Source organism: Lepisma saccharinum, chromosome 25 (genome assembly GCF_977018435.1).
Source record: "Lepisma saccharinum chromosome 25, izLepSacc3.1, whole genome shotgun sequence".
NCBI lineage: Eukaryota > Metazoa > Arthropoda > Insecta > Zygentoma > Lepismatidae > Lepisma > Lepisma saccharinum.
The window spans coordinates 42,310,333-42,382,421 of NC_139253.1; the positions used below are offsets into that span (position 1 = coordinate 42,310,333).

Genomic DNA, 72,089 nt, shown 5'->3' on the forward strand with positions numbered 1-72,089 from the left:
GCTTCACCATTTCGCTGACACTCAGCACTGCCACACAGTAAAGTTTAAACCATTCTAAAAGACTTCACAATAAAAGTCTAAATATAGCAGATAAGTACATTGTCAACTCAACAGGCGTGCCACTTAAAATGCGTTTGTTACTGCTTAAGCCTAGATTACATTGTTGCAACAATCGCTGCAACATACTCCTCCCAACACTCATGGATGGCAGGTAAGGTAGAAGATGCTTGCTCTTTCTTTCCTCTCAGCTGCACCAAATAGAGAATTGTTGAATGTTTTGTTTAGGGAAAGTACAGTCATACAAAATATTTGATATTTTGCCAATAAAAGGACCAAGGAAGATATTTTTTAAATAGGGAGAAAAAAGGAAGAAAAAGGGAATATATGCTGAAAGACTAATCAATAAAGGAAGCAGAAAGGAAAGGGTTTTTAAAAATGGAAAAAAAGGCCGAATGTGGGCTGAAAAAGGGGGGGGGGAAAGAAAAGAAGTCGAAGTCATGTAATCTTGTTGGTGGATAATAATTATCAACACTGTTGTTATTTATTCCATGATCCGTGTTGAAAGATAAAAAAAGGAATTCCCTTTAAAATCTGGTCTCTAGTTATGAGTATGTTTGCATTGCAATATTGTGTTTCCAGTTCTAGCTTTAAGGTTTGTACATGACAGTATGAGGTTCGGAGATTAACATTGATATGAATATCATAAATGAGGTGTCCGGTCTATGCATTGTAAGTTTTTACATAGGGTATCTGTGATGCTGTTGCAGTTAGCTAGTGTCATTGGAAGAACAATGGATTAATTTGTTTTTGAGCTTATCTCCACTGGCAGAAAGTTTGGGGGACAACTTGTAAATGTGCTAGGTGTTGATTAACTAAAACTTTACCTGCTTGCATTCTTCGTATAAACACAATCACTGACCTTGATACCGAACAGTTCATTGCAGATTTAGTGAGTGGTTAATGAAAAAATGTTTTTGATAGCAATATAGAAATGAATTGTTGAAAACAAAATATTTGTTCTATAAATATAAAAATCTCATAAATTGCATTTAGTATTCCCAAAATATTTTAATTAGCCCTTTTGGTGTGCATGCACAGATATGGAAATGTCACAGCCAACATACCATTTTGGACACTTTTATGAAAATTAATTACTCTGTTACTACGTACTGCACAGACCTAAAATTTTGTGTACAAATACAAAATACTACAGTATACTAATACAATATAACTTACAAAAACTTTGTATAATTTTTTTCAGCGTCAGTGTTGAAACCCCAAAATATATTTAAAAATCTAAAAAGATAATGTCTGCTCATTCTCTTTATTACGCTATTACTACTAGAGACTGGATGTTAGGCAAAATGCCTATTCTTTCCTGTTAGAGATATGATGAAAACTAATGTTGCGAAGGCCAGGGGGGAGGGATTAGCTTCATTTAAAGGCAATTTAATTTTGCCTATTTTGCCTATTTCATACGATATTGCCTATATTATTTCATAAATGCCAGATATTGCCTATTTTAGGCATTTTCTTTAAAATTGGGACATGACTGAACTCTGTGCATACAATTTCCTGTTCCCAAGATTAGATTCCGATGCTTCCAAAAAATTTAAAATAACAGTTAGCGGGTTATTGCAGCTAATAAGGACTTGGACAAATTAAGGGCAGTTCAACAAGTTCTGAAAGGTGGAAATATACAAACTGAGTTAGATCCACATGTTCTCGCGTGCTTTAAGTATGCTCCGGTAACATCTGTGGAGGTTGAAAGATCTTTTTCAATTCTAAAAAATGTGTTGTCCGATTGCAGACATAACTTGTCGGTTGATCACCTGAAAAAATATCTTGTTGTGATGTGCAACCACAATTAGTGCTTCTTATTCAGAGACTGCCAAACCGTACAGCACAAGCTTGAAATGCATTTAAACAGTTTATTAGTTTGAACTGCTGTGTGGAACATATAGTGTAAATTTTTTAACTGAAATAACCCTGTGTGCAGTGATAAAGTGTATATTTAAATAATTTGTGTACTGGTTGGAAGTAGCCCACAATTTCTTTTGTCAGACTGTTGTGTGTAGCCATTATACAATGGAAAATTTTGGGCTGACGTGACTCCTGTTTGCAGTGATTTATTGAGTACAATATTGGACTGCTGTCTCTAATGATGAGCTCCTGGATTTTTTAAGCAACTATAAAGAATGTACAGGTATGTTTCTATATTATTTAAACAACTATTTCTTCTTGTATGTCTATCTTCATTATTTTGAGTTAAATTTCATTGCCTTTTTTATTGCCTATTTTGAAAATTATAAGTGCTTATTTGCCTGCCTATTTTATATGTTTTTAGTGCCTAAACATCCGATCTCTAGTTACTACATACCGTACAGACTTAAAATTTTATAAAAATACTTACAAAACTGTATGTAATTTACTTCAAGTTTCAGTGTTGCCATCTTCCAAAATTCAACAATATATATTTTTTGTTTATTTTCTCTCTATTACTCTGTTACTATGCACTGGAGATTTTGATTTTTTTTTTTTTTGATTTAGTTTATTTTACTTCGCGTTTTGTGCCTCTTGGCTAATTTGTGAAGATGGGGATGAGTGATGAAATGGATGAAAGGACATTCACAAACAACAAGCCCGACCGGGATTTGAACCCGGGACCCTTGGCATCGCAGCGCGATGTGCTAACCACTCGGCCACAGGGTCGGGCGCTATGCACTGGAGAGACCTTAAATTTTGTGTATGAATAGAAACTACTATACAGTATAATAACTTATAAAAACTGCATGTAATCTTTTTGCAGCATCAGAGTTGCCATCTCAAATTATCAAAAAATCTCTAAAATACTACCATGTGAGAGACCCGGATTTTTTCCCCGGCGGGGGAGAACCGGGACTTTTTCAACCTGTTCAAGTGGCTCCGGTGCCCACCCAGCATCGTATAAAGTGGGTACCTGGAGGAAACTCTGTGGGGTAAAGGCAGCCAGGGGCGTGCTGCTGATCACCCCAAGCTCAGCCGAGATCAAGAAAGTGTAAAACCCTAACCCCACACCTCCTATACGCCTTCATGGCATGATGCAAAGCACAGGGGAACACTTTATTTTTTTCTATAAAAGAATTCTGTTCATTATCTCTATTTTTCTAATGGTTTTTCTAAGGGCAGAATGAGTAGCACATCTCGCTACAACACCAGGGGTCCCAGGTTTGGAAATCCCACCCTGGGCATGGGTGTTCTTTGTGAGTGTTCCTTCATTAACTTCTATATATCACTTATCCCCATTAGCAATTAGCCAAAAATGGCAGAAAAGCGAAGTAAAATTAGCCAAATCAAACAAACCTTTGCAGCAAAATATTTGCCAAACAATGTAGAAACATGTACATTTTCCCATAAGCACTCAAAAATATTTCCTCTTCATACTTATCCAAGCCTACTCGATGGAGGCACATTACATAGTCATCCCACTAAGGTCAAATTAAGATTACACTATCGAGCATTTCCTAATGAAAATTAAGTCTACTGCATGGGCATTGCTAGATATTTTCTGTAGGGAGGGGTAACGATATTGGTAAATCTTGAAGAGTAGAAATAACAACAATATTTATAATTATAATTATTGTATAAAATAATAACTATTTAAAGATAAAATTAAACCAATTTTATTCCAAATGTTAATAATAATGTTAATAATACATTATTATCATCATAATTGTTGTCATCATATCATTGAGAACATTTTTCTACTTGATCCAACATATTATGTATTTTTCCATTATTAACAATAAAAATAACAAGCTTTTGGCTTTTTTCTAACCTGAAATGGAGAGGGGAGGTGGTAGGAAGTTGATGGACGGGTTCACTAAATTAATCGAAAAAGAAAAACCAATTCAGGAAAAAGCTTTAAAAGATAATAAGAAATTTTATCATACTGTTTATGTTCATATCATAAAACTTTAATTTTAGGAATTTTGAAAACTTTTAAACCATGGTTTAAATGGTAGAATATTTGATTTGATTTGAATTTAAATTTTGGGTGCGTCAGCACTAAGGCTATTTTGCACCCATCACATTATACGGGGTCCAGCCCCTTATCGTTACACATAACAACTCTAACGTTGCATAAATAAAATAATAAGATATTAAAATCTTCTGACTTTCGTTAAAAGCTGAGGCTGTAAAGGAGCACTCAGCATGAATAAGGACAAAACACAGGGCAACACAAACAAAATTATACTGGCCATGGGGCCAGTCGCTAGAGCCTCGTTAGTCTGCAGTCCAGGGTGTACTATGTGGAAGTGAGGTTGACTATTGGGTGCACTAAGTGGAAGGAGCACCCCTTACACCCCAAATGGTAGAATATGAAAATGTAAACAAGTTACTGTATTTTTACATTACTCTAGGTCTTCTGTTAGGATATTAAGTGAACTTTACTTCCATTATTAATAATAAAAATAACAACCTTTCTGCAACTTGTAACTTGAAATAAATTATGCCAATGAAGTGGTTGGTTGATTGATTGATTGAAGATTTTTGGGTGTGTCAGTACATATCGCCATTTTGCACCCTTCAGTGTATATGAAGGAAAAACACAACACATTAAAGACGGTGGGGACAGAAAAAACACTACCTCAAAAACTGTATAAAAGACCTGCTCTTCTAAAAAAGCTAAAAACATAAGTTAAAAAACACTGTCATTGTATCCCAACATAACTGCCAAATCACTGGGGTGGTTAAAACTCTGTTTGAGGTAATTCAAATGGGCACATTCTGCTCAAATGTGCCGAACATTTAACACAATGTTGCAGGTATGGTACAGTGGAGGGTCCAGCCTTTGCAGAAAATTACGAAGTAGTGGGGGGATGTTTGAAGGACAAGTTCGACAAAGTGGACATAATAATTTTAAGTATCATAATACTTATCACCTAAAAAAAACAACTCAAGCAGCAGTGTTGAAGATATACATCTATTATGCTTCATAATTACATAAGAGACCAGAGTAAACAAGAATTAGAAAGACATTTTGGTGAATAATGAGTTGGCGGAAATTGTGGGTCTAAATTTCAAATATAACTTTTATGATGAACGTCTTCTCATTTTTCCCTGAAAACTGCTTTGGTAGGAATGGTAGCCATCCAACGTGACTTATTTTTTTATAGTGCTGAAGGAAGTAATTTAATTCTTCTTCGTTTTCCAAGAAATTCCCTTCAGCTATACAAAACTGTTTGATACTTGGAGATCTCCTAATGGCACATAATCTCTGAAGGAAATCCCTGGGTCTCTCAATTAAATTGTCTGCACAGAACATTTCTAAGTTTGGTGCACACTCTATGGCACTGAGTAAACATTCACCAGTTATGCTTCCAATTAATGCCATTGTTGTTAGATATTCCAATGACAAATATCTCTGGTTTTCTCCAATCAATTCTACATTAGTCCACACAAAACAGGTGGCAAATGATATGAAATGGTGGAGGTTTGGGCATGCCTTCAATATTAATTTTAAATTAAATATTTCTTCATCATTTGAAATCCACAAGTCTGTTAGTCTTGATCTCAGGTTCGGTGACAGTGTCCATATGTCTGTGTCATGGTAATTAGATTTAGTTTCCTTAATGATGATGCCTTTGAGAATTGGTAATGTGTTGAATGTTGTCAGAGGTAGGGACTGTGATGACGATATCCTGGACTCTTCTGCCTCTAATTGCTTGGTCTTAGGGCACATGGCTTCCACAAGGCTGAAGATGTCTGTATCAATTCTTTCAATTTTTAGTTGTTCAAGATTTAATGATGGTAGACTTGTTCCATTGAATTCCATGCCAGCATCTATCCTGGCTTTCCTGAAGTTCCTAAAGAATGGCTCCAGATCCATCCTAGAAAATGAAATTAAGTTTGGAACCAGTTCCAGTACTGCAATGATTCCTGTGTACTCGATGCCCATGCACATGTCCAAGTCGAGGACCCTAAGTGTGCTGCACAGATCACTTTTCTTTCTCTTGTAGCACTTTGTAGATTCTCCAGGTGGTAGAAGATCTTTCAGAGGTGGGAAGACATTGGGTACACCCCATACAGAGCTATCCCAGTCAGTTTTCACCCAACACACCTCATAAGGCAACTTCTCCAAGGTTTGAGTTAAGAAGTGTAGACCTTTGTTAGTCACGTAGGAATTCTGTGCATTTAAGTACCAGAGATTATTACAAGTCTCACCAATAATTTTCATAATATCATCGTCACATATTCTGGTCAGGCACAACTTATACAGATTTGATCCATTTAGTACTTCTCTTAAATGAGTAACGTCTTCGAGTCTCGAACTAAATTTCTTGTTCTCAAAAAAAAATGTCAATCTTACAACATCTCTTCCAGTCTCTGTAAGCAGCTTCAGTAATCCGTTGAGATATTGCAAGTCAAATTCCTTTCTGAATGTCAGTTCTAAACCATTGAAATGGTCTGCAAACAGAACTTCAGCAACATACAAACTTACAGGATACCCCTCTAGGCCATCCAATTGCTCTTCTTTTATAATATTCAGTGTTGTCTGTAGGAGTTTGGCTCGTACAGTCAATGGTAGTTGTGAACATACATTCCTCACTGCATCTTTGTTTTGTCCAGGTTCTCTTTCGTGTGTAGAAATAATTTCATGTCCCAACTTGTTGTACACAATATCTTCTAGAGATTGGACTAATAAGAATTGTGGTCTGAATATCCAGTCGTTGGGTTCTTCTGGTATATTTCTGAAATAATATTAACTATATGATAAGAATGAGCTGAGAGAACCTATAACAAGAATGAGTGTGCTTGCTTTAAGTTATACTTATCATCACTAGAATGCATTGGATCGGTAAGAACTAGTCTTAACACTGCAGAACTTGTTGATTTCTAACTCTACAGTTATATTAAAAAAATATCTGCAACAGGAAGGTTAGACTTAAGATGTATTAAAGTAACGCTCTTGAAGATTTGTGTTAATAATGTTGTACAGTTTAATGTTTAAAATTACATTGCTCATCTCTATATACAGTAGAAGGTTGTTCGGTATAAATGACTTTGTGATATGTAACTTTTGTGCTCGTCACAATAAACCCCCTCTGTTAGGGAAAATTTTCTGTGAGAGACAATCATTGAATTCACATTAAACTGTCGAATAACAAGAAAATTTACAATTACAAACTGTTTCCAACAAACACTAACGCAATGCAATTTGCTTTGATACATGCCATATTTTACTCAATTTTTTTGTTATATTATTTTTATACAAAGAATAAAAAATTATGACTTTCATTTATAAATATTGATTGATTGATTGATTTAGTTTATTTTACTTCGCGTTTTGTGCCTCTTGGCTAATTTGCGAAGATGGGGATGAGTGATGAAATGATGAAATTGATGAATATACATTTACAAACAACCAAGCCCGACCGGGATTCGAACCCGGGACCCTTGGCATCGCAGCGCGATGTGCTAACCACTCGGCCACAGGGTCGGGCATTTTATAAATATTCACAAACATTTTAATGAGATAACACAGAAATGAAATACAACATTATACACATAAATCATTTGCTTTGTACATTGTTTGCATTCAATAGCTGTTTTCTTTTTTCTTCTATACAATTGAAAAGTTTTAGATTTGTTAAGTTTTGTCTTAGTTCCTTTGCTGGCGTTGGCAATGATATCAAATATTCTTGTTTATTCTTAAGTTCCTTGACTTGATAAGGACCTACATATAAGCCGATAAATTTGTGAATGCTATCACTAATAGCTTTGCTTTTAAGATTGTTCCTAACAAGAACCAGGTCACCAAATTTTATCGGATTTTAGGTTCATTAAACGCTTTTAACCTTTTTGTTTTTCCATTTTATATTTGCTTCAACCATTACACACTTTGCCTTCCAGGGTAAATGTATCAAGTCATCTGGTAACTTATTTTGCATGTTATTTCATCGTGATAATCAACATGCATGAAAAGTTTGGATGGTGTGAATCCAGTTGTTTCCGATTTTGAATTATTCAATTGATGAACCTCAGTATTCACATAATTAAACCAAATTTATGGTATACTTGCAAAACATTCTCAATTGTCTCACCAGCTTATTAACCAGTTAATTTTTCTTTGAGGTTGCATGTCAAAGACAATAAACCATCACGAATTTACTCATCACATCAACAATGACTAATATATGCTGGAAATGTAATGAACCAATTAAGTCGGCGGAAAGTAAGTAGTGAGGTTTGGTTGAATACACATGTAATTCCTCCTTTGAAATCTTGAAGGTTGATTGTTTATCCCTCGCTCATGAAAGACAGTTTCTTAAATAGTCTCTAATACATTTATGCATTTTGGGCCATATCATAAATTTTAAAATTGCCAAAATGTCCCTTTAAATCATGCTGTTTATACAAAACATTAAAGTACTAGGAACTATAATATTCCAATTATCATCTACATAAGGTTTGGAAAATAACAAGCCATCATGAATGGAATAATTCCTTTTAAGTATTGGATTCACTTCCTGAGACTCTAATTTTCTTCTCAATGACAAACAAAACAGATCTATTTCTTGTACACTTCGCCAGAAATTGGGTTCTTTATCAGAGACTACATGATTTATGTACATTTCTTTAATCATAGCCACTTGTGATTTACTAATAGGATAATGACTTAACGTATCAGCAACTAGATTATGAGAACCAGATACATGTTCGATTGTAAAGTTGTATGATGGTAGCTTAAGTGCCCATAGGTTCAACCTAGGGTTCTATGTCCTTACTGATGCAAGCCAGCACAAAGATTTATGATCACTGTAGATTGTAAAATGTCTTCCAGTAATATAAACTGTAAACTTTCCATGGCATAAAGAATAGCAAGGCATTCTATTCTGCAATGTCCACCCTCAAAACTACACAGCAATACAGGCAGCGCTCATCGCTGTAGACACTTCAATTAGGAGGGTGGCAAAAGTTTACCCATAGGTGCTTACTTGTTAACAGTCGTTGAACACAGACTCTAATAAATATCTCAGGACTTACTGGGATAAGGATATATATATATATATATATATATATATATATATATATATATATATTATAAACACAACATAAGGATGTCCGTTAGCACACATGTGTCTTTACCTGTAACTCTCACGTGCATTTACCTGTACCACACACGTGCTTTTACCTGCACCATACACGTGCATTTACCTGTACCACACGTACTTTTACCTATACCACACGTGCTTTTGAATTTGAATTTGAATTTTATTTTTTCTTCCGTTGACCCTTGTTTAAAAGGGCATGGAAAACGTCAAGATACATAATGAAATAATAATTAGTTAAGTACATCATAACAAAAAGAAGAAACATTGCGTAGTACATTACATCACTACACCAAAGTAAAAATGAAAAAATACACTTCATTACACTACAATAAAAATAAAAAAACACATTATCATTGTTGCATGATTGAAATAAGAATACAATTAAAATACACCTTTTTTAGTACATTGGCCTTGTATTGTCTTGTTCCATGAATTCTCCGATACTGTAGAGAGCTCTATCTGTCAAATATTTTTTTATTGATTGTATTTGATTATCTTTTGGAGATATCAGTTTTATGTCATGAGGCAGCTGGTTGTAGAATATTTTTCCGGCATTCATTGGTGATTGTTTTGAGATATTGAGTCTGTGTTGGTTCTGGTAATAATTATCTTTCCCCCTTGTATTGTGGTTGTGTAATTGGTTATTTTTAGTCATGCTTCCAGTATTTAGAACAAACGTTATAGCCTTATAGATGTATAGGGAGTATATTGTCATTATTTGTTTTTCCCTGAATAACTCTTTGCAAGATTCCCTACAGCCTAGTTTGTACATTATTCTAAGTGCTCTCTTTTGAAGTCTCAGTATTCTGACAGTATTATTATAAAATGATCCACCCCAAGCTATTATGCCATATTCAACATAGGGGTAAATTAGTCCATAATATATGCATTTGTTAATTTCTGTTAAATTATATTCAGCCATTTGTTTTAGCAGGTATAGATTAGATGATAATTTACTGCAGATGTTGTTAATTTGTTCTTCCCACGTTAATTTTTGATCTAGTGTTATTCCCAAAAACTTTACTGAAGATACAGTTTCTATAAGCACATTGTCTATGCATAGTGTTTGTGACTCAAAATCCATGTTTCGGATTGTATTGAATATCATAAATTTTGTTTTATTGTTATTTATTATTAATCCATGTGAAGTTAAGTATTGTGCTAGTTGGTTTATGGTGATAAAAGTGTTTATTTCAAGCTTCCTAGGGTCGATACCTCTGGCAAGAACAGTTGTGTCATCGGCATAGGTGACAATTTTTGTGTTTGGGTATTCTGGTACATTGTTTATGTACAAAATAAAGAGCAGGGGCCCCAGGATTGATCCTTGGGGTACCCCCATTAACACTTTCCTACTTTGTGATTTAAAGTTAGTGACTATACCATGCATGTTGTAGCTTATTTGAGTAATTTGCATTCTGTCCTGTAGATAAGATTGTATAATTTCATAAGCTATCCCTCTTATTCCTATATTGCTTAGTTTGACCATAAGCAGGTCATGTTTTACCCTATCGAATGCCTTGGAAAGATCTAGATATATAGTGTTTGCAGCTTCGTGTTTCTCTAATGTTTCGGTTACATAATCAATTAACTGTGCTAGAGCTGTGTTTATTGATTTCCCTTTCTGGAATCCATGCTGGTTTCTGTTTATTATGTTATATTTGTTACAAAACTTTATAATATAATTTGATAAAATTTTTTCCAATATCTTTGAAAAAGCAGATGTTAGGGAGATAGGTCTGTAGTTCTCAATGTCTGTTGCAGCTCCTTTTTTGAATATGGGTATCACTGTGCTGTGTTTTAGAACTTTGGGGAATGTACCAAATTTTATTGAATTGTTGACTGCATACAGCAGGGGTTCTAAAATAGATTCTGAGCAGGATTTAATAAGTTCAGCTGACCATTCATCAGGTCCGTGTGATTTTTTGTTTTTTAAACCTTGTATAACTTTTTTTAACTCATTAGCACTTACTTCTGGGATATATATACTGTTTGACTGATATTTCTCGATTGGGATCTCTAGTGTTTTGTCATTATTTTCATTCTCTCTGTTTGTGTTGGTTAAGTTTATAAAATATTCGTTGAATAAGTTACATATGATATTCGGGTCAATTACTTCAGTGTCATCCTTGATGACTTTTATGTTTGCTTTATCATTGTTTGTGTTTGATACACGGTGATTGTTTACTATTTTCCAAATGGCTTTTTGTTTATTAACAGACTTTTTTATTTGTTTACTGAAAATATTTGATTTTTGATTCTTTATGGCTTTCTTGAATAATTTTTTTACATTTTTGTACTTTTCCTGGTGCTTAGTGTCTTTTGTAATTCTAAATTTTTCATATTCTATTTTCATATTACTTTTCAAAAGTATAATTTCTTCTGTTAGTGGCACTTTCTTCTTATTAGGGTATATTCTTTTTGTTGTTTTGGGACAAGCTACATTTAAATAATATGTTAAGTGGCTTATTAGCAATTCCCAGATATCATTCGTGTCAGTTAGTTGGTAAAGGTCTATCCAATTTTCCTGATGTAAGAGGTATTTAAGATAATCTATATTTTGCTCACATGTATCCCTACATTCTATTGTGTAACTTTTTGAGTATTCTAACCTTTTCCCTTGTATTGTAATTTTTTGAGACGTGTGGTCAGAGATAAGCGTATGTAGGACTTCAGCTTTAATGTGATTTGATTGTATGTTTGTTATTACATGGTCAATCAGGGTTTCTGTACTTTCTGTTATTCGAGTTGGTTCTTGAATTATTTGAGTTAGGTTGTTTGACTTCAAGGTATCCAAGTATTGAGCACAGTTTGTGTCTTGTTTTAGAAGATCTATGTTTATATCTCCAACTATTAATAGTTTGTTATGTTTTTTGTCAAATGGTTTAGCATGTTGTCCAAAGCATTTACAAAGAGATTTACCTGCACCACACAAGTGAATTTCCCTGTACCACACACATGCTTTAACCTGCCCCACTTCTGGTCTCGAGGAGATAAGGAGGGAGTGCAGGGAACATCCAATTTATTCCTCTCGGTGAGACGTCAGGGGGAGTATGGGGACCTAATTTTATTTACGGCTTTCATCGCCGATGACATCATGGGCTCCCCTGTAAAAGAAAGTAGGAAGCATGCAGTACCTCCAACCTTAGCTGGGAACTGGCCGTAGCCAATCGGTACACCCGACGTAGGGACGTCACTAACCGGTTTGATGCTTCTGACAAGCGGGCGCTAGGTCAGGGAACAAAGGATGCCGTGACACCCCCGGCGTTAGCTGGGAATTGGCAAGCCAACCGGGGTTTCCTATGCAGGGACGGCAGATTAGGAAGGAGGGTCCTGGTACTCCCAGTCAAGCCGGGCAGGTAACCCCTTAGCACCTATTAGCCGAATCGATTGGACCAGGTAGGTAGGTTGCTGCTAAGCTCTTCTTCTTCTTTCTTCTCTCTACTTCTTTCTGGGATGGCTCCTAGGCTTCTGGCTGGGAGGCCGGTTCACCCTGGATGTTTGCCAGTTAACATCTGGGAGGCAACTGAGCTCTCGGCCTCGCTGCACTGGCTTTATACTCGCAGTACCCATGCAAAAAAAAAAAAAAGGTAAAGTGCTACCCTGTGCTTAGCACCACGCCATGAAGGCGTATAGGGGGTGTGGGGGTAACGCCCCACACTTTCTTGATCCTGTCATGAGTGGGGGTGATGTGATCAGCATCACGCCCCTGACTGCCTTTATCCCCCAGGGTTTCCCCCAGGTACCCATGTCATTTGACGCTGGGTGGGCACCGGAGCTGCTTCCAACGTTAGAAAAGTTCCCGGATTTGAACCGGCCGGGGTCGAACCCAGGACCTTGAGCATGGTAGTCAGACACATTACCGTCTGTGCCACCGCAGTACCCATGGGCGGCGAAAATCCTAACTAAGAGTATGCGTTGCCAACTCACTTTTTGTTTACATGTTGCAACCTCCACACTGAGAATTATCATGTTTTTACACTAGTGGAAAAATCACTAGATGCACGTGTTAACATAAAGGAAAACTGTGTGCATTAAGACAATACAATTAATAATGAGTTGCGCAGGACTCTGCATTACTAAACAATGGACATAACAATCTAAATGACAATTATTAAAGAACATGTTGGATTTAAAACTGAAAGTGTATGTCTTGAAGGACATTCCGCTCAACTCTGAAATGTTAATCCAAAAGGAATATAGCGACCACGCAGGGTCTATTATAAGAAAGTGGCGACCACACAGGGTCGTTACAATTTCATGCATACTGTACGTGGTTTCAACTCTTCTCAAAGTTCGACTGACATACTGAATGACATTTACATTTCCATCTTCATCCGGTTGCCAAAGTATTGCTCCTTTGCCAACCTTAGGCCAACCTTAGAACCGTCAACATTAATACAGAAATCCTTATTAAAATCAGGTTGTCCTAATGATGAAGATGATAAGGTTAATTTCCTTAGATTATTAAAGGACTGTTGATGATGTTCCATCCAGCACCAGTGGGAGTTGCCCTTCAGCAATTGATACAAAGGAGCAGCAGCAGTTGCAAAACTTCGTACAAATGTTCTCCTCCAGTTAGCCAAACCCAGAAAGCGACGAACATCCTTCTTACATGTTGGAACTGGAAATTCAGAGATTGCCTTATTGCTCTCTGGCTGGATCTACTTTTATTTCAGTGCCAGATATTATGTGGCCTAGAAATTTAATTTCAGTTCTAATGAATCTGCACTTAGACAATTTTACAGACATATTTACCTCATGAAGTGTGTCTAGCACATATTTCAAAATGCTTATAATGAGAAGACAAATCAGGTGAAAATATAAGATCATCATCTATGTAATGGATAAGGAACAAACTTGTAGATGATTCATTCTTTCCACAAAAACAGATACAGCTGACGTTATCCCAAAAGGCAAGAATTTTAAAACATACTGTTGGCCTCTCTATGAAAATGCCATATACATGTGAGAGCTCTCTGTAAGTGGAAGCTGGAAATAACCTGATGATAAATCAAAGGTTGAAAACACTGTAGCTCCTTGGAATCTCTGAAGTAGTTCATTAATCGGTCCCACACAAACAAGAGGAGATATAACATGTTTATTTAAACGACGAAAATCAACAACTGGCTGCCAGTGCCCACCAGCTTTTGGTACTACGAGGGGGTACCCAAAAAAAACTGGAATAGCACTGCGCTGGGCAGAGCTTCCATAGTATGAATTTTTCCCGCTAGGCAAGTGTCGAGCAACTCGTTGTGAGTTCAGTGCACACAGTGGCTTCGTCGGGCAAGGTTGTCTCTGGTCACGGTGATTTCTTTTTGTAAAAGCAGTTTCGCTCGCACCTCGTTTTTGTGATGGCCGATGTAAGAGAACAGCGTGCGGCTGTGAAATTTTGTTTCCTGTTCAGAAAATATGCTGCAGAACTGTTGTGATGTTGAACACAGCTTACAAGGACAGCGCTATGGGGAAAACTCAAGTGTACAAGTGGTTTTCTCACTTCAAAAAAGGTGACATGTCGATTGATGACAAACCTCGTTCTGGACGTCCGTCAACTTCCAGAATGGACGAAAATGTCGACAAAATTCATGAACTTGTGCTCGAAGACTGACGACAGACCATTGAAGAGCTGGGGACGTTATCTGGACTATCTTGGAGCTTGGTTGAGCAAATTTTAATAAAAGATTTGGAAATGAGAAGGGTCGCTGCAAAATTTTTGCCTCGGAATCTGAGTGACCAGCAAAAAGAGTGTCGAGTGGAAACATGCCATGCTTTGAAAGAAGAGCTCCAAAGCAACCCAGACTTTTTTCCAAGGTCATACTGGTGACGAGACATGGTGCTATTCTTACGACCCCGAAACCAAACATCAATCAAGCCAGTGGAAGATGCCATCATCACCTCGCCCCAAAAAACAGGGACGGCGCCAGGGGTGGGCACGGGTGGGCAAGCGCCCACCCAAAAATTTCTGTGCCCACCCGATTGCCCACCCAATCAAATTCAATAAGTACATATACTTGGAGATATATGAATAATTCGATAAATAACTGTATTCTGGTGTTCATAACATGTATATTTTACTTGTAAATATTATCTATGCTTGAAATATTCACATATTATCAACCCATAAAAAGCCAATTTTGTCATTAGAAAGTGAAAGTAAATACTAGAGCTATTGAAACAAAAACTGTGATCAAATTAATACTTCCATGAATAAAAGCAGTTAGTAGCTTAGGAGGCTCAAAATTATGCAGGGTATGATCAAGATTAGATCAGAATTTAGGTTGAACTTGCAAACTGCAGCTCCGGGCCTCCACATACGTATATAAATCCCGGCCTGGGTATGGTTAAAATAATCTCAAAATAAACAAATAAAATCATCATCTTAGCGTTACTTCCTCCGGTAACACAATACATTATTTTGACTTTTTAATTAGCTCGGCATTAAAATTCCAGAAGTGTCCCTTTCTTTATTTCATTACAATTTTTATATACTTGTTATCTTCAAATATCAATATGGTATGCGAAATATCAACTTTATATTCATTCTACTAATAAGAAGGATTCACAATAATCACTACAATACTGCAGTGAATAAATTTTAATAAACTAGTTATGTATAGAAAAAGCTACAGAATTATTCAATTACTAAGGAGTTGTAAAATAGGTAAAGTGCTCCCCTGTGCATAGCACCACGTCATGAAGGCGTATAGGGGGTGTGGGGGTAAAGCCCCACACTTTCTTGATCCGGTCGTGAGTGGGGGTGATGTGATCAGCATCACGCCCCTGACCGCCTTTACCCCTCAGGGTTTCCCCCAGGTAACCATGTTAACGAGTGGCTTATCCTATTTAGAAATCCTCGTCCCATACATAAATTTTGCCATATGAATCAGCCGAAAATGTCAACAGATTCTGTAGATGCAGCTGAAGTAAAGAAAAAAGTTATGTCACGAAGTATCCAAAAGACGATTTTATTAGTTTGTTTTTAAATCCACTTTTATGCTCAGATAGGCTAACCGGGACTAACCCACAGTTTAACGTGAAACCAGTGTGCATTGTGCTTCCACCAGAGGAGGGGGAGTCGAACACAGGACGTCTTCATTATAATGCGACAGCGTTATGCCTTTGGGGGAAAATATACAGAAAGAACTCGCACCAAACGTGGCATTTTATCACCACAGAAGATGCGTCCATTTTAGGAGGGTGATTGCCTGAGACAAATATCTGAGACTTTCGGAAAACAACATCATTGTTCACGGAATTAGCTGCCTTGATCCACTAATGAAACGCTGTGCGATTGAAACTACCACCTCAACTTTCTAAGAGGTATGAACTAATGCAACTCCATTTCTGGAAGAGTAAGTTGTGGTTGATTTGTTATATTTAACCTTTAAACAACCGAGCCGGTTTTCGAAAGTAACCCCTCTCTCGCCGTGGCCTTTGCGCGCGATTTTTAAATTTTTACACTTATTTCAGAAAAACGTTATATCTCTGAGACTATTTGAGCAATCTACTTCGGATAACTTTTGTTTGAAAGCAAAAACATCGGAGCACGCGACCGTGTACAATTCAGAAAGCCCAAGTGAGAAAAACGGGGTTGGGAGGGGCCAAGTCCCCAAATTTCAATGAAAAAAATCTGGCGTTCGCCCCCTCTTGTCCCATTATTTTGGAAAAGGGGCACATTTTTGCATTGTTTTCAAAGAGTATACCTTTTGCAACAAAGTGAAACTTGTTTCAAGCCCCTAGTTCTCATACAGGCTGAAATATGACGCAATATGTACAATTTGCATTTTGGCTAAAAATAGCTAATTTGCATATTAGAGAAAGGGGGAGGGGGTTTGTTTTCTTCCACATGATATTTCAATGTCTTATCTCAACATCTGTCAGCGTTTACAACCTTACATACAAGTATGAAGGTCCTAAAAGCACGTGAATGTTGTAATCGGCACCATGAGTCATACAGTATATGACCTATTGGCTGTTTTCGCCTATACTTTCTATGGGTCGTATATGACCCATTGGCTGTTTAAAGGTTAGTCATTTTTCTGCTAATTTTGATAATGACGACGATAAGGTTCAATGGTGATTAGATTTAAAGTTACGAAGGGGCGAAAACAAACACAAGCTGACACTCAAAATACAAACCCTCATTAATTATTACTTTGACAGTGGTTCCAAGCGCCAGGGACTCGTTGCCTGAAAGAATCGAGTTTCCAGGGTGTGCTGCACAGGATAGAGGTTGACATTCTAGTGTGTTCGAAATGGCGACGCCATGCAACCAAAATCATTATGAAAAATAGATGAATTATTACTGGCACGGTAATCAACTTCGATGAATTCCTTGTGTCCTAAATCATTTTGTTACCTCAAAAAACATGTTCATGTAACAAATCATACGTGTATTGCTTCTCCCGCAATAGTAACATGACAGTTCAGAAAATGAATAACAACTTAGCTAATAATCTCTTCAATTCTGAACAGATTTTTCGATCTTACTTGTTTGTGAGTGATATTCTGTCAAAATAGCCTTTCATTAGCCTAGGAATACTTCATGGACAATGAACAAAGAATTTGATTTCCGTGTGTGTTTTAAATCATTCCTAATAAGACGTTCATTTTAATCCAAACATTCAGTGGTGGCGATTAGGAGGAGCGAGAAGTGGGTGATGCAGTCCCCCTCCCCCCCCCCACCACCACATTTTGCCACTTTTTGCCACCGCACTATGGCCTCTTTATGCTAAACCTTTTCTACCAAGAAAAAGTATATTGTCCTTGGCCCTCAAATGTTGGGCACCCGATCGCCGCTACTACAAACATTCAGATAGATTTGTCAGTTGTACAAACCTTGTAAGCTAAGAAAATTGACCCCCAAGGAGTAAGAAAACTCTTTCAGTGAAAAACTCATACGATAAAATATTATGCTCAGGAACATGCATTTAAATTACGAGAAACTTCACAATTGTCTACCATCGCATTTTTTATCATTATCGCCGAATACATAAAATCAAGTATGTGCCTTGTATTTGCAACACAAGCTTAAACCTAATTCACATTTATTTCACTGTATTAAAACATGCATGAAATAATGTGATTAGAATGTATGGCTGGGGTATGGCTGCGCATGGGTAAACACTTCCTTGAAATAATTGTGTCCATCAGAGACAAAACGAAAGGAAATGGAACAAGATGCGAGAATAGATTAGAAAATAATAAAGAGGAAAACAGGATAAGGAAAGGGAAAAGAAGTAAGAGGAAAATCAGGAGTGTAAGAGAGAGGTGATACATACGTCTTACATACACATACGTATATACTATATATGGTATTACATTTATACTGCCCACCCTAATCTATCAATAAGGAGCGTCTGCCCACCCGGCCGAAAATTTCTGGCGCCGCCCCTGCCAAAAAAGCTCATCAAGTGAAATCAAACCTTAAGACAATACTCTTTTTTTTTTGACGTGAGGGGGATAGTGGATTCAGAGTGCATTCCACCACATCAGACTGTTAATCAAGCTTTCTATTTAGAGGTTCTAAAAAGATTGCATAACAGTGTGCGACAAAAATGGCCTGATTTGTGGCAAACGGGGAACTGGTGTTTCCACCACGACAATGCACCTGCACACACAACCATCTCAACCACAACCTGTTGGCAAAAAACAGCATGACTCTCTTGTCCCACGCTACTCACCTGACCTCGCTCCATGCGAGTTTTTTTTTTGTTTCTTTGAATGAAGAGGGGCATGAAGGGACAGCGATTTGACGACATAGAAGAGGTGAAGAAAGAAACGAGGAAAAAGCTGTCAACCATCACAACTGATGAGTTTAAAAAATGTTTCCAAAAATTTTATCACAGATTGGACAAATGTATTAAGTGTCATGGAGAGTACTTTAAAGGTAATAAGGTTGTTTTGTAAGAAAAAAAAAAGAAGGCTTTTAAAAAAAATCTGTTTTTTTTTTGGGTACACCCTCGTATATGTAGCTGATTTAAATAAGGTAAAGCTGATTCTTGAATGATTCCCCAAGACTTCCATTTAGTGAGTTCCTTTTCCAAATTATCTCTATCAGCCATTGGTATAGGATATATGGAAGTCACAATTGGTTCTGTTGTATTTCATTTAATCTCATAAGGATCTACTTTAGCTTGCCTTGGTTTATCAGAAAACAATGTTCTGAAACTTAACAAGATTGTTTTCTAATGCTAAGTATTTCTGATCCTCTTCTTCCTCAAAATTCTTAGCAAATGTTACAAAGTTACTTTGAAGAGAACATGAAGATGAAGGAAATATGTCAGATGTTTCTAAAACATAATTAGATTGAATGGCCTTATCATTTGATAATGTGATATTTTGCTTCTTGAAATCAATTATTGCTCCAAAGCACCAAAGAAATGGCAATCCCAATATAATTTCAGCATAATAATAATGTATCTTTATTGAGCAGGCGAGGTTCAGCGTACACTGTTCTCACACCTAACCCTTGTCAGAATACAGTCTACAGTTACAAACAGTATATATATCCAATAAGAAAAAAGAAAAGAAAACAAATAATAATAATAATAATAATAATAGTAAATAAGTAAGAAAGATGGAAAAAAACAAGAAAAAAAATGCATGGACAATTTGAAATCAAATAAGAACTGTAAAGATACAATTAATGAGTATATATATACACAAAAAAATACATAAAACTAAATTCTAAATACAATTTTAAGTATATATATATATATATAGGCACACACACATGTACACATAAATGCATATTTGTTAATGTTTGATGGTGCAAGAATAGAAATATTTGACATGAAGTAATATCAAATTCTTACATTGACATTAATACATTGTGGGATGTATTTTTATTCGTGTGTGCTTCTAGATTCAAACTGTTTACATCGTAGATAGTCCTTTGCTGTGGATTTAAGAGCATGCAGTGTTGATTGGTTAGTTATTGTTATGGGCAATTTATTCCAGGTTGAAACTGCATTTACCGAGAATGATGATTTGAAGGAGGTGGTAAAAAGTTTGTTATGCCCTCGCTTGAAGTGTGAGTGTATTTGAGTGCCTACTTTAAGTTTTCTAAATAGATAATCTGGATTACTTACTTTCAAAATTTTGTTTATGAAGGTGATATAATGCTGATGCCTTCTTCTGTCCATTGTTAATATTTTCTTTGTGTTCAAATGAGGCAGGATATGTTCATATTTTCTTATGTTCAATGCAAATTGTATACAAGCATTTTGCATCACCTGAATTTTCCTTTTATTTCTGACTGAGACCCCAGGACCATAAACTACATCACAGTAATCAAAGAGTGACCACAATAAGAGCTCAACGAGCTTGAGTTTAACTTTTTCTGTTAGATAATTTTGAGACCTATATAAATTTCTGAGAATGTAGAATGATTTTCTACACAGTCCATTGATGTGTTCTGTAAGCATGTAACTGCTTAATAACATATAACTCTATATGAAAGTGTTCTGAAGCTATTATTAAAATAATATTCTTAGAACAAATAACTCTAAATATTTTGTCACCAGCAAAAGAAAATAATTTAACATTATGCACTGAATCTAATCTAGCATAGGAATAATAATGTTCAATTTTGAACAAGTTGCATAATCCATTAAATTTGCTTGACTTCCGCAATCAATAATACAGTTAATGGTTAAATCACAATTGATGTTGGAGTGTAGTAATGAATATGCTCCTTGTAAATCACTGAACAGAGTAACCGGAGCTCATTACTCTGCCTTACATGTTTATGGATGAGTGTTCACTTGTATTTGCAGTTGTTCCTGTTAAATTGTGCACTGCATTACTTGAAGGTACCGCTTATAGTCATAGACAACAAGAAGCCTCTCTTTAATGTTGCTGGGTGCTTGTAGGAACTTTTGTGTCTTGGCGAATCAGTGAACCATTGCCTCATGACCACAAGCTGCACACATTCTCTGTCACACACACAGAAAAACTGGGGTAATTGGGTAATATAATTTGCTGCCACATAATACTCTCAGACCACCGTTTGCCACTTGCTAATAATACTAATACTGATTACTAAATTCAAGAAAACGTAGCATACATGCATTTCTTAAATTACACTGAATTTCTGGGGCAATGCAAAACTAATTCCCCCACCATATAATGGAAGTCTTGGTAGTGGTTGATATCCCTCAGAAAACATTTCCCCCATTATACAAGTAGATATACAATGTGTGTACCTTTGTACAGAAATAGTGCAGTGGAAATACAGGCTATAAGTTATCGACTTTTTAAGAAAGTGATTTCCTTTTGTTTTACATGAGCTGGAAAGTGTCAAGAAGACCAAACAACAATTGTAGTTTATAATGGTAAAATTGAGACATTTTACCATTATAAATGAAAACACCAAAGGGTTTGCCTATATTATTATCATATACAGATATGTTACCAAGAGTTAAAAACAAAATTCAACAAGATTGGGAGATATGGGTCAAACAAAAAATTACATACATGGGTCATTCATATAAAAATGTACTACATTTAAACAATAAGACTCTGTGGTTTTATACAATTAATATACCCAAAAAGGTTTTAGTTTTAATACTAAGATTGAGATCAGGTCACATACATTTAAATCACCATTTATATAAAATTAATGAAGTTAATTCACCTATGTGCAAGTGCAATCTAGACCAGGAAGATGCTAATCATGTTATATTTCAATGTCCAATTTATTTATACCACTCAAAGGGAGATCTTATTCAAGAATTTAATAAAAAAAGGAATACCTCTCCCAACTTCTTTAGCCTCTTTAATATCGTCACCAGATGTAACAATTGTATTTATCATTTTTAGAATTTTTCATGATATTAATATAGAAATATGAAAATTGTAAATATTCAAAATGTTTAACTTGCTATAGTCACCAGATAAGACAATTGTATTTATAATCAATTTTAGATTTTGCATGATATGATGTATATATATTCAAAATATGTAATTTGATGTAACAGTATCATGTATGACATATTTTTAGGACACTTGGTGTAGAGCTGGTATAACAGCTAAAACCAATAAAGTATGAATGAATGAATGGTAAACACATTAATTTTTGTTTTCAGTTGTTGGTAATGTTTTGAATTTTTTTTTTTTTTTAAATATACAATTTAAAATTAAAAACAATGATCCATGGTGTAACTGCCTGTGAGGATCAGGGCCTACCTACCAACTGCACTCCCGCCTGCCAAGGTGGGAGATCAGTCAACCAGTTACAGGGCAATGTGTGGTCAGCATGATGAATGCCCAATCGTTGTTGTAGGTTTCTATGACCAAGCTATGCTACTCATTTGTAGCTCCCCAATTTCCTCATGATGGTGGGTGGCCACCAGTCCCATGCACGGGCCAAAATCTCAGGAGAAAAGTTGTTGTGCTTCTCCCAGGAGACTTGAATCTGCGCATGTCCCATAGTCAGAGCCCAAAGTGTGATGCCTTAGACCGCACAGCCAGGTGTGTGACACAATTTAGAATTATAAAGTTTTAGTAATTAGCTCTATGTGTACACATTTGATAGGGCTTTACTTTCAGAATATCAAGCAACTGACTGACAGTAATGGGAACAAACAAGAAAGAAATTCATGTACTCACTCGGCAGCTAAGAGATTCCCCATACTTCAATTTATATAGCATGACATGCTGTGTGTTGAAATTTTTATTTATTTATTTCTTAGCACAACTTGATATTTCATGCTACTTGATAACTAACTTTAATTACATCATAATTGCTTTGTCATTCTGCAGTATCCAAGCAACAATTTCAATAATTTTAGGATTTATTATTGATTGTATTGTTTAATTATTTTTCTGCAAGTTTTTTTTTTTTTCTTTTATAAAAGTGCATAGTTTTAGCACATTTTTCTTAGTCTGAACTCTGCACCAGATCCCAAGGTCTCTGGCTAGACTACTTTTTTATAATCAGGTGAAGCCAGGGCTCAGTTGATAGAACAATGGCACGGTATGCCAGAAATGCAGGTTTGAGTACTGAAATTTCCAGATTTTAGTTTTTGAAGTGTGGCAAACCTTGTAGTACTCAAAACAGCAGTTTAATTATGATCAACACATTTCAAAATCATGAACAAATCCAAATCCAATTTTTAGGGTATGAGCTTTAGCATTTTCTCATATTCACCCAGACATGTATTCCCAGATTAAGGAAGGAAAAATGCCTCTCATTTTTATGGTTCTCTTGAGCTATAACTTTTTGCAAGAGTTGTGTAATATAGTGCATTGTTTGGGAAGTGTGTTCGGGAAGAGGAGAGGATCATATCAGGAGCTAGTGACTACGATAAGTGTTTTTAATCGATGGTTCTTGAGTTGAAATTTTTGGAGAGACTAGACTATTTGAGGGAATTATTCAGCCTGATTTTGGAACTGAGATATCAAGATAGGAGACAAGAAATTCTGCTGATATTTTCAGATTGATGATGTTTGCTCAAAACTTGAGGCTAACTAAGGTTAATTTTTTTGTTACTTGAGTATGTGATTCCCATCAGCTTCAAGTACCTTGAATGACATTTCTGCAATTTGGATCGTGGAGTAATAGTGTGCAATATGCTTGATTTTGAATGATACTCTTCCCCATAATCTTTCTGCTCAGTTTCAACTTTCTCCGACATTTTGAACTAGGTGAATATGGAAACTTTTTGAACTCCCCTCGTATTCTGGATTACTTAATGTAAACAGTTCGTAGTCATCATCATTTCATTGGTTCCCACCAACATTAGCGATTTCCAGCCAAAGGTGTTGAAAGTTGGTTCTATTGTTTATGTTCCGACATATCAACTGTAATCCTTCTTTTCATTCTTCAGGAAATTATGTCCTATATTGTCACTTATTGGATGTTTTTTTTTTTTTTTTTTTTTTTTTGTCCTTACACCTCCAATGGTATTATGAGACCATGTGCCTTGGTTTCCAGGTGTAGCTTTAAGGTATTTACATGACAGTATGAGGTTTGGAGATTAATATTGATATGGATATCAGAAAGGACGTTTCTATACATTGTAAGTTTTTATATCTGTCTGTATATCTGTCAGTGGCGGCTGGCCAAGTGCAACTAGTGCAAATGTTTTCACCTAATTTTCAAATTAATATTGACATTTTTTATTTGCTTGTTAAATTAAACCATTTCCCAGCAGAACGCACATGATAATACTCAAATAATACGCCGCTCGGAGCTACGCACGTGAAGAGTTCGTCGTAGCATAAACAAACCAAGAGCAGACGCCACCAGGTTGCGGAAGACTTTAGCCGGTTGTCATGGCAACGGTGGCGTCACCTAGCGTTGGAATTCAACGGGTGTCGCCATCTAGGTGCAGCAGTTCTCTCGTCGACAGAAAACATTGCATCCAGTGGTTGTGGCAAAATCGTTGCCTTCTCGCGAGATCTTGTTCCGCGTGTGTGTTTCGCATTTCCTATCGTGTGTTGTGTTCATGTGTTGAGCTGTGGTTTGTACAATGAACCCAGTAAATGACTTAGTGTGTAATTTGTTGCAGACGCCATTTTCCAGATGGACGGATGAAGACAAAAAAGACGTTTTAAATTTTGGGGGGCCCACTGACACTTACTATTTGTTTTTCATTGCCTATAAATGTACTTCTTCACCTGTTATTTTAGGCACGAGCCGCTACTGATATCTGTGATGATGATGTTGTAAGTGGTGTTGAAAGAACAATTCATTAATTGATTTTAGAGCTTATCTCCACTGGTGGGAAGTTTGAGGCACAACTTGTAAATGTGCAAAGTGTTGATCAACTAAAACATGACCTCTACCAGGTGTAGAAGTATGAAACCGGAATTGGCCGATAGATGGTGCTAGCCGGCAGTGGAGGGCGTGGAAGATCGCGGAAGCAGCGCCAGCTGCTGCCCGCCACTCCCGAGGACGTTATATCGGAACACAGTAACCCGAGTGCCAGACAGAGGAAGGTGTTGCACACCCGGAACATGTCGAGTTTTGTGCCTACGAACTACGATTTGCGGACAGCATTGGTGTTCTGTTATCATTTGAAGAAAACCGCCGCAGAATCGCATCGAATGCTCGTCGAAGCTTACGGCGAACATGCTTTCGGGAAAACACTGTGTTTCGAGTGGTTCAAGAAATTCAAAAGTGGCGATTTTGACTTGCGAAACGAGGAACGTGGGAAACCTCCGAAAAATTTCGAAGACAACGAATTGCAAGCTAAAACCCGGTGAAACCGTTAACGCAGATCGCTACCAACAGCAAATGATCAATTTACATCGAGCATTACGTGACAAACGGCCGGAATATGAAGCAAGGCAACACAAGGGCATCCTGCTCCATGACAACGCCTCACCACACACAACAAAACGGGTCCGGGAAACGATCGAGGCTTTCAAATGGGAGATACTAGGGCATGCGGCGTATTCTCCCGACTTGGCTCCTTCAGATTATCATCTATTTGCCTCACTGGGACACGCACTTGCAGAACAGCGCTTCAATTCGTATGAAGATGTACGAACATGGCTCGCAGACTGGTTCGCTTCAAAAGAAGAACGTTTTTTTTTGGCGTGGCATTCATAACCTGCCGGAAAGGTGGGAGAAATGTGTAACTAGCAATGGAGTTTACTTTGAATAAAATATTGTTTCTCAGTTGCAAACACCAGCCGTTTACTTCTTGCAAACAAATTCCGGTTTCATACTTCTACACCTGGTATGCATTATCAATATAAACACAATCACTGTCTGAGGTATAGATTCATGTTTTGATACCAAGGTTGATATAAACAGTTCATTGCAGATTTAGTAAGCAGTTAATGAAAAAAAAATTGACAAGAATACAGGAATGAATTGTTGAGAATTGAATATTTGTTCTAGAAATATCAAAATCTCATAAATTGCATTTTGTGTCACCAAAATATTTTAATTAACCCTTTCGGCATGCATGCACAGAAATGGAAATACAGTCCAGCCATGGAAAACAAAACTGGCTGGAAAGGTATATTCCAAATGCGAGAGGGGAAGCAGGTAAAAGCACCTACCAAACTACCCTGTAATCCCTGTGTTCTGTTTGTGATTTACTCTTACAATTTGTAACAAACAGTTTTGAAGTAGATCGATCGTTTCTATAAAATGAGCAAGTCAGATTGTTGCCATGTCATTGTCTGTAATAAATAAGATTCATCATGAAGCAGATATTCTTAGTGAATACTAGCTTGATTGATGATGTGTAAATTTGTGCTCATTATAATATTTGCTAAGGAAATCAATTTAAATTCAATTGTGTAAAATAAAGTTTCTGGTTTTCAAACAAGTTAATCTACTAATGTGACATGATGAATACTTTCCAGACATGTTCCATTTGCTAATATATTTATGGATGGTCTTTTTTTTTTCATCTAAACCCTTCCATAATTTGTAAACATCTGTCTACTTACTTTGCCGGTGATTTTACTATGCTTGAAAGTTCATGTTGTTTCCACAACAGATGAATTTCACGGAACCCCTTCCTTCCCCAAATGACACTGCTGCCATCACCCCTATTTTGACACTGGACAAGCTCAGTTGGCGCATGCACACTTCTGTGCATTGTTTCGGCTAAGGCAGTCGGACAATAGCCAACATACCATTTTAGACACTTTTCTGAAAATGAATTACTCAGTTGCTATGTATACTGTTCAGACATAAAATTTTGTTTACGAATACAAAATACTACAGTTTACAATATAACTTACAAAAACTTTATGTAATTATTTCAAGCAACTGTTTCCATCCAAAAAGATATTAAAAAGTGTATAAAAATTATTTTTTTTATTCATTCTTTTTATTACTCTGTTACTATGTTCCGTACAGCCCTGAAATTTTGTATACAAATACAAAATACTACTCTTTAAAATATAACTTACATAAACTGGATATAATTTTGTTCAAGTATCAGTGTTGCCATCCTACCAAAATTTAAAAATTTCTAATTTTTTCTTTATTACTCTTACTATGTACCATACAGACCTAAAATTTTGGATACGAATACAAAATACTACTGTCCAAAATATATCTTACAAAAACTATGTGTAATTTTCTTCAAGTGTCAGTGTTGTCATCTCTCAAAATTCAAAAATTTATATTTTTTTCTTTATTTTGTCTTTATTACTCTGTGACTATGCACTGTAGAGACCTTAAATTTTGTGTACAAATACAAACTACTACATATTACAAAATAACTTACAAAAACTTTATGTAATTTTCTTGAAGTATCACAGTTGCAATCACATAGTACTCAAAAATCTGTTAGTTATCTGTATTTTTGTAAATATCCAGGGAATGATATCATTGCACTGCACATGATTCTCTTCTTCAGTTCAGACAGAATCATTCACAAACTCCTCCACAAAATACTGAATATCATTCTGGGAAAGTTTATGCTGGAAACAACCTTAGCAACTTTGTGAGCCATTGTGTGAAATGAGAAAATTTACAGCACACATGTCACATGGATTAGCAGAGAAGGAACAGGGAAATAGCGCTTGTACTACCCTCAGGCAGCAAGTTATGAACTGAAATATCAAACTTTTGCACTGGGCTCCATGGCAGAGTGGTTAGCACATCGCGCTACGACACCCGGGGGTCCCAGATTGAAAATCCTGGCCTGGGTTTTTGAGTGTCCCTTCATCAACTTTATCATATCACTTGTCCCCTTTAGTGATTAGCCAAAAGTGGCAGAAAAGCTAAGTAAAATACATCAAATCAAACGAACCTTTGCAGCAAAACATTAGTCAAACAACGTAGAAGCACACACATATTTTCAGAAGCACTCACAAACAAAGAACGTATATCTACATTATCTGCAATATGTCACCATAGAGGAAAATGTAGATATACATCAATATTTTCACTACTTAATTTGGGAGGAATTGTGGTTCAACTGTTTGGTAACATTAATTGTTTCCTCATAATACTTATCCAAGCTTTCTTGATGAAGGCATAATGCATAGTAGTTCAGATCAGTAATCAAGATCACACTATCTAAGCATATCCTACTGAAAATAAACCAATTTTATTTCAAATTTGGATAATAATAATAATAAAAATAACTAGGGCTGAGTTGATATTGATATCGATGTATTGGTATCGGCTGATACCAGCAGTATTGGTATCGGAAAGTATCGTTTGAAATTTTTCCACCATTACCATTGTTTGTTAATCCCTTGTCAGAGGTTTGTTTGACTGGTTGGAAGGCCAGCACATGAAGTTCTGCATAGAGATTTTCCTAGGAATGTTTGACAAGCTTCACCTTCCTGTGAAGCAATGATAATTGACAAGATCAAAGGCATGGGTAAAGTGAAAGCTGCCTCCTAATTTCTCGAAGGCATGCAACTACATGGTAAAGGCAATGTGGAAATAAAAGAAATCATTAATTTCCAATTCTTGGTCACAAACTCCTGGGTTAAGAAAGGGTGAACATTTCTAAAACCAGCATTACTATCATGCTGGGCTGTTTCTGGACCAGATGATTGCAGAGTTCTTGGGAAAGAAAGATTAAGGTTGCTGTGGAGAGAGGGTTGTGGCATAATCATTTCTTCTTGTGTTCTGTGTAGGGAGTAATTTATGTGATTGTATCGGCCAAAACCACAGTGACTTGTCTTTATTGCAAATGAAGAGAATGAGGGAGAGCAGGACACATTTAGAACTGGCCAGGTGAATGTTATTATAATAACTGCATCTTTTCTCCCTTTTCTGTCAAGCCAAACGACAAGAATGTATAGTATTTGCATGAGACTGAAGAGAGACAACATCCACCGATCTTTTTCTTTATGTAGCTGTAACACTTAAAAAGTCTTGCAACCTTTCAAAATCGTCTTTCTTTGCATCCTCTAGAGAGAAGTTCACATAAAAAAGAAGACTTACCAAATGTCACAAGATAATAATTTAGGAGTTATTTCCAGGGTGTTTGGAATAAAGCACTGAAGTCAAAAAATGAAATTTTAAAGCTGACAGTTATTTATGTTAATTCCTTTAGTAAGAAACATTACAGGCATGGTATAGATGTTGAATGACCACTGTTAACTATCTTTACACATGCCCAATATAAAATTATATTCATAATATTTTATTTCATAACTGATTCAATGCATCTTAAATGAAGCAACAAAAAATTGCAATTTGTGGCTTACGTGCTTTTTATCGAACACCCTAGATTTAATGTCATTAAAGGAATGTGATGCAATGAGTTAGTATGACTCGGTGACTAGCCTTTCTTATTTTAAACTGAAATTATACAAGTATCGGTCTCTGTGGGAAGCGGTGGAACTATCGGCTCAAAGTGGTATTGGCTCAGTCCTAATAATAACACATTATTCTTGTAATCATCATTCTTGTCATTACATGATTGAGAACATTTTTCTACTTGTTCCAGAAACGCAATATTTCTGCTTTCTGCTTTTTTCTAACCTGGAAAGAAGGATACCAATTTCCAGGTTGTTAGGAAGCTGACAGACGGGTTCACTAAAGTTTTTTTTTTGTTTTAGTCATGACTTCATCGAAAAAGAAAACTCATTCAGGAAAGTTAGAAAGAAATTTTTTCATAGTGCTTACGTTCACATAAAACTTTAATTTTTGGAATTTTGAAAACTTTGAAACCATGATTTAAATGGTAGAATAAGAAACTATAAACTGGTTCTGGTATTTTTACACTAAACTTTTTCAGGCATTGCCATATATACAAAAGCGAGCCTAACAGATCAAGTGGCTTAAACCATTATGCATTGAAATGGTATTCGAAGCAGCTGGAATTGAAATCAATATACGTGTACATAATCATATTTACACAATAATAACCTTATATTGATCCCTAAGTTGTAATATCAATGATTTTCTCTCAAAATTGGATGTTGTATTACAAAGGCTAATAGTGCCAAATTGGAATATCATCATTCTAGGTGACATAAATATTGATTTCCTTCAAAACAATACAAAAAGTAAAGAGTGTAGTGTTTGCCGTGCTAGCCGGAGCAAGAGATAAGCGAGGTATACCGGTGTGGGTCAGAGGACATACTGCCTCAGGCACTGGCATAGTGCAGGTTTGATTGCCTAGGTGGCAGCACTTTACACACCACCCCCTTCTTTATTGAAGCTATATATTTTGTTTGCATATGCCACATAAATCTTACATCTTATTACAAAACATTTTAAACAAAGTTCCTGACTCTTAATTCAAATTGAAGAACAGTAGTGGGGGAGCATGTAGTTTCCCGTGGGATTTTTGTGGTACAATAATGGGAGTTAGTTTTTCTGAAAGGTATTGGCACAAGGAAAACGAATATGGATGTTGCCAGTCCCAAAAATTGTGCAGGGGTGGGGTGGGGGTGGGGATTCAAAATGGCCGACAACTCGTTTCACCGAAACAGCAATATCTTCATCATTTATACGACTACAACAAATTTTCAAAGCTTTAAATACTTCTTGATGCAGTTTATACAATTATGATTATTAGGAATAATGTGAATTGTGTAAAAACTAGCGGTAACGCTACATATTTATTTTAAAAAAGCTTTAACAAGCTCATGTTATGCATAATTAAATACAAAAAACTCTTTTTCAGATGGATCTCAGTGAACCAGAAACGAGGCTAAAGATGGAAATCAACTATGCACTGTGTATAATATGTCAACAGAAATTAACCGAAGGACTAATCACAAACCCCACCACACATGAAAAGGTTTTACAAAGTGCACAAGAGAATGCTGAATACGAAAACGTGAAGTATGTATCATCTAATATTCGTCTATGTGGAATGATTGCTGTCATGCTGGCAGACAACAGGGCATCATGTCACCAAAGTTTTTATCAAGATGTCACTCACAAGGGAAATTTGGAGCATATGAAAAAGTGCTATGAAAGCCACAATCAGCAAACACCAACTGTAACGGAAAGCAGCACACCAAAATTAACATGTTCGCATTGCATTCCATTCAACAAAGATGAAAGCTTCTTCTGTAATGGTGGTCAGACATGTGCAAATTCCCTCAGGAAGCTGTCGGTTGATCATTCTCAAAAATGCCTGAGTGATGCTATTGCTAAAAGTGGAAATGAAGCCCTCCAGATAAAGCTCAATACAGCAATCAACCCTGAAGATGGTCACGCTATCGACATTAGATACCATTTGCCGTGCTGGGCAAATAATGTGACACATGTACTACGATGTCCTGATACCAGTGCACCAAATATCTCTACAGCCCGTGAAGCATCATCAGAGATTGAATTCATCTGTATGATTCAAGAGTGTTTAAAGACTGGTTCCTTGAGTATGGCTGATGTGCAAACCACTTATGAAAACATTCGTGTTATGAATAATGTCGTTTATCCATCTATAACAAGGAAAGAAATTAAGAAATTGCTGCAGAAAAATGTTACAGATATTGAATTTCACCGTCCATCACAAGGAAATCAACCTGAAATGTTAGTATGAAGCATGCACGAGATATTGCTATGACATCACAGAATGATGATGAAGATTTGGACTTGACTATGAGGAGTTTGTATGATGCTGCTAGTTATCTTCATAAGTCTATAATGAACACTATGAAGTGGGAATTCACAGGATCATTAGAAGAAACAGAAGAACATGTGCCACGAGAAGTGTATTCTTTTTTCAGATGGCTTATTTGTGGTACTGTTGAACATATGTCTTCAGAACGCAAGCAATCAAGTGTTAACAAGGCTGTCATGAGCATATCACAAACTGCAATATCCATGACATATAATGAGAGACAAGTGAAATGTACAACAACTACAAATATTAAGTCTACACGTGTAATGCCTCAGCAAGTAGTTGTAGGATTATCAGTTCACCAATCTGTAAGGATCAAGAAGGTCATTGAGCTTTTGCATGGTATGGTCTGTCAATTGGATACGATCGACTTCGACGATGTGAAACACAAATAGCTAAGACGATAATACAAGGTAGATGATGTCAGAAATAACCAGGGAGTGTATGTGCCGGCAGATATCATCAAGGACAGATATATTTTCTTCGCAGTGGACAACGTGGATTTCATGGAGGATACATTAGATGGGAAGAATACCACACATGCAACTGCCCTTGCCATTTATCAACAGAAAGAACCAGATGATAATTCACCAGCTATACACTTGATCAAATCATCAAACAATAGAGCCATAACAGAAATTCCAGACAGCGTCACATTATTGAAAGAATGCAGTATTCCAACCAAACCAACCCCAAAATCTCCAACATATACTAATTTTTCATCAATGAAAGACAATCTAGGTGTTAAGGAAATGAAGTCATGGCTCATAGCAAAGACATTACATGCTGCAACAGAAGATATTGCTAGTGAAGAAGACATTAATAGTGTCAGTCGTGATTGCACAGTTAACCTGATTTCTACGTGGTCCACATACAATTCCCACATGAGTAATGTACTACCACAAACCAGAGTACATGTTGCACCACTGATTCACGCACCATCAAAAGAATGGAGTACACTGCTTACCGTTTTACTTCAAGGCTCAGAGCATTAATTATGCAGTAATGGGGAATGGTAGGAAAACAGTGATTACATTATGGGTCTGTATATACCAGCAAAACAGCTACAAATGAGCAGAAGTGACCTTCATCATATTGCGCTCAGACCAGGTGAACTGCACATAGTAATGGCAGCACTGAGGTCTATTGGTGCTTTTGCAGAGAATAGTGGATTGGATATGGCCTGGATTCAGAGTGGCTTGTATGGATCTACAACAACAAGTTCAATTCTTCTTGGAAAACACGTGAGAAGAGGAATTGAAGCACATTTGATAAGTGTCCAGGCACTCTTTTCACAGTACATGGAAGAATTTTATACTCAGAACCCAACCCTGAAAGATGACATCTAGAACATGATGTATTGTAGTGAGTGGTAAGTTTTAGTTTTAGTTTTAACTGTACCATATTGTTTTAAATCCTTGACCTAGATCCTCTCACCTACCTTTAGGTCTCTTAAATGTCTAACTCTGTGCCTTTTGTTGTAATTGTCAGCTTGTTTGTTCTTAAATTCTTATTCTTGTACAAAATTTGGCTACGATTCAACACTTTAGGTAGTAATTTTACAGGTAACATCAGTAAATCTTATCTTAATTTCCTGTTCAGATATAATTCTGCAGGAGAATAACCATTCGCTAATGGAGTATTTCTATAAGCAAGCAAACCTTTATATATGTCATCATTCTTCATTAACAAATGTTTAGCAATTTTAACAGTAGCTTCTACTTGTCCTTGAGACTGACTATGATATGGCGAACCTGTCTGGTGAATAAAGTTATACTCCTTAGCAAAACAGCAAAATTTGTACTGAAACTGCGGTCCATTATCAGATCTAATTACATTACAAACATCATATCTAGCAAACATTTGCTTCATTTTTGTGATTATGACATCTTCAGTCATTTGTTTCAATGCAAATATCTCAAAAAACTTTGAATAGTAATCTGTGGCAATAAGGTACCATACACCTTAACATTTAAACAAATCTACTCCCACCTGTTGCCATGGTCCATCAAGTAAACTTTTCATTAAAAATGGTTCTTTACAGTTACCTCTCATTTCAATACATTGAGAGCAGTTTTTCACTAAAGCATCAAGTTGTGAACTAAGTCCTATCCGCCATACTGACATCTGTGCTCGACGTCTACATTTCGTTATACCCTGATGACCTTGGTGTATGAATTTTAAAACCTTCTCTTGTAGCAAACCTGGTATTACAATACGAGAACCTTTTAACAATATATTATGTATTATTGAGAAATCTAATTTATATTGATAGTAAGGTAACAGTTCAACTGCAATTTTACTCTTCTCAGGCCAAACATTCATACGTAGTATAGTACTTAAGTTTCTTCCATATGTTATCATTTACTTGACACTGTTTAATTTTGTCTAAGTAATAATCTTTCACAGGACAGTGTTGAATAACAAAATTTACAAAAGCATGAACTTCTTCACCTAATTTCTCTCTCTCCCAGCTATCAATAGGATTTCTGGTCAGAAAATCTGCTAATATAAGTTCACGGCCTGGTACATAATTAACTGTATAGTCATACCTCATTAACCATATTCTAAATCTTTGCAATCTAGGAGTTAATTCATCAATGTTCTTAGAACCTAAAATCTGAATTAATGGTTTATGATCAGTTTCCAAATTCACTTTTAGACCTGAAACATATTCTGAAATTTTTTCCATAGCCCATGTTAAAGCTAAAGCTTCCTTTTCAATCTGTGCATATCTTTGTTCTGTAGGTGTTAATTTTTTAGAAACATAAGCAACGATTTCTCTTTTTGTACCTTTCATTTGAAATAACACAGCACCTATGCCATATGAAGATGAATCTGCACTAACAACGCACTGTTTACTAAGATCAAAATATGCTAATGTTGGGGTTGTAGTTAGAGCTTGCTGTAGCATTTTGTAACTACATTCTTGTTCTGCATCCCAGGTAAATTCTACACAATCTTTAAGCAAACCAGTTAAAGATGTCAAAATATCTGATTTATTTGGAATACATTTTCCTGCATAGTTAACCATACCCAAGTATGTTTGAAGCTCTGATTTACAAGTAGGTCTTTCCATGTTTACAATAGATTTTACCCTCTCTGGGTCTATCGAAATATCTTTCTCAGACAGGATTTGGTTCAAATACTTAACTTTAGTTACACCAAAAATACTTTTGCTTTTGTTAATAGTAATACCTTCTGCTTTCAGTTTATTTAAGACTCTTTTAAGAGCTTCATCATGTTCTTCTACAGGGTGTACCAAAAGTCCCATTACCCCCCCCCCCTTTGAATTGTAGACAGACCTGCAACATGTTATTTTAACAGCATGTGTATGATGAGAGGATGGTTACCAATAAATCAGACCAATGACCACCATTTACTCCAGATGATCTGTGTGCACACCGCCATTTTCATGGCACAGTATTATTCGCCTCCAGGTGCGATGTGAAATCCTCCATAACATGGCAAGGGAGGCAAACGAACTGCGAACAGCTTCTTGAAGTTCCCCAGTTGTCTGATAACGATTATGGGCAACTTTCTGTTTGATGTGTCCCCATAGCGCATTATCACAAGATGTCAGATTTGGACTTTGGGGTGGCCATTTTAGAGATGCTGGTAAATTTGGCGATCCTCGTCCAATCCATTTGTCTCTGAACACATCATTGAGTATTCTCTTAAAATGGGCACCTGACATCCTATGTTACGGAGGATTTCACATCGCACCTGGAGGCAAATAATACTGTGCCATGAAAATGGCGGTGTGCACACAGATCATCTGGAGTAAATGGTGGTCATTGGTCTGATTTAATGGTATACCATCCTCTCATCATACGCATGCTGTTAAAATAACATTTTGCAGGTTTGTCTACAATTCAAAGGGGGGGGGGTAATGGGAATTTTGGTACACCCTGTATAGTACTCTCAAAGCACAATATGTCATCTACATGAAAAATTACATTTTTTTCACCTTGCAATAACATGGGAATTTGTGTTGTGAAACACTCCAGAGCACAAGAAATCCCAAATGGGATGCGCAAGAATTTGAATCTTCCAAATGGACAAATGAAGGTAGTTAACAGTTGACTGTTTTCATCTAATTTTACTTCATAAAATGAAGTATTTAAATCAATTTTACTGAAATACCTTGCTCCCTTTCATTGTGCAAGAGTTGATTCTACTTTTGGCATAAGGAAATGTGGCCTTAACACCCACTCATTTAACTTTGTATAATCACAACATAGCTTAACTTCATTACCTTTAGGCACACACACAATAGGGCTAACCCAGTCTGTTACTACTTCTACTGGTTCAATTATTTTCAGTTTTTTCAAACGGTTAATCTCTACTTCTAGTTTTTTCAACATTGGTATGGGTACTACTCTTGGTACAACCTGTACATATGGTTTTGCATTAGGTTTCATAGCAATAGAAACTGTTTTCCTAAATTCTCTAATGTTTCGAAACAATTTACAATATTCTGGTGAATTAATATCAACTTTTGTGAAAGATCGTAGGTCTTTTTGCAGATTATGTACATTTATCATTTCTAAAGCAGTAACTGCATTTTGACCAAGCAAAGGTTTTTGCAACCCCTCTACTACATATACCCTTGTACAAAATTCCTTGCCTTTAAAGCATGATGTAAAAATCGTAGTACCTAACACCTTTAATTGTGTACCATCGGGTCCTTTAAGGCCCGATTGCTTTGCATTAAAATTACTCAACATGTTTGGAAATAACACATTAGGTACACATACACAATCAGTACCTGTATCGATCAAAAAATTAACAATAGCGCCAAGTTCCTTAATGAAAATTGAATGATACCAATTGAACTGAATTAGAATTAGATCCTTTAATATTTCCTACAAAAATTATTTTCCAGACTCTATTTTTCATTAGTGTTTTGTTCATTCACATTACCAAATTCAAAATGATTGATTGTTTTCATGTTTTTACTTTTTTACAGTACCTGCACGCCACTGTTCTAGCTGGGCAATCCTTTAATTTTGGGTGAAATGGTCCACCACAGAAGGGACAATACTTCGGTTTCGCTAAGTTTGTGTTGTACTTACTCCGAGTTGGTGGTCGAGAATTACCTCTCCTGTTCGTTGCACTTCTGTTCCCGGTTCTACTAGTGTAGTACTTCCCGGTCATCTGTAGCATCATCTGGTCACTTGTTGCACCTGTCCTTGGTCGACAATTTCATGTGAATTCTTCTGTTGTTGTTCGTACTGCTTAACCCAATTAACTGCCTCTGCAAGCGTCAATTCTCGCTGCATCTGTAGTTTGTCGGACACACGTTTATCAGCTACGCCGACGACGATCCTGTCCCGAATCATGTCGTCCTTGAGATTACCAAACTCGCAATGTTCAGCCAGTATATGCAGATCCGTGATAAACACGTCAGCTGGTTCCCCCACATTTTGCACTCTGGTATTAAACTTATATCGTTCAAAACTTATGTTACGATGTGGCAGAAACACAGAATCGAACTTGTTCATCAAGTCACGCACTGAACATGGTTCAGGGAAATGCAACAAATATTCGTCACTTTGTGAACCCATTACGTATATAAGTAGGTTGATTTTTTCGTCCTCAGTTTTGTTAACCAAGCCCGAAACACTTAGATAACGTTCGAACCTTTTTCTCCATAATGGCCACAGTTCTGGTCGAACAAAGTCAAATTGTTCTGGAGGATTCACATTCACTAGGGAATGCAAAACGTTGCCGGTTACCGACGAATCACTGTTGTTAGGCATGTTTAACACTCACATTCGAATCCCATGTTCGCTATTTCACTTATTCGTTCAACCGAACGCGGATCCCACCGCTGCCACCTTGTAGTGTTTGCCATGCTAGCCGGAGCAAGAGATAAGTGAGGTATACTGGTGTGGGTCGGAGGATGTACTGCCCCAGGCACTGGTATAGTAAAGCTTTGATTGCCTAGGTGGCAGCACCTTACAACAAAGAGTATATAGATCTTCTTAAATCTCATGTTCTTAATCAAATTGTAAGAAACCCCACCAGGATAACACTCACTACTGAAACTCTTATAGATCATATTAGCACCAACTTGTCTTTTGACGTGGTAAAAACAGAGGTGATTCACAACTTAATATCTGATCACACAACACGACTAATGCAAGTAAAGTTGCCCACAAACCGTAATATAACAAAAAGATATGCAATAGAATGTAGAAATATGAATGAAGAAAATATCAAGTATTGATCCTATCTTCTTAAAAAAGAAGAATTGACAGAAGTGTACCAATCAGACACTACGGAATAAATTTGGGAAAATCTTATAAACACACTTGTATATTAGCTAAATATTGCATGTCCCATTAAAAGGAAATACATATATTTAAATAAAAAAGAGCAAAGCTTGGGCAAAAACAAAATTGTGCAGAAAAATAATAAACTAATAAGCATCCACGACAAATTCATAGCTACCAAAGATAACATTTATAATGATATGTATAAAAGTAAGAAAAAAGAATATGAAAAATTAATTAAATCTGAGAAAACTCATCATTTATCACAAAAAATTAAAGGTAATAGCAATAAGTCTAAAATCATATAGGATATACTGAACAAGAAAAGAGGGAAAGATAACAAAAAAGCTAAAGGAAATATATCACTAACTATAAATGGTACCGATGTAAAAGACCCACAAACTGTAGCAACAATATTCAATAACACTTTTCTGAATGATAACCCAAACACTAGATTGCAAACGAAATATGCTAAAAATTTGGGCCCATACACAAATAGCATTCAAAACTCTATCATTCTAGATGAAATAAGTATTATTGACCCAGAAAAAACTAAATTCCCTCAATAACAAGAAATCATGTGACATTGATGGTTGGTCTAAACAACTAATAAAAAAGTGTACCCACTATCTACTTCTGTCTCTGCAATTTGCTATAAATTCATCAATAAGGAATGGCATATTCCCAAAGACCTTTACAAAGCGTGTCATAAAACAGATATACAAAAAAGGGCCTAAAACAGACCCCTTATATTACAGACCAATAGCAATTACATCACCATTCTCGAAAATACTAGAAAAAATGATCTGCAATAAAATTCATGATTTTTGATCCAAATTTAGTATTATATATCAATATGGTTTTCAAAAAGACAAATCAACAAATTCAGCAACTGTACAATTTATAAAAATAATTACTGAAGCCTTGGAGGACAATGAAATTCCAAGTACGGTTTTTGTAGATCTGTCTAAAGCATTTGACTTACTCAACCACAACAGACTTATGCATAAACTGCATAGTCTAGGCATTCGAAGTGGCACATTCAACCTAATTAAGTCATTTCTTTCCGATCGAATACAATGCACTCAAATTGAGCAAATAGATTATACATCTATCAAAACCTTTACTCCAGTTTTAAATTGTCGAAGTGTCACCTCCCTTGGGTGCAGTTCTTTATATTTATGCCACGGCTAGTATCTACAGGGTAGGGTTCTTGTTAGAGAATGAAACCAGACAGTAAGCCTTCCAATGGAAACTTTTAAATGATTATATTATCTAGACAATGATACATGGATTTGGATATTTACATAATTAGCTACGTATTTCTCTAATTCTTATTTACATTCAATGTTGATCTTAACATGTGCTTTACGAATTTGTTTCTTCTTTCTAATTTCTATAATCTTCTTTCGTCTATGCTTCCTTCTGGACTTCTTTCTTTGTGGGCATTAGGGTATGGACTTCCTTCTTTGTGGGAATTCGGATATGGACTTCCTTCTGGACTTGTATGTAACCCCTGGAACATGTATCCTTTATTCCACTCAGTTTGGCATCTTCATACGTGTGTTTTCCCTTTTTACTAAGTTCAATTCTCGCAAACTGGTAAGACCTCACATTTTCTTCATTCACACCAAGTCCTAGAGGGTTACGAGTTTGCTGCCTATCTCTGCTCTTTGCTGATTGAGAGATTACTTTATCCTTTTCCCCACTCTCTTCTCTCCAGCTTTGGGCAATATCCCAAACTCTTCCCTTGAGGGGAAGACTGGAACGCGCCAACACTAAATAAGTGCAACAAAGTGTATACTTGGTGCCAGACGACTGAAACATGCAGCCAAGTAGGTGCAACAGCTGTGATGCACAACCAAAGGTAATGTGGTTCGTGACTGGTATAATCAAAATTTCCACTATGGGGATGGTAAATGAAGCTAACAGATTCAAGATCTGTTAAAAGACACACATTTATATCAGTCTTTTAACTTCTTTAGATTTCTGGTCTATTTACATATGATCACCAATTTAATTTATTAAGTATTTACATTAATTTATTGTTTTTATATCTTTTCTTTATCTTCTTATAATGGATTCTATTATTTTTCATCTTTCCAAATCACTTTGCGCTAATTTACACCGCCATTCGCGTATCTTGTGTTAATCTTCAATATTGCACACCTCGTGCTGCCATCTCTATTCCACTTTGGCAAAGCATTTACATGAGTTGGTCCCATTGGGTACGTAACAAAAGGTAGGTATCCCTCAAGGACATTCATCCTTTACATCAATGACATACCGAAGAACAACATTGAATTGAATTGAATTGAATTGAAAAGTCTTTTTATTTACTACAGAGCGAGATTCAGCCTTGGGCTGCTCTACCACCTAACTCTGGTGAATAAAAGTTACAATACATACATTTATAATACTGAATAATACTGAAATCGAATAACATAACATGAATGAATACGACATAAATGAAAAATAATAAAATTATAAGAGAGTACAATGACAGATACATTAACACACTCACACACACACACACATACACACGTGTACATACGCAATTTCCAGATCGATACTAAGATAGCATGCACACAGGTTGAAATATTCGTTGTGTCAGATAAGTGTTTGCAAAATACATGGTTTTACTTTACTTGATTCCTGTTGCTTAGCCGTACGAGCTAATGCTCAATTTTTGTCTTTGCAATAAAAATAATACGACTTGTTCTTTGAAGTTTTTGGGTGTTGTAGCAAAAGAAACATAATCGGGAAGAGCATTCCAAACCTTTGCAGACCAGAGGGAGAAGGAGCCTTCGAAACTGACAGCAGAGTGGCGGGGAATGTCGATTTTTCGCCGACCTCTAGTATTGTATGGATGTATGGAATTTCTAAATGTCAGTTTCTCGTGGAGATAGCTAGGTGTTTGCAATTTTAATACCTTATATATTGTAGAACACTGATGCAGGAGGCGTCGCCTAGACATGTTAAGGATTTTGTATGTATTGAGCAAGGGTAGGATGTGCTGATTTCTCCTGATCGAGAGAACGTAACGAATGCAAGAATTCTGTATTTTTTGTATTCTGTTCGATATTTTACGTTGTAAATTCGTGCCGTACACCACATCACAGTAATCGAAAATAGGATATATTAGAGTTTCGATGAGATATAATTTAGTTTCTCTAGTGAAAAAGTCTCTCCTCCTGTAGAGTGATCTCATTATTCTTAGTGCTTTTGTGCATTGCTCTGAGATATGTCCTGCCCAGGAAAATTTGGGATCAAAAGTAAGGCCTAGATTTTTAACGGTTGGTGCATAAATTATGTTTTGGTTTATAATTTTGATGTTAATTGTATCATAATTTACTTTTTCAAGATAATAGTTAGAGCCTAAAATTGTGTATACGCATTTATTCTGGTTAATTGCGAGCCCAATTGCAGTGAGCCATTTGTTAAGGGTATGTAGATCATTGTTTAGATTATCTATCTTGTTTAACAAATCCGATGGTGATGACGATATCATCAACTGCGTATCATCCGCATAACAATGTATATTACAATGGCTGATGGTGTTTGATATATCAGCGACGTATAAGGTGTATAAAAGGGGGGCCAGAATGGAACCTTGCGGGACTCCTCCATTTAATGTTATCGGTGTTGATCCGGTGTCGGCAGGGTAAAAAACCCTTTGTCTTCTTTCGTGTAGATATGATTGGAACCAGTTTATTACAGGCTTCGAAAAACTGTAGTATTTCATTTTTGCTAGGAGAAGGTTATGATTGACAAGATCGAAAGCTTTAGAAAGGTCTAATAATACTAGTATAGTTAGTTTTTTATCGTTAATCGAACGTAAAATATTGTCCGTGACAGATAATAATGCCGTGGTTGTACTATGAGAAGTACGGAAACCTGATTGAGAATCAGGTAAGATTTTATATTTTGCAATGTACTCTTTTAATTGTATAGATACTATCTTTTCTGTGACTTTTGAAAATATTGATACAATGCTGATTGGTCTTAAATCGCTTAGAGAGGTTAATGTCTGCTTTTTGGGGAGCGGAATAACTCGAGCTTCTTTCCATGCATTTGGAAATTGGCTGGTTTACAGAGAAAAATTTATGGTATGCGTGAGTGCCGTAAGCATGAAGGGAAGGGCCAGTTTAAGCATTTTGCACGTAATGTTGTCCACTCCTGCAGCATTTGATCGAATGCTGTACACTGCCTTTTCAACCTCAGAATCTTGAACCTGGCGAAAGGATAATTCTTTTGCATCGTTTTGAAAGCAGTTCTCTAAGAAATACTTGCACTCCTTTGCAATAATGGCGTTGTCTCGAAGAACACTGTCGTAGACATTTGCAAAATGTTTATTAATTTCAGAGGGACTGCTCAGGTGAGGCGGAAGTTCTCCCGCGTTCCGTTTGCTACCGATACCAATTGTTTTCAGGCTATTCCACATATTCTTTGAATTTCTCTTATTGTTATTTACAATAAAAGAAAAATAAGCTTTTTTCTCTTGCCTCATAACAGAGGTGGTAAAATTTCTTAATCTTTTATATTCGTCCCAATGTAAAATTAATTTGCTTCGCTTGTATTTACGCAGCGCACCATCCCTCAGTTTCATGAGCAGCTTAAGATTATCCGTTATTCACGGCGCTGGCTCTTTCGTCACCCTAACCGTTCGTAATGGGGCGTGAACGTTAAACAGGCCGACGAGATTTTTCTCAAGAAATTCTATTTTATAATCGATGTTTCCAAGTTTAAACATTTCGTTCCAATTAATGTTTACAGCATCTCGACAAAAATTTTCATATTCAAATTTCTTAAAATCTCGGTACGTAACGTACTTGGCTTTATCCCTGGGTTTTGCGCAATGCAGTGACACGCTCGTCAAGCAGTGGTCTGAAGTTCCGATTGGACTCGCGATTTCGAAAGAAGATAGAATGTTGGGGTTGTCAACAATTATTAAATCTAACAATGTTTCGGAAGATTCTGTTATTCTAGTGGGTTTATCAATCAATTGTGTTAAACTATACGATTTTATAATATCTTTAAGAAACAGGGTCTCCGCTTTTTGTGTGCTGAGCATGTCGCAATTAAAATCGCCTAGCATAAGGAAAGCGTCTACACTGGCATAGTTATCTGAAATAATTTCTTCTATGATGGCGAGATTTGTATAGGGTACATTTGGTGGACGGTAAAACGCGCAAATGCCAACTTTTAAGTCACTTACACTAACTATCATGCTAATATATTCAATATCATTGGCTTCGAATGGTCGGAAGTCTACGAATTTTACTGCCAGCGCCGAGCGGATAAATATGGCAATGCCCCCGCCTTCTTTCTTGTTTCTGTCGTTACGGAAAACCGAGTAACCGGGGATGTTGATTTCGTTCGTCCCGTCTGCGCTACAGAGCCAAGTTTCCGTTATTATTACGATATCGTAAGCACGTTGGCGTACCACGAACCTCAGTTCGTCTATTTTCGGGATTAAAGAACGAACGTTTGCGTGTGCTATGCTGAGGTCGGATAAATTTGGCAACCTCTGCTTCCGAACCAGGGTGTCGTGGGTCTTTGACCGAGTAACGGGGGTTGAGACTGTTTGATGGTCAGGCGGGTAGGGGTCGCTCTCTCTCATGACGTTTTCACCCATTCTTGAAAGAAAAAGGCGCTACTGTTTCTCCTTCCCTCCCCTCTCTCTGCGGCCGATCGGAATACGTAGCTGTGGGGACATTCTTTTATCGAAAAAGCGAACAATATATCAAGGAAAGCACTTACCTGACTTACACGAAAATTTCTAAGACACACATCCAGGTTATTTCTTCTCTTCATCGGGTGGAAACGAGTACACAAACAACGACACACAATCACACACACATTTACACACACTATTGCTTGAGACGAAGACACAAACACATAATATTTTAATGGCAAAATAGAATTAAACATATTTAGATTATTTGTTTTCATGGCTCTTGTAGAATAATACACTTCCTACAAGCGACTTGCTGCTATCCCAGAGTTTTTTTCGTGTTTTTTTTTCTTTTTTCGCGTATTACGGCTAGATTGTTTTACAGGTTTGATAGTTGTCTACATGATGTGACATAGTGTTTCGTGTTACCTTTCCTGATCACTATTTTCCCATCTTCCGTGTACACCTGTTTGAGACCGAACTTCTCGATGGCCTTCCTGAGAAGCTGCAGCCGTGCACTGCAGAGATCTTCTCTTATGGAGATTCGAGAGTTTTTTAGTTTTCTTTTGTTCCTGAAAACTAGCGACCTTGCCCTGTAATTAGTAAATTTCACGATGATGCCTCTGTGCGACCCGGGAGACTTCGGACCTACCCTGTGGGTGTGGCACAAATCACCGTTGCTTACGTGAACCCCTAAATGCTCCTCAAAAAGAGACAGGGCGATGTTGTCGGTACTTTCCCCTTCGGTCTCTGGAATTCCGAAGATACGTATGCTATTTCTTCTTTGGTATTGTTCCAGATCCTCTGTTTTTTCTTGTAAATTTCGGATATTTTCGTCTCTGTCCGCCAGTTCCGCGCGAAGGGAGTTGACTTCTTCCGAATTGAACTTCATCGTTTCTGTCAAACGATCCACCACAGCTTTTGTGATCGATTCAATTATGGAATCTGTGATCAGTTTTAGCACTTCTGGGGTTTGCACCGCTGATTTCACTTGCTCGCAGATCTCCCTGACGAAGGCCGCTGTGTCCTGCAGGGGTGACTGACCTCCAGCTGCTGCTGATGCTCCGCGTTTTCTAGGCGCCATGGCTGCTGGCTGCTTTGTTCGCGTTCACAAGCGAGAGAAACTATTCAATATTTCGATAGAGTGACTGGGGTGGGAAAGTATCTCTATACAGAAATCGTTCACACTATCACTTAGTATGACTCAAACTATCACCTATGCAGATGACTAGCATAATATGTAGGGCAAAAACAAAAGAACAATTAGAAATCCAACTTACATCTCGATTAATCAAATAACCCAGTACTTAAACTCTAATAGCCTAAATGTAAACCATCATAAAACAAATTTCATGATTTTTAACCCCGACAAAAAGAAGAACTTTGATAACTTGATGGTCTACTTAGATGAAAATGAAAGATAGTATGTTAACCAGGTAAAATTTCTAAGATTGATTATCGATGATAAACTAAGTTGGGCATGTCATAATTCTGATAAACTCACCAAAAACTTATACCTGTTGAAAATCCTTTCTCAGTATCATATCAAGGAAATCAACATGAATCTATATTATGGAGTTATCTATCCTCGCTTAGAGTACTGTATTACAGCTTGGGGAGGAGCAGCTCACGTACATACAAAAAGAGTATTTACACTACAGAAAAGGGCTGTTAGGCTGATATGCAAAATATCATCCAGATCCACATGCAGAATTACCTTTCGCGAAAACAAAATGTTGACTATATATTCACTGTATGTTTATAAATCTATTATTTTCATACTAAATAATGAAACACAAGTTAGAAATGAACACATCCATGGACAAGACAAAGAAAAAACTTTTATGTCCAGACAAACAGACTAACTCTGACAGACAGATCACATTCTGCAGGTGTAAAACCTTACAACAAACTTCCTTCTTGACTAAAAAATATCACTCCTTTTAAGAAAAGTAATGCAGTTAATCAAGCAATATCTTGCAGAAAGAGTGCTGTATGACATAAATGAATTGTAAAATAGATTGGCCACAACTGTCAATTATGTATATAAAAAAAAACTGCTACTAATCTCATAGACCTTAGTGTTTATAAATACTATCACATAAATTTAAGGAATAATGTATCTAACTTAAGAGAAAAACATCATGCATACACTATATATTTTTATCATGGGCATACCTGTTTATCATTGTTTTTAATAATGTACCAGGTGTGCTGGTTAATAATTCTTAATTTCGTCACTGGATGGTGCTGGAAGCAAGGGTTGGTGCACAGTCTCAACTGTTACGTCAGTGTGTTGCCAGGACAGTAGCTGTCAAAATGCCGTGGATGTGCAACCGAGTGCGAGTGATCGTGATATTCGGTTTGTGTGGGAAACATGTTGACCTTCAAACCAAATAAGGAGCATGTGCGGCACGTCCTGCTTTTCTTGTTCAATCAAAAGAAAAATGCGAGTGAAAACTGACGTATCTTTCTTTAATGAGCACTGCATCGTGTAATTTATCGAAAGAACAGTGAAGTGCATTAAAAACTAAAAGAACAACAGACAAATGGAAAAGGGAAAAACGGTGTGTGAAGTGTTGCTTTCTCGGCATGAAAGAAAGTCTTTCTTGCATCGGATAGTGACTGGGGACGAAAAATGGATCTACTTCGAGAACCCAAAATGCAAAAAGTCATGGGACGACCCAGGACAACCTTCACATCGACCGCAAGACCGAATCGCTTCGGAAGGAAGACAATGCTGTTCATTTGGTGGGATCAGCAGTAGCGTAGCATCCTAATACGCCCATACGCCCGGCGTTCCCTGATTTAAAATTTTAAAAATGCGTAAATGCTGTAAATATAAAGTAAAACGTGACTAATTATATACATGTTTGAGCATAATGGCATTATAAAAGCTATTTTTCGCGATCCGTCTACAACGCTCCACTAACAGCTCTCCTTCTAGCATTTCTCTAATGTCTTTGCTTGCCGGACGCCGGCTAGGTTTGGCATACAGGACCATACCTGCCTGTAGGCAGAGAGAAGGAGGGAAAGCTTGTGGCTTGGATCTCTACAGCACGGGCGAAATGCTCTCACCATACGCGGGCGTACGGAGACCTGATTGGTTCTAGGGGCCATGTGACCTTTCCTGCCTTCCGATTCAAGGCGCTGTACTTACGATGCAGACGACAGAAGTAGAATTCCTACCTGGTTTTTAGCGCTCGTGCCTCTGCTCATGCTGTGTGATGCTACAATAAGCAATATTGACTGACGTATCTTTCTTTAATGAGCACTGCATCGTGTAATTTATCGAAAGAACAGTGAAGTGCATTAAAAACTAAAAGAACAAAAAAGTTTTTGTCAAACAAGTTGATAAAGTCCTCGTGGTAGAAGTTCAGCCTGTGGCTGCTCTACCACCTAACCCACAAAACTATTTATTTAAAAAATATATTTTTTCGTTAGTATCTAACTGCCTAATATTGTGCCAGTGGAAATGTTTAGTATTTGTTTCAAAACTCTTAACATTGTATGATCTCTTGACAAAATTATTTTAAAATGTTTATCAGCATTCTCAAGATACAATAAACAGTGGTCTGAAACTCTGAATTACTACTAATAGGCACTGTTACGTCAGTAGAGTGTACGATTGTTGGATCATCCAACCCCCTTCGTGTCAGTGTGTTTTGCACAGCGCGAGAGGTTTCCGGTTCGAATCCCGAGCCTACGCATGTTTGTTCTTTGTGAGTGTCTCTTCATCAACTTCATCAATATCATCACTCATATTCATATTTGCGATTAGCCAAAAGTGATAGCAAGCGAAGTAAAATAAACCAAATCATTCAATAGTTGTATCATCCACAACAATGAAGTCTACTGTTGTTCTAAAGGTGCTTGTGATTGAGGTAGGTTTTTTAATTACTTGCGTCATGCCGAAAGGTTTCCTTGATTATAAAATACTGTTTTGCTACACATATGTTACGAGTGGAACAAAATACTCCGAATGGTGTGCGGTGTTTCTGATTTGAGCAATCTAATTAAAAATGGTATAAAACACCAGTGCTCCAAGCATTTATTGCACACTGAGGCATCTTATTTTCTAGATAAAACAAGCATGGATCATGTTTTATCGGAACCCGGCTGACTTAATGTAATAAACACAATGAGATTGTGATTTTAAATAGACAATACATATGTCGGCTAATTCCATAAGTAAACTCTTAAGCAAAAAAAAAAAAAAAAAAAGCCTACCCTTCCTTCTAACTTGGCGTTCCCATCCGAAATGCTCATGCTACGCCACTGGGGATCAGAAGGGTGTGGTGTACCATGAGCTTCTGAAACCAGGTGAAACAGTGAATGCCGTTCGGTACCGTCAACAACTCATCAATTTGAACCATGCATTGATCGAAATGAGCCCAGATTGGGCGACAAGACATGGAAAAGTGATTTTGCAGCACAAGAACGCCTCATCACACACAGCGAAAGGCGTCGGAGACACCATTTCTGCACTTGGCTGGGTATTCTTGCCCCACCCGCCACTCACTCACTTTCCCATCAACACTTCAACAATTATGAAGATGTCGAACAATGGTTTGCTGACTGGGTCACCTCAAAATGTGAACAATATTTCTGGAAGGGCATCCACAATTTGACAGACAGATGGGCACAATGCATAGCTAGCGATGGCGCATACTTTGAATAAAGCATTTGTTACCTTTCTCCCCTTGTTTTCATTCGGATCAATTAAGAATTATTAACCTGCACACCTGGTACGTGTTCAATTTATGTAAATTTGTGTATCACATATGTGCTTTATATAAACATCTTTGATGTTTTTATACTGTAATATCACATACTATTTATATTTACATGTATCTGACGATATCCATACTCATGGAAAAATGGATCAGTGGCAGTGGCGATGCTACATAAAGGGCAACTAGGGCACTGCCCCACAACAATTTAGCATAAAAAGTTCATCTGAAGAGACGATTGGTATATACGCGTAACTAAATTTTTCTTTTTTCCCTCAACCCCTATGTTGCTGCAACCAGACTTACAGGGTATGCACCCTGTGCGAGGTTAATATATTTCTCCGTCCTGTTGGAGAGAATCCAATCTCAGCTCTGCCCTGAGACGTGACGTCACTGACTGATCCAAACATTTACAGCATAGGCAAGGGACGGTCCCCTCACAATGGAAAAGCGCAAAATTCGTAGCCGTCTCTGGGCAGTGAACGAGGTGCCCTGCCCATTCATGTTTGCCTCGTTCACCGTTCAGTGTTTCCAACGCTTGGCAGGCAGTTCATTCGTTCTTCCAGCCTGCAGCAATAAGATAGGAAAAAATCCTTCGAATGCTTTTCTTCGCCCTTGTTCCAGCGACCTGAAAAGTTGACAACACTTTTTATTGCACAAACTATTCCCCCTTTTTTTAAACAAGGATCCTCCTTTCTTCCCATTGTAATATGGATTTGGACTTGAGTTAGTGTGTGAGTTTGCGTTGCGTTCTGTCTGTGCCAGTGACGTGCTGTGACGTCGACACTTAGGTAGCAGTCAGTGGCGTGCTCAAGGGGGTGGGGTTGGTGTGGGTCACACCCCTCCTCCCTTTAGGGCCAGTATTCCTACAAAAAGGAAGAATGTCAATAACAGGAAAAGATTGCAAAATTATGAATGAGTACTAGGAAAAAGTACACGTAACCCCCACCCACATTCGAAAATAAAAAAAACTATTTGATTTGACTCTAAGCCAGAGATCCTGTGTTTGAATCTCGGATTGGCCATTTGTGTTCTTTGTGTGTGTCCCTTCATCAATTTTGTCGTACCAAAGGTGGTGGAAAAGCGAAGTAAAATAAACCAAATTGAGCAATCAATCAATGATTTGATTTCATTTTTGTTACTTAGCATCGCTTTTTTGTCACATTTGGTTAATTGTGAAGACGATACGATGAAATTGATGAAAGGACGAGCACAGGGAACGCCCATGCCCGGGTCGGGGTTCGAACCCAGGACTCCTGGTGTCGTAGCGTGCTGTGATAACCACTCCCCCACGCTTGGTTGATTTGGTGACAGGTAACAAAACACAACACACTTTTTTGTAGTTTCTTCAATGATATTCATTTGACTTTTTGAGTTCTGAGATACATTTTTCATTCCAAATTATTTCATTATTCACTGCAACACATAGGACAAGAATGCGCACTCATCACGAGTTCGAATCCCGACCTGGATTGTTCATATGAGGTCCCTTCACCAATTTCATCATATCATCACTCAATCCTCATTTTCGCGATAACCAAATGTGACAGAAAAGCGAAGTAAAATAAACCAAACCAACAACAATATGAACACGCGTTCTCTTGCCCAAATAAATACATCCGTATTTATGACTGTTAGAGACCAAGAGTAGTATATTTAAATAAAACACTACTAAAACGAGAGTCAGAGAGAGCCTGAGCACATATTTGTAATTTAATCATTATATATTCCATATTTGAAAAATAAAAAAAAGAAAGAAAGCATAACATTATTGTCTGCACATAATACGTTCCCATACATACATACACACATGTACAACGTGTAAAAGATTGTGTAAATACAGAGAACATAAGTACTGCAGAAAATTTTACCCTGTGTTCTTTAGAGGATTTACAAAAAAAAATATGAGAAACCAATCCCCTATCTGCCCTATAGGAGATAGACTAGGGGACCTGAAAGCCTGGGCTTTCAACCATTGCAGCGGGGGGCGAGGGGACAAGGGAGGTAGAGAGAAATCTTCCTTTTTCCTTGGGCTGGCCGTTTCTACCTGAAAACTGGTCTGGCGGAAGAAGAGCGAGCTAGGGTATCCAGCCAGCTTTGCCCGCGGAGAACACCGATGGACGAGAAGCGTGTGGAAACGAAAGTGTTGCGTATGAGCTGTGGTGGCTTTAACAAGACAATAAATATTGTGATTTAAATATAATTCGAGATGTGAGATTGATTGATCTATCTCTGCTAGACTAGCTACTCCTCAGTGCGTGTCACTGGTCTGTGCGTATTGGTCGCTTATTGGTCGCTTAGGAACTCCTCTCAAAAACCTTAAAGAGGAATAGAGGTTAACTGCCCCCCCCCCCTCTCCACCCAAAATAAAAATGTGCCCTGCCTGACTGAAAAGGCACGCGCCGCCCCTGGTCAGTGGATAAATATAGATTATGATTATGATATGAGGTGCAATGCAGTTTTTACTCTAGTTCTTCTATTAGAATATTAACTAAGTAAACTTTATTTCCATTATTAATAAAAACAAATATTTTTTCTGCTTTTTGTAACCTGGAATGAATTATGCATATTTTGAAGTGGTTGGTTCATTGATTCAAGATTTTTAAGTGCATTTGGCACCCTTCAGCATATACAGAGAACAGTAAGAGGATTCTACTCCCGGTGTTCGCTCTAGAACCATTACAAAACTCAAGAGTACAAGAAGATGCTTTCTCTATTTCAACCTAACGGATTATCACCTTAAACCCCCCCCACACACAGACACAAATATATTAACAATATAAAGGGTCTGTGTGATTCCAATGTGTTAAAAAATTGTAGTTCAATTCAATTATATGACATATATATTTAAAATATTTAATTTAAAGTGCGGAGTTTACATTTGATATTTTCACATACTCAGACTTAAAATACATTTGCAAGCACACATCACAAATGTTATGGGATATACTAATGCAGGAAAAATTGTAAATTGTACAAGAATTTCGAACTCGAATTTACCTAACCAACTTCAAGATATCTTATCTTACAATAGTCTCCCGCCTGTCAGATATATTGTTTTCCAGACACTAACAAAGTAAACGGATTGAGAGAAGTTTGTTTTATTTTCCATGCAACTTAATTTTCCTAAAAACCTGCCTCAATGCATTTATAAATATGTATAAATTCAATGGGATTTGGGTTAATAGAAGTTGCAATTTTTCACTCCTACTGAGAAAAATTCATGCAGAATTCACACATAATTACCAGAGCCAATAATTCATGCATAATTCTTGGAATTCAAGGAATTCCCAGTGAGTAGCCACCCTCTTAAATTAAAGAAGAGGATAAGGAGCCCATTGAGAATGGATAAAAATGCAGGTTGTAAAGGGAGCTGCATGGACAAAAACAACACACAAAGAAATGCAGGGGAAGTCTAGATTGTACCCCAGAAACAGTATAAAAGGCTGGCTCTTCTCAAAGAGCTAAACGCATTGGTCAAGACACTGTCATCGTCTCCCGAGTTGTTGAGAATGTTAATAACCTGTCGGAGCTAACACATAAAATTAATTTGCAAGTTTGGCACAGTGAGGGTGCAGCCCTTGCAGCAAATTATGATGTAGTTGGGGAGGAATGTTTGAAGGACCAGTTTGACAGAGCTGGTGTAACATAAACTTTTTGTTGGTGTTGTTGTTGTAATACTTAACACCTAAAGAAAAAACTCTCAAGCAGTAGTGTTGAAGATATGCATCTATTGTACTTCATAATTACATTAGAGACCAGTGTTAACAAGAATTAGAAAGACATTTTGGTGAATAATAAGTTGACGGAAATTGTGGCTTTAACTTTCCAATCTAACATTTACGATGAACGTCTTCTCATTTTTTCCCAGAAAACTGCTTTGGTTGGAATGGTAGCCTTCCAACGTGACTTATTTTGTTATAGTATTGAAGGAAGTAATTTAATTGTTCTTCATTTTCCAAGAAGATTCCTTGAAATATAAAAAACTGTTTGATACTTGGAGATTCCCTAATGGCACATAATTTCTGCAGGAAATCCCTGGGTCTCTCAATTAAATTGTCTGCACAGAATATTTCTAAGTTTGGTGCACACTCTATGGCACTCAGTAAACATTCGCCAGTTATACTCCCAATTAATGCCATTATTGTTAGATATTCCAATGAAAAATATTTCTGGTTTTCTCCAATTAAGTCTACATTAGACCACAAGAAACAGGAGGCACATAATATCAAATACTTTAGATTTTGGCATGCCTTCATTATTAATTTTAAATTAAATATTTCTGCATCATTTGAAATACACAAATCTGTTAGTCTTGATCTCAGGTTCGGTGCCAGAGTCCATATGTCTGTGTCCTGGTAATTTGACTCAGTTCCTTCAAGGATAATGCCTTTGAGAAGTGGGAATGCATTTAATGTTGCCAGAGGTAGGGACACTGATGGCGATATCCTGAACTCTTTTGCTTCTAATTGCTTTGTCTTAGGGCACATGTCTTCCACAAGGCTGAAGATCTCTGTGTCAATATTTTCAATGTTTAAATGCTCAAAACTTAGTGATGGTAGACTTGGTCCTTTGATTCCCATGCCAGCATCTATCCTGGCTTGCCTGAAGTTCCTAAAGAATGGCTCCAGATCCATCATAGAAAATGATTTTAGGTTCGGGACCAATTCCAATACTGCAATGATTCCAGTGTAGTCTATGTCCATGCACATGGTCAAGTCCAGAAACCTTAGTGTGCTGCAAAGTGCCCTTTTCTTCCTCTTGTAGCACTTCTCAGATTCTCCAGGTGGTAGAAGTTCCTTCAGAGGTGGGAATACATTCGGTACACCCCATACAGTGCTATTCCAGTCAGTTTTCACCCAACACACCTCATAAGGCAACTTCTCCAAGGTTTGAGTGAGAAAGTGTAGACCTTTGTTAGTTACATGGGAATTCCGTACATTTAAATACTGGAGATGATCACAAGTCTCACCTACAAGTTTCATAATATCATCATCACAGATTCTAGTCAGGCACAACTTACACAGATTGGATCCATTTAGTACTTCTCTCAAACGGCTAATGTCTTTGAGTCTTGAGCTAAAGGTGTTATCAAAAAAAAATCTCAATCTTACGAGATCTCTTCCAGTCTCTGAAAGCAGGTTCAGCAATCCATTGAGATATTGCAAGTCAAATTCCTTTGTGAATGTCAGTTCTAAGCCATTGAAGTGGTCTGCAAACAGGACTTCAGCAATATACAAACTTATAGGATGCCCCTCTAAGTCATCCAGTTGCTCTTCTTGTATGATATTCAGTGTTGTCTGTAGGAGTTTGGCTCGTACAGTTAATGGTAGTTGTGAACATACATTCCTCACTGCATCTTTGTTTTGTCCAGGCTCTCTTTTGTGAGTAGAAATTATGTGGTGTCCAAACTTGTTGTACACAATATCTTCTAGAGATTGGACTAATAAGAATTGTGGTTTGAATATCCAACCATTGGGTTCTTCCAGTACATTTCTGAAACATAATATTAAGAATATGATAACAAGGAAATGAGAGCACCTGTAAGAAGAATGAGTATGCTTGAATGGGTAAGAAACATGGAGATTAGACTGATGATGCATTAAATTAACAGTGTAGAAGGTGTGTGTTGATCAGGTTGAACAGTTTAATATTTACCACCTTCTTTCTTGCCACATTGCCAAACACAGGATCAGATGCAGAAAGCTCTTAAGAAATACGTACACCTGGTGGGGTCTAAATGGAGAATTGTGATCACAATTGACGAAGCATATATTTGCCTCAGTGTCAGTGGTCATATTCTGTTGATTACATACTGTAACACCTATGGCAAGGGACGCAGAAACTTAGTTCACTACTGCCAGTGCACTTTTCCAAGGGGCTTCATGCTTGTCAACAGATTTGGTTATGCGTGGAAGTTGCCAATGTGTAAGGTGGACAGAAATGTGAAAGTGAATGCTCCCAACTTCCAGTTATCTTGTATGACTTCCATCTTTCATACGTACATCCCTAGTTTGTACGGCAGGGACACTCAACAGGTGTGCATTCATATGGACAAGTTCTCAAGCCATACCGGCCGAACATCTCTCTGCTTTCATCAGGAGATGGAGCAGGAAAGAGAGATCCATGTTATCCCATTTCAGGACATTCCTATGAAAAGCCCTAATGCCAGTCCTATTGATTCCTGTGAATTCAGACTTTTGAAACTATGTTTGAAACATCTGCAGAAAGCCTTTAGAGAGAAATGGAAAGGATTTCCATGCCTGTTCTCCAACATAGTTTTCTATAATGGGAGCTCCAATGTAGGACAATAGTCCACGATGCTGGTGGTGGCAGCATGGCATTTCATGAGGTCAGTACACCTTGGAAGTCATTCAGATATATCCTGAACAACCTTATGTAGTTGCATCCACTTCCTGTATGACCCAAGCATTCTAATAAAAACATTATAGAGGGATTGGGGTTATGATGAGGGGCTTCACAATTTTTGTTCTCACGTTTAGACTAGTAAATAAATTAATTATATTCTTTGTAATAAAACCTCATGCTGAATTAAAATACTTTAATTTTAGTAACAATATTATGAAACATGTGATATTTCAGACAACGTTGTATTTATTATCTTTGAATTATGTTATTGGCAACAAAAGCTTGTGACGTTTCCTTTGGTGCACAACACTGGATTACCACGTCACGGTAGTTGACCAATCCCCGTGCACAGCAGAGTTATGAGAGATTTCTTTATGTCGACTCTGAGTCATCTCAGGACGTAATGTTGAAGAAATGAAAACATAATTCCTTACCTTTATAATGTTTATCGTAGTTTCATCTTAATTAAGATCAATCACATCGTTATAATAATATATAATGTAACCACAAACACATTCAAAATCCAAAGAACCTTTCTCTTGTATGTTTTGCTGTAACTCACATACACATCTTTTTACATTTCACACTTAACATTCTGCCTTCTTATCCTTCTTCGTTGTCATGGCAACCCAATCAACAACAGATATATCTGTGCCAGACTGAATAGTTTTACAAATGTATATAAACCGGAAATGACTTCTTCTTCCAATGTCACTTTTAATTACACATAAATAAAATAAAACTATACATTTGATAATATTAACACAAACAAATAAAACATATTCATATTGAAAATTAACAAGTAACGCATTACATATGGGTAAAAATAAACAAGGCGTATCAAACTTGAGACATCAGTAGTACAATGCGTAATGGTTAGCACTCTTGCCTTTGGTATGAGTGATCTCAGGTTCATTTCCTGGTAGAAGCTTCAAAATTTTGGTGTTGTCAGCAGATAAAAACAGAAGTTACTTTCTGAGTAGCCCTCGTATATTTTAAGGTGACTATCCACCTAGAGAGCGTTCTGTCAGTTACTAAGGGAGGTTATTGCAGCATGACACCGCAAGAGCGTCGGCCGCTTGCCGGCCCAGTCATGCAACAGGTGCCGGCAAATTGCGTAACAGATAGCCCGTTACACAAACCGCTTGTTTTGTAATGTTTCCACTTTTCACAATTATAGTTACAATTACAACTTAAATAAGCACGTACCTTGTCGTAAGGATGCTGGAAAAGGTGTCCTCTAAAATACAAATATTTCTGGCACTTTATTTTTGACATGTAATCTTTCTTAGACACCGCGAGAGCGTCGGCCGCTTACCGGCCTTGTCATGCATCAGGTGCCGCCAAATTGCGTAACAGATAGTCCGTAACAGAAACAGCATCGCGGCGCATAAAGCAAACCGAAAGTGTAAAATTATATTTAAAACTAATAATAATGATGATCACTAACCTTCTGTGTTATAAATGATGTTGAAAATGACCTCCTTCAACACCAATACATTTCCGGCATCTGCGTATGAAATTCCTCTGAACATCCATAAGCTCCTCAGGTGTGATTCTGGCAATTTCTCTTCTTATATTTTCTTTTAAATCCTCTATTGTACGCGGGTTATTCTGATACACTTTGTTTTTTAATGTTCCCCATAAATAATAATCACAAGGAGTAAGATCGGGGCTACGAGAGGGCCACAACTCAGTACTGATAATTCTGTCCTCAAAAATCTCGGCAATAAAATTAAGTGATTCATAAGCAGTGTGAGCAGTAGCAGAGTCCTGCTGAAAAAATGACTGCTGGCATTCAATGTCCGTTAATTGTTCAAAAAAAGGTTGTAGTATGTCTCTTCGATACCTTTCACCATTGATAGTACCTTCATAAAAAATAGGCCCTATTATTCTGTGCGCATTCAAACCACACCACACACCAATTTTTGCAGGATGGAGCGGAACTTCATGCACAAGGTCAGGTTTTTCTGCGCTCCAATAGCGATTGTTTTGTGAAATTACTCGGCCATTCAACTCGAACCAAGCTTCGTCTGAAAATATGATTAATTCTGGATTTACTCTGCCAGCAACAATATTATCCAGCATCCAGTTACAGAATCGAACTCTAGTCGCGTGATCGCGCGGTTGCAATTCATGAACCACTGTAATTTTGTAGGGTTTTAATCTAAGTAATTTAGTGGCATTTCGTGCTGAGGATTTTGAAATGCCTGTTTCCTGAGCAAGCCGACGGAGGGATTTTTTTGGAGTATGTTCAAGTCGTTCACCAATTTCGTCTAGCTTTTCTTCCGTAAGAACACGTCGTCTGGAAACACGTTTCTTAGGTTCAAGAGATCCTGTCTCTCGTAATCTTTTAACGAGGTTGTAAACAGTATGTCTGTCCGGAACAGGATTGCCAGGAAATTTTCTTGCGAATCGCCTGACTACTTTTCTGCAAGAGTTCGTTTTCACGTAAGTATCGTACATAAAAACTCTTTGTTCAAGACTATATTTGTTTGGCGGCATAACTAATGAATGAATAACAATTAACACACGATAAAGCACTAGCACTGAACAACACGAGTACTGATAAACGCAAACCGAAGTGAACACGTCTAAACAACTGGTAGCCGACAGCTGTCGCATTCGCGTAGTATCGAGAGGCTTCTCGCGGCTTACCACTACTCCGATAAGCCGCTGACGCTCTTGCGACATCTGAGGAATTTCGCTTCTAGCGTCGGCTCTATAGACACTGGATGGACCAAATTTTGAGGGAAGCACAACAAAAGACTACTCTATGAGGATATGTAATGCTCCTGCCGCAACTTTGAAAAAAAAAAAAAAATATGGAAATTACGACGTTCAGAAATTTTGCGTAATTACGGGGAAAATAGAACTTTGGGATTTGGCCCCCGTTTCCCCCTGGACTCACAATTGTCGGAATTTACATAAAATGTTGCTTTTTGTTCATTCTTACATTTAGAATTTAAATTTCTTAAAAAGATGCAGTTGTTGAGCAGTTATAGCCTTTTATATTCAGTTTATCCCATAGTAGCAAAAGGGGAAAAGTGCTTATTTCAAATGGCGCTCTCAGAAAGAAAAACGCACACAGTGTATGATCGCTACTTTACTTCAAAAATATTCACACGTTAAAATTAAGTGACACTGTTAAATAATTCGTTTATCTGCGCTTTCGTTTTGCATAATAATGTATACGTAAGCTCCCCCCTCGAAAATCTTGGGCACGCCACTGACTCTAGTGTTCAAAAGGATTAATCTTGTGTTATCTGCTGTAACGACCCTGCTTGGTCGTTGAAGAGAAAAGGGAAAAAGACTTTGAAACTCTCCGAGCTTTAATTGAGAGCCTAGAGGAAATAAGAAAGAAAGAGAAAGAGGAGGAAAAAGCCAAAAGACAAAGAGAAAAAGAGGAAGAAGAAGCCAAAAGACAAAGAGAAAAAGAGGAAGAAGAAGAGAAGCGTAGGAATGAACTGCAAGCACTCTTTGCCCAGCAGAGGACTGACATAGAAGGTCTTAAGGCCGGAGTAGAAAGTATTCAAATTACTTCTCAGCAAGATATAGTAAAGGTTGAGGAAAGATTAAAAGGGGTACTTCAGGAAAAACTGGAACCATTATCTCAGTGGCGCGGACAAGTAGAGATTACAGTGGAGTCCATTGAGAAAGCTGTCCAAAATTTGGGAGAGAAGACCGAATCCATCGAGAAAGTCGTGCAGGAACAGAAGGAAGTGATGGAGTCAATGACCGCAACTCTGCGGAAGGACGTAGAGCAGGCAGCTGAAGAGAAGGTGAATTCTCTTAGGGTAGAGACAAGGAAGCTTGAAGTATCTCTGCGAAGAGAAATACAAGATCAGACAGGAACATTTGTTCAGAGGGTAAGCGAACTTCAGGTTCAGTTCCAAAGATTGAATGTTCAGCCAGAACCCACTCCAGATGTTCATTCCAGCCCTTTTACTCCGGATAGAGATCTGAATCCGGATGCTACTCCTTATGAGCCGCCCAGGTTAGCTGAGAAACCTCTATTCGCTGCCAACAGAAAGAAGGCTGACGGAAGAAAGAGGCCTTGATACGATGATACTTCAGATGGATCGCCACCTAGAAGAAGGCCAGATTTTAAGATGCCTAGAATGGCGGATATCGCCCACATTCCTAAATTTAAAGGCGACATTGAGGCTCAGTCAGCTGAAAAATATCTTCGGGAGCTCAACGTCAGCTTTGAACTTATGCAGGTACCCGAGCATTATAGGCTAGAGTTGCTTCCTAGAGTCTTCACTGATAAAGCTGAACACTGGCTTGCAGGAAATATTGATAGTTTCGTGAATTATGCTGACTTTTGCGCCAGGTTCAAAGAAGAATTCGCTTCTGAGAAGGCTAGACAACGGCAGCTAACAGCTGTGAGAAACAGGAGATATTCCAGACTTGTCCACGAAAGTATGGAGAGCTTTGCCTGGAGCGTTTATGCGGCCTATAGAAACCTGAGTGATAACTTTAATGAGGGAGAAGTACTTAATTTGATCATCGGACAACTTCCTTATAGAATGCGAAACCTTTGTTTAGCACATGCGCCCAGAACGGTAGATGACCTAACTCATTTCCTGAAGGATTTTGAAATCTATGATGAGCCAGATGCATGGAGGAACAAAGATGAACCGAAGGGAAAAGAACAGAATCCCTCAAGGAACTATAAAGTCCGGAACATAGAAACGAGGCCAAAAGGTAATTATCAGCGCCCTCAACGTTTCACTAATGAAAGAGGAGGCAGGCGTGATTTTAGAAGAAACTCTTTCCGACCTTACCAAAACCAAAGACGTAGATCTCCTGACCCAAGAAGGATCCGTGAAGGTAGAAGTAGCCCTAGTCCTCCGAGACGAAGATTTACGGGTGAGCAGAATGAGATTCGCGGACCTCCATCTCCTAGACAAAACATTACATCGGAGCAGGAGGAGGCCGTAGAAACAGCGCGGGTTTTTCATCAAAATCAAAGGTCCCAGTCTAGCCAGACAAACTAGGACCTTGTCTAAATGCTTCGTTCCTGTTTAGGCAAGGGACTTCGATGGAGCGGCCCAAATTAATAGATAAAGATGTCCAAGAGTTACTAGTAAATTTCCAGCTAACAGAAACTGAAGAGACCATTTTACAAAAGGAATTGAAGTCTGCAAGGGAATCCAAAATTAGATACAGATCTCCAGTGGTGAAAGCTAAATTAATGGACTTTACAGTAACCTGTGTGATTGATACTGGAAGTGAATGCTCGATCCTTAATTATTCAATCTGGACTAAGTTAGTGGATAAGATACCTGGCATACAGATCCAGAAGGTTCCAGAGGTGCGATTGGTAGATTTCTCTGGAAGTCATAAGAAGCGTGTATGTGGAAGCAGGCGTGTGGAATTAGAAATTGGTGGTTTAAATTTCAGTACCGAGGTTTTCATCTTAAAAGGATTTGGAACTGATCTTCTGTTAGGAATGCCTTTCTTGAAACAGCACGAGGCTGAAATCAACTTCAGGAAAAATATGGTAACGTTGTCGTTCGGAAAAACTTCTGAGCAGAGAGAGGGGAATCCTTTAAATATTGATATAGTGCGGTATATCCAAAGAATCCAAGATGAAGAAGTGGATTGGATGTATAAACCCACTGACCTCAGAGAGAAGGTCGAAACGATAAATATTTTGCTCGATTCCCAGAAACAGGAGTTATTCAGTGTGCTGCTGCAGTATCTAGAGGTATTCTCAGAGAAACCAGGAACCATGGAAAGTGCTGAATGCGAGATCGTACTGAAAAGTTCTGAACCAGTTTACCGCCACCCATACCCAGTACCGCTTTCCAAAAGAAAAGCTTTGGAAAAGGAATTAGATCTCTGGAAAGCTTGGAATATCATCCAACCATCTGTGTCTCCGTATCTGAACCCATTATTAGTGGTCGACAAGCCTGACGGAAGTGTACGGCCTTGTCTGGATTTTCGTCAACTCAATGCAATCATGGTGGTTCCTAAGAGCTCCATTCCACCAATTGACGAATCTTTACAACGATTCCGAGGATCACGATACTTCACTAGTTTGGATCTGGCCTCAGGTTATTTGCAGATTCCCCTAAGAGCAGAGTGTAGAAAATATACAGCCTTTTCCTCAAAGGTCGTCAATATGAATTCCTAAAAATGCCCTATGGCTTATCGAATGCAGTTTCTACTTTTGTATCTGTTATGCACCGTGTGTTTGGACCTGAGACTGAAAGGTATTTAACGGTGTATATTGATGATCTCCTTATTTTTGATTCGGATTTTCCAACTCATTTAACACACATAGAAGAAGTTCTTCGCAGACTGGAAGAAGTCGGTCTCAAGGTGAAATTAAGAAAATGTAATTTTGTGAAAGGAGAACTAGTGTATCTCGGACATTTAATCTCTGGTGATCAGATCAAGGTAGATCCAAAGAAGAATGAAGCCATTCTAAGGTTCCCTCGCCCTAATAGTAAAAAGGACATTAGAAAGTTTTTAGGACTAGCAAACTGGAGAAGAAAATTCATAAAGAACTTCTCTGTGAAGACAGAACCTCTGGTGCAGCTGCTTTCCAAAGCTACCAAATGGAATTGGAGTCCAGCTCAAGAAGAAGCTTTTTCTCAGTTAAAAGAAGAATTGGTAAGTACTCCAGCGTTAGTGCAGCCGGATCTAGATAAAGAGTTCTGTATTCAGAGCGATGCCTCAACTAAAGGTTTAGGGTGCATCCTATTTCAAGAGCAAGGAGAAGATAAAGCTGTTGTTCAGTATGCTAGTCGAAAATTAAAGAACAATGAAAAGCATTATTCAATTCATGAGCTTGAATGTTTGGCCATTTTATTTGGAGTGAATAAGTTTGAAATGTATTTGAAGGGTAGACATTTCAAGATTTATACTGACCACCGTGGATTAGTATGGCTACAAAACTCTAAGAACTGGAATTGCCGTCTTACTAGATGGTCCCTCAGATTGCAGTCCTACTCTTTCGAGATTATTTACATCCAAGGAAAAGAAAACTTAGTTCCTGACGTGCTTAGCAGATATCCAGCGGAAGATGAAGATGTGGAACCAGAAACCAGAAATTTCCATGTGAACTACATCTGGCAGGAGCGAGATGAAATAGAGGAGGTGGAAAGTTGGATAGAAGCTCAAGAAGCTGATGACTTTTGCCGGCCTGTCATCAAAATCCTAGAACAAAAGGAAGAGCAAGATTCGCCTGCAGAAACAAAAGTTAAGAAGTTGTACCAAAGGTATGGTAATCTTTTGTTTAGGAAGAGTTCTGGAGATGAAGTAACGTGGAAGTTGTGTGTTCCAGAAAAGTTCAAGGAGAAAGTTAAGAAAGAAAATCACGACGAGCAGGGACATTTCGGCCTAGCCAAAACCTTAAACCGAATTAAGACTCGTTATTTTTGGCCAAAATTGAAGGCAGATGTAGTTAAGCATGTTAGGGATTGCCTCACGTGTGCTAAGACTAAGATGGATAAACTAGGAATCCTTAAGGGCAAGCTGCACATAAATCTGAAGGATCCTCACCAGCTGCTGTCCATAGATTTAATTGGAAAGTTACCTTCATCTCAGGGATACCAATACATCTTGTCCCTGGTAGACGTTGGTACAAAGTTTGTCTCAGTTTATCCCTTACGGCGAGGGACTGCAAGAGAGATAATAAATATAATGGAGAGAGGATACTTTTCCCACTTTCCAAAAGTTAAGGCCATATTGTCAGACAGGGGTACCCAGTTTACTTCAGGACTATGGAAAGACTACCTTGACCAGAAAGGCATAAGATATTTCTTCACGACCGCCTACCACCCAAGCAGTAATACAATCGAAAGGATGAATCAAGAAATTGTAAGGTTACTCAGATTGTTCTGCCATCGTGAACATCAAAGTTGGTCTAAATTTTTAACTGAAATCTGTTGGCTACTCAATAATTCGGTATCTGAAGCCACCGGCTATGCTCCTTCAGAATTATTCTTCAACAGACCCGTTCCTAACGAAGTCCTTGATCATTTCAACTGGCCTATCAACGAAGTAGACCCGCAAATCAAACTGGAATCAAAAGCTGTTTCTAGCCAAGTCCAAAGAGCGCACTAGAAATATCAAACGAAAATTTAAGACTAAAGGCCATGCGCTCGAGCTGCACGAAGACGACTTGGTTCTTGTTCGAAATCATAAGCTTAGTTCGAGGAAGAATAAAACAATAGCTAAGCTCTTCGAAGTGTATATTGGACCTTATTTAGCCACTGATCTTTGGAACAACACAGCAATGTTAGTTCACCCCAGGACCAGGCAACCCATCGACCGAGTCAACTTCGACAACCTTCGCCTCTACAGGTGTTCATCGGAGCGAAGAAGAGAAGTGGTAGGGGAAGAAGATGACCTAGTGACTAATGTGTAGGAGAAACAGACTCTTATTACTGTCATTTTTTTTTTCTGTTGAATTTGAAATCAATGTTTCATGAAAATTTTTCATAAATTGTAAGATTTAAATTTCTTCAAAATTTTCGCCCGAGGAAGGGGCATATGTAACGACCCTGCTTGGTCGCCATTTAATTATTATTAGACCTTGCGTGGTCACTATATTCTTTTTAATCTGATGAAAGAGTTAAGCGGAATGTCCCTGCGAGGCGTACGCTTTTAGTTTAAATGTATTCTGAAAATGTTAACGGTTCCACCTCTACGTTTACGAGCTTCACTCATTATTAGACCCTGCGTGGTCGCTATATTCTTTTTAATGTTATCAATTATTATCATTTACATTGTTCAACGTGTTGTTTAGAATAGCAGAGTCCTGCGAGGCTCATTATTAATTGTATTATCTGAATGCACACAGTTTTAGTTTATATTTTCACGTGCATCTAGTAATTTTCCCACTAGTGATTTCTCAATGTCAAAACCTTGATATTTCTCAGTACGAAGTTTGCAATATGTAAAAAAAATGAGTTAGCAACGCGTACTTGTAGTTAAAATTTTCACCACCCATGCGCCACCGCGACTATAAAACCCAGCGCAGTGAGACCGGAGCTCAGTTGGCTCCCGGATGTCAACTGGCAAACATCTTGGGAAAAACCGGCCATCCAGCCAGAAGCCTAGCAGCCATCCCAGAAGGAAGGAAGGAGGAAGAAAGAAGAAGAAGAGCCTAGCAGCAACCTAACTACCCGGTCTAGGTGCCAGGTTCTACCTGCCTGGCTTGTCTAGGAGCACCTAGACCTCCTTCCTAACCTGCCGCCCTTGTACAGGAGACACCGGTCGGCTTGCCGATTCCTAGCTAACGCCGGGGGTGTCGCGGCATCCTTAAATCCTTTACCCAGCGCCCGCTTGTCGGAGGTGCCGGCTGGCTACGGCCAGTTCCTAGCTGTGGTTGGGGGCACCGCGCACATACTACTTTCTCTTACAGGGGAGTCCGTGACGTCAGCAGCGAACAGCGCCCTAAATAAAATTAGGTCCCTATACTCCCCCTGGCGCCTCACTGCGAGGAATAAATTGGATGGTCCCTTCCCCCCTTTTGAATCCAGAAGTGGTGAATGCACGTGTATGGCAAATGTAAATGCACTTGAGTGATAAAGGTTAAAGACTAGTGTGCTAACAGACTTTCTTACGATAAGTTTATAATAAACATATATATATATATATAAAGCTGTTGTTCACGTTTTACCCAGCAAGCCCTGAGATATCTAGAATCTGTGTTCAACGACTGGTAAGAAGTTAGCATTTATGGGTAGACTTTTGCCGTCCTCCTAATTGAAGTGTTTAGAGTGTGGTGATTTTGTGTAGGTGGGACGTTGCACTGCAAAATAAGAGTCATGGTTTTGTTTATTCGAAGGCAAGACAAGAATGAAAAATTGAATCCTTTATGTTGGATGAGTCATTGCTGTCAGAAGCGATATGGGCAGAAATAAAGTGCCAGAAATATTTGTATTTTAGAGGACACCTTTTCCAGCATCCTTGCGGCAAGGTACGTGCTTATTTAAGTTGTAATTGTAACTATAATTGTGAAAAGTGGAAACATTACAAAACAAGCGGTTTGTGTAACGGGCTATCTGTTACGCAATTTGCCGGCACCTGTTGCATGACTGGGCCGGCAAGCGGCCGACGCTCTTGCGGTGTCATGCTGCAATAACCTCTCTGTATGTACAGCAGGAAAGTAACTTCTTGAAATAATTCAGAATAATACACTCTCCTTAAGTAACTGAAATTATCTTCCATCTCACCAGGAAGTCACTAAATATTTATTTGGATAATAACAGTAGTGAAGATATAATAGAAGTAATGCCAGCACTGCTTGCACTATGAGGATCATTTCAAAAAAATATGATTAGATATTCTTTACTGTTTACTTATGTTATTGTGGATGTCGAAGTTACTGCATTCCTTTATAATAGCCTTCTGCATGTCAAATTCCTGGCAATTTTCTCATACAGTCAACCAGAGGCATCGCCTGAAGGGGGTTCATGGAGCACACAAACCCCCAACTGAAAACGGAAAAACTTCAATTTGTTTTCTTCTCTGCTTTATAAAACACTACATTTCAAGATACTTATTTTACAAAGCAGCTTTTTTAGTTCCTAAAGTCTTCACAATGCTTCAAATTTACCAATTTCCTCCGACTGTTGACAAGAAAAGCTCAGCAGGTTAGACAGCGAGAGTCCGGGGCACATCTGGCACTATGAACTCCCTCTGCTGTACTCTTCCTGCTCCACTGAAGAAGCCGAGAGAAACCAAGGGGGGAAGCTGGAAATCGGAGCATGTGCTCCTTCTGAAAGAAACTGTCAACAGATGGCAGCAACTGTTAAATGTGCGGATATCGGCAGAGGCACAATTTTCTTTACTATTCCCAAGAATCTTATTTTTCATTTCCTTAACTTTTGTATTGGAGAAAAGTAAGCAGTATTTAAGATATAATGCAAGCAAGCACTGTTTGCATTGTTATAGTAATTCCTAAAATCTTCGACCCTTTTGCCTAATATCTTTCTTTTCCAATACATTTCACCAAAAATTAAGGCCGCAAACTTCCTCAACAACTTCATTGCAAAAGGTTGTCGCGCACACAAAGCTTTTCAGTTGCATGGCGAAGGTTTCGTTTTCAAACACTATATCACCAAAATGAGCAGATTTACACTTACATCGACATTTTAAATGTAGACGAGTCAAAAAGAAAGTAGATGAAGACACTGCTAGTAGAAAATAATATTTATGTTTGTACACATGTAAACGAGTATGGATAAATATCCATTATATTTTTATTGAAAAGAAATTATAATTTTTATAAACTCCTACAGGTAAACTTTAAAACAATAATTTTTAGTATCGCAAATTGCAATTCACATCATGAAGTTTGAGCATTGCCAGAGACTTACCAATGAAATATAGGAAAGCGGTTGTAAAATTACAAATTGCTATTGAAATTATTATTAACAATAATAATAATAATAATAATAATAATAATAATAATAATAATAATAATTCATTAGTATCATGGTTATTGGGAATGGTGGCGTGGTTAATTCTTAGCAATAGGTAAAATAATTTACAACACTAAATAAGGAGAGAAGAAGGCATTTCAATAATTCAAATTGTTTACCTTAGTATTTTATTTCCTTGTTTTCGAGGATATTGACAGGCATGGGGGGTGATAAGCGGAAACGATAAATCGAAACAGAGACGGCGATTAGAGAGGTGCCCCACATTTTCCTCCCGCACTATGCTAAACCTTATATACAGAGGGAAATATACTGTCTTTGCCCCCCCCCCCCCTTGGTTCTGGAACTCAACCACTGAATCGAAATAAATTAAAATGGACTTGTGTTTCGTAAATGGACTTTTGCCGGGCTCTCTGGTGAAGTGGCTAGCACAATACAAGGTCCCAGGTTCATATTCTTCATAAAACGTGCATTATTATATTCATATGTCTTGTTTTACTTTATTTTATTATTTTTTCCTTGTACTCTACAATTTGTAAACTTTTTTCTATGCTCAATTAATCAGTGTCCACTCACATTTAGTGATTTCTTCTCTGTGATTGTGATCAACGATTGATTTTCTTAATTTTCTAAGTGTTTGTATCCCATCTCGGTCTGGAAGGGGGGGGGGTTAAAATTTTATTTTAATTTAGGCTGCTTGTGAACACCCAATGATTTTCTTCACGCAACGCCACTGCCGTCAACAGAATTGTTTTACTGTATATTACTGAGGGACTACCCTATCGCCTGTACTAGGTCATGGATGGTCTTGAAGAAATGCCCCCATAGTGGATATTTAGCTTCTGAAACAAGTCGGAGTCCCAAGAACTCATGTCCAGACTATAGGGGCTACCCACGAGTAAACAAAAACATGTCGAACGGCACAATCGATTGTTGAACTGTAGCACAACAACTTCCGGTTCACGGAGGCCGGGTAATTCAAGCGCATACTTGTGGCCTTTCTTCTCGTTTTGTATATCGGATGAAATGGAACATATAAAAGCACTTGACAACGAGGAGAATAAGAGATATCAGGGCAAAGTAGAGGCCTTTGCATATCAATTGGATGAGCAACTAGGAAGTAATACGGCATTATTCCAGGATGAGATCCATTTGCTGATCGTCGTTGCATTGGTGATATATGTAGCCTACATATTTAATAGCAAGTAATTTTTTTCAACAGAGCGAGAGCGCTTAAAGCATGTAAATCTTTGGATGAATACATTTAGCCTATGTTTTAAGTGAAAAAGTACAAGATATATGGACATATAAAAAACGGAAAAAGGAGCTTTTTTCATCTTTCTCCAGTCATGGCGAGTCAGAGGGATGCGGTAATGCACAGTTGCTGGTTTCGTTCCCGTTTGAACGCAGAAATACAAAATGCTCATTGTTATTTTAAGTCAGTTTTCTGCTGTTTGTGTTAAACATGACGATGAAGATGAATAATAAACTGGAAAAATTAATGATGGGACAAACACAGTGACACACCATTGCTTGACCATGGTGTTCAAACCTAGGATCTTTTCTCTATCAATGTTGAAAAGATTTCCATTGCAAAGACGAAAATTAATAATAGTACCCGCACTTAATTTTCTGGTTACACAAAAAGATAGTTCCTCTGGTTGCACAAAAATGTATTTCCTCTGGTTACACACACACAAAAAGGAATCTGGTTCCACAAAAATTTAATACAGTTCGTGTGTACTTCAAGAACGTAACGTGTAACCTATCTGACTATGATCGAGCATCTTTTGAAAGGAAAAGTAATATTTTTGCTCATATCACTAAAACAGAGAGAAAAATTTGGTTGGGAAGGAAACAGGATGGGATATTTTTAAAGTCCTGATGTTCAAAACAGGAAAATTAATGTTATTTCCCGACTAAATTGGGAGATTATAGGGGTGGAAAATATTCAACATTAGCCGATACTAAAATAAATGTTAATTATACACACAAATTTCATCCTCGGGTAATGATTTATTTTTCATTTCTGGAATAAAAACTGCTTATTTCAATAAATTTCGGACATTTAGTACAAAAAAAAATATGTAGGGAATAAACTACTTTTAAACTCTATCATTTTTTCCGAAGTCTGGATCGGAACAGAATTTTTTTCAGGTCCCGACTTTTTGGGTTCCTGCACGTCCATTGTCATTACTGCGGAGTCTAATCCTGCTTCCAATTTTCACGCCTGACAGCTTGAATGCAATAATTTTGGTGCCTAGATCTCGAGGAAATGGATGAAGAAAGATCCATGAAAGATTATTTAGCCCTGATCGTAGTTTACATCCTCCTCGTACACACCCATTCGTTCCTTTCATACATGACACAATCTCAGCTCCCTTTAGCGGCATGTTGTGAGCCTACGAACTGGAAGTTCTTGTGCTACAAGTATGGCATCCATGCGAAGGCACTTCCTTCCGGTGGATAGCCCCTATAGGATGGTGCTCTCGCACTTCCCAATCCCAAGCATTCTCTCCACTGAATTTGCAGTATGGCACCTTGAGTTGTGGTGCAGCACAACTGAATGTCACCAGAAGTGTTGATTGTTTCTGACAAATAGCTGGGCGAAGGTGATTCTTCAGAAAGTTACCATAATATTTATGGTTCGCAGTAACTCTCTTCAGCATTCTGTGACAAAGGAAAATGATCTTGTAAGTGTAGACAATGAGAAGCCTCACATTAATGTTGGTAGGTGCTTCTTGGCAAATCAGAATGGCAAAGCAGTGAACCACTGTTAGATATGGAAGTGCCTCATGACCATAAACTTGCTCAAGTTGTCTATCACACGCACACAGAAAAACTGGGCTAATTGTACAATATAATTTGCTCCCACATATGCTCTATCTTCTTGAGACCATCCTTTGCCACTGGTTAATAATACTAATACTGTTTATGAAACAGTAAATGAAATTCAAGAAAACGTACCCCACATGCATTTCTTAAATCAAATATTGCATATATACTAGGATCATTTTTTAAAACAAGTGATTACTCAACAATATGCCCACTGTTTGTCACTAGTAGATAAAATTAATCATAGATTCAGATAATGAGTTTATTCCTGCCTCTACACATGACATGTCATAGTTCCACAGACTGACGTGTGGTGGCAGCACTGAGCTGACTGTAGCCATATTAAGTAGTGCGCTCTCAAACAATATTCTTATAAAAAGAACAAATTACATTTAACAAAATTCAAGTTGCGCTTGAAAGAAATACTGTTAAGTGTCACAAAGAACTTGTGCAAGCCTGTGATGATATCCCACAGTGGTTAAGTGGTTTGCCATACTGATTCGTCAAGACAGCAAAACTTCCTACAAACACCCAGCAACATTAAAGTGAGGATTCTTGTTGTCTGCGATTACCAGATTGTTCTCCTTTGTCACACAATGCTGAAGGGAGTTACTGTAAACCATAAATATTATGGCAACTTTCTGGAGAATCACCTTCATGCAGCTATTCATTGGAAACTTGGCTGGAGACTATTATGAAAGGAATACAGTAACCTTGTCTGTCACAATTATATAAGTAGCCAGTTATGAGTATGTAATAACTTTTTTATTTTTATTTTTTAAATAATCCTCATATATGCACTGAATTTCTGGGGCAATGCAAAACTAATTCCCCCACCATATAATGGAAGTCTTGGTACTGGTTGATATGCCTTTGAAAGCATTTGCCCCATTATACAAGTAAAACAATTCCTGTGTGTATCTTTGTACAGAAATAGCGCAATGGAAATGCAGACTATAAATTATGGACTTTTTAAAAAAGTGGTTTCCTTTTGTTTTAAACTGAGTTGGAAATCGCCAAGAAGACTGAATGACAAATGTAGTTCCCTTGGAAATTGAGATATTTTACCATTTTAAAGTGAAAACACCAGAAGGTTTGCCTAAATTGGAAAACACCATTAATTTTTGTTTTCTGTTGGCGGCAAAATTTTGAAATAAACTTCAAAAACAATTTTATGAACATACAATTTAAAATTAATAATGATAACCTGTGCAACAGCCCATGAGGGTCAGGTCCTACCTACTGACTGACAAGATTATCCAAGCAGTTACTGACTTGTGGTCATCACGATGAATACTCAGTCATTGTTGTAGGTTTTAAAAACCGGGTTATGCTACTCATTTTGTAGCTCCCTAATTTCCTCATGATGGTGGGTCACCACAAGTCCCATGCATAGGCCAAAATCTCAGGAGAAAAGTTGTTATGCTCCTCCCAGGTGACTGGGACTTGCACACTTCCCACAGTCAGAGCCCAAAGTATGATGCCTTAGACCAGTGTTCCGCAACCGGTGTGCCGCAGCACACTAGTGTGCCGTCACAAGGTGAAAGGTGTGACGTGAACTTTTACCTACTATTGTAATATTGTAAGAAATTAATTGTCGATTTTAAGTAAGAAGGTGCTTGTTTATTCTTGCTGATAACTGTTATATTTTCATAGAAATTAAATGTAGTTTATTTACTCAATATTGTTATAGTTTGCTCATCTTATATGTATTCTAGTCCTGTAATATTGGGCCGGTTTGATGGGTTACAGGCGGCAAGCTTTGTGTTCACTGCAAAGAAAGCCGCGTAAGACTTTTAGCGGCCCGCACCAATCATACAATAGAGCTATTCAAGCGAGTTCTTTGTTTGTAACACTGCATCTTTTGTGTACGGCTGGCTGTTTTGTGCCTGTTTGTCGGCGCTTCTTAAACTTTATTGCTCTTTTCCTTCGCCGAAGGACCCACACATTGTCAGAAACAATTACAGTATTTCATCAGTTCAGTTCTGTCACAGCTGTGCTCTGCAGTAGTGCGAAATTGGATTGCTACACCAGTCTTACTACAATGGATAAGTTCCTTGTACGGAGTGGTCCGTCCTCGAGTGCAAGTAGTGAAACCATCAAGCCCGAAAAAAAGAAACTGAAAGTAGTTCACCGGCAATATAGTGATAACTATTTATCTTATGGTTTTTTTTGGTGTGGTGACAAAACATGCCCAATCCTTGAGTGTGTTGTGTGTGGTGAAAAACTCAGTAATGCTGCTATGGTTCCCAGTAAATTGAAACGACATTTGTCAACAAAACATTCCTCTCTGTTAAGTAAAGATGTGAATTATTTTCGTCGGTTGTTGAAACAAAATAAAAAACAAGTGACGCTCATGACTACGTTGGTACGTGTTTCGCAAAAAAGTACAAGAAGCTAGCTATAAGTAGCCGAACCTATCGTAAAAGCCAAAAAAACACACACAATAGCAGAAACGTTGTTAATGCCCGCATGTAAAGAAATGGTAAAAATAGTCCTGGGTTCAGAAGCTGCTACTGAAATTTGAAAAATTCCTCTCTCTGCTGACATAATCAGCCGCCAAGTTAGTGACATGTCCAGTGACATCGAAGACGTTATGAAGGAGAAAATAAAGAGCAGTCGAAAGTTCTCAGTTCAGATCGACGAGTCCACCGATATTGGCGATCACGCACAACTTCTTTCCTTCATAAGGTATGTTGATGGGGATGTAATTGCAAGTAATTTCTTTTTTTTTTTTTGCAAAGAACTACCCGAGCGAGCAACCGGTGAAGAAATATTTCGTACGACTAATGAATATGTGGTCCTTAATGAATTAACATGGGAGGACTGCGTTAGTGTTTGTACAGACGGAGCCGCTTCTATGACAGGCCGAGTGAAAGGATTCGTGGGTAAAGTACGTGAAGTAAATCCTAACTTATGAACCGACCATTGCCTCATTCACCGCGAAGCCATTGCTGCTAAGTCTTTGCCATCTCCTCTGAAAATTGTGATGGACGAAGTAGTAAAAGTCGTGAACTTAAACAAATCACGGCCCTGCGGCTTTTTAACGTTTTGTGTCAAGAAATGGGATCAGAGCACACTACACTTCTGCTACATACAGAAGTACGATGGTTATCTCGAGGTAAAGTGTTAATGCGAATGTTTGAACTTAAAGAGGAGGTACTT

The 72,089-nt window shown here is 37.6% G+C and overlaps 2 protein-coding genes across 2 annotated transcripts in view; both read right to left on the reverse strand.

Annotated features, from left to right (window-relative positions):
* Positions 1–5,034: 5,034 nt before the first annotated feature.
* Positions 5,035–22,816, reverse strand: LOC145978570 (uncharacterized). Its single transcript, XM_083111273.1, has 2 exons — positions 22,710–22,816; positions 5,035–6,734 (listed from the first exon to the last, which is right to left on the reverse strand). The coding sequence occupies exons 1-2, from the start codon at positions 22,730–22,732 to the stop codon at positions 5,057–5,059; spliced, it is 1,701 nt and encodes a 566-aa protein (XP_082967399.1). The 5' UTR covers positions 22,733–22,816; the 3' UTR covers positions 5,035–5,056.
* Positions 22,817–52,035: 29,219 nt separating this feature from the next.
* The window catches only part of LOC145978672 (uncharacterized), a 21,329-nt gene continuing 1,275 nt past the window's right edge, over positions 52,036–72,089 (reverse strand). The window contains exon 2 of the mRNA XM_083111445.1: positions 52,036–53,808. Within this exon, the coding sequence (XP_082967571.1) occupies positions 52,170–53,808 (1,639 nt within the window). The 3' untranslated portion in view covers positions 52,036–52,169. The remainder of the gene's footprint in view (positions 53,809–72,089) is intronic.

What these genes read in the sequence shown, in the direction of transcription:
- LOC145978570 (XM_083111273.1), bottom strand. Translation starts at nt 22,732, where the DNA reads ATGGGGAATCTCTTAGCTGCCGA. An exon ending in GGGAATCTCTTAGCTGCCGA is followed by an intron (nt 6,735 to 22,709) that starts GTGAGTACATGA and finishes ATATTATTTCAG; the next exon opens with AAATATACCAGAAGAACCCA.